This window comes from Lissotriton helveticus, chromosome 6, assembly GCF_964261635.1.
Source record: "Lissotriton helveticus chromosome 6, aLisHel1.1, whole genome shotgun sequence".
Taxonomy (NCBI): Eukaryota; Metazoa; Chordata; class Amphibia; order Caudata; family Salamandridae; genus Lissotriton; species Lissotriton helveticus.
In genome coordinates, this window is record NC_136067.1 from 1,735,668,793 (window position 1) to 1,735,740,881 (window position 72,089).

Genomic DNA, 72,089 nt, shown 5'->3' on the forward strand with positions numbered 1-72,089 from the left:
TTCACCAAATTCCCCTGCAGTCAGCCGTGCATAGATGCCACTGTTCTGAAATATATATGAATCATGGGTACTTCCCGGGAATTTTGCAACTAGGTCTGTGATGTAGTACTTTGCATTGCAAATCACCTGCACGTTGATGGTGTGGCTTGACTTCCTATTGCGGTAAATATATTCTGTGGCAGCAGGGGGACAAATGGGGATGTGCGTGCCATCAATGCATCCGATGATATGGGGAAATCTTGCCATCTGGTAGAAGTCCGATTTGGTTTGAACCAGTTCAGCATGTGGATGGAAAAGAAATGTAATGGTCCATCCTATGTAACATGGCGTCAAGGAAATTGTGAAAAAACCTTGAGAGGCTGCTCTGGCTCACCCCTCCCACCGCAGCAACCACACTCTGGTAGCTCCCTGACGCCAGCAGGTGAATGCTGCACAGCACCTGTACATGTGTTGGAATTGCATGTGCCCTTGGGGTGGGGTGCTCCAACAGTGGTTTTAGGTCCCTGATGAGCTCCATGATGGTGTCTGGAGCCAACCTGTACCTTTGCAGTATCTCTTCCTCTGTGAGCATGAACAGGGTCACCCTCTGCCTGTAAACCTGCTCCTGTCTCAGCCATTCCCTCTCTCCTTCCTCCTGTAGCCGTAGCCGTCTTGCAATGACATAAAATGCCGCCATTTTGCAAACAGAAGTGCATTTTGGGTCCATTTTTATAGGCTGCACCTGGTTACCACCTGATTTGAATCCATGGTAAATACCGACTCTTAAATACCGATTTTGGGGCAAAATCGGTATTTCAGAGCCTCCCTACATCTCAAACTTCAATTTTAACTATTCTTAATTACCGAATCGGTATTTTACCGATCGGTAAGTTTACCGATCGGTAACTTTACCGATCGGTAAGTTTACCGATCGGTAACTTTACCGATCGGTAATTTCTCCAATTCGGTATTTTACCGATCGGTAATTTTACCGAATCGGTAAATTTACCGATTCGGCCTATTTTCAATCACCTACATACCGATCGCTCAATACCGGTCGGTAACGGCCGAAATTCGGTATTTTCGGCCGTTACCGACCGGTAAAAGCCTACCTACATCTGGCCCCTAGTGTCTATTTTACCCCTACACTGTGTGACACCACACTAATAACACTCAGGGATCTTAAATTATCTCTTACCCCTGACACAACGCTTATGTGGGGGACTTTAACAATATTCAGAGCCCTCTTTAATCTTTGCATAACCCAGAACTAAGACCAGAGATGGAAGGGTTTGACCAACTGGGAGATTAGCCGTGGGTTATGCAAGGTATGGAACCCCAGTGTAAGGGAGCCCACATGCATGCCTCAGCAGCACATGGCTCTTTATCCCTTATTGACCTCTTCTTGCTACCATCTCTAGAATTCTTCACACACACAAGACTCATATCCTTGCATAAGACATCTTGGATCATGCACCGGTTATGCTCCACATGGAGAATCAGAGAGGGGAAGGGAAGAAACACATATGGCGCCTTAGGCCTGGTATTCTCCAAGATAGATCATTCCCCCTGACTTGACAGGCCAATTGAAGGCTTTCTTGTATGTCAATCAGGGAATGGTGGACTTGCTGGGGATAGTCTGGGGGGCATGCAAGGCAACTATGCATGGTAACGTGTGCTCCTATACCAGGGGCAAGTCCTGCGAGGCACGAGTCTAGGTGTCACAGATGGAAAGGTCTATTTTATGCCTAGACAGTAGACACCGGGACGACTTGACTGAACTGCATAGGGGGCAACTGGATGTAGAGAGTGCAACCCTGCAACAAGTATGTTATGATGAAGTCCGTTGAAACTGAGAGGCTTCAACTAGACACAAATATGAATGAAGAGATAAATCTGGTAAGCTCCTCCACCAACTCACAACATTAAGAGCTGGAATCCCGGGCTAGCCAACCACGAAGGCGGTCGGCTACTGCTAGAGCTCCGGCACCTACCCGGGGAATTCTGCTGTCATTGGGTGTCTGCGATGGCCCAGCCTTGACCAGAGGAGCGGGGACTGCCGCTGGAATTATGATCTGAGCTCGGACTCTCTCGTCGGACTCGAGATGGTGGCGGCGAGGCGGAGACCGGAGCGGGGCCTGCTACGGCGTCCCGCATGTTGAAGCCAGGCGCTGGAGTGCAGGCGAAAGCTGGCGAGACTGGGCCTGGCCTTGCCAGAGGTTGCTGAATGGAGTCCCTGGCGTGCGCGGCTGCTCCGATGATTATGCTGCTCGGGGAGATGACAGGGCTGCGTCTACTCCTGTAAGCCTGCAGGATCGGGACGTGGACCGGCCTGCAGCGGAGGAAGTTCGCCGGGTCGCCCGACTCGGTTGTGTGGCCGGACCTCTATCGAGGGATTGCTTTCTGCCCAGAGGCGGCTGGAGGCTGGAGGCCGTCCGAGGCCTGGACGAGAATCTTCAAGACCGAGGGGGACAGCGGAGCACCCTGTGTGCGGTGAGCATGGGGGGTGCCCTCCGGGCCCCCCCTCCTTTCCCTCCCCCCTCTCCTGATGTGGAGACAGTGCTGCAGCGTGCAACGAGGACAAGGGGTACATCAAGTGAACAGTGGCAATTGATTTCCTGGCCTGATTGACTCTTAAGACCCAGGGGCTGTTGGGGAGAAGCCTGAGGCTGTCAGGGAGCCTACCTGCAGTGGAAGAGCCGACAAGATAGATGGTAGTGAATAAAGGTGCCGCTGCGAGGCCCCCCTCATGGTTCTAACCTGCAGCTGGTGAATGATGTTGGTGCTGTGGCTTGCTGCAATGCTTTGAGGTGGATGTGGCACAAGTGGGACTGCCTGATCTTTACGTCAACCCACTGAGGAGTAGTGGGAAGTGAACAGCTCAAGATGGCATGTGGCTCTATAGAGTGACCTTCCCCCCAGTCCCATTGCTGATTCTAGGGAACGCACGTATCTCGTTTTCTGTGCAGTGCGGACTGGCACTGAGAGAGAGGCTGATACTACAAAAAGGAGTGAGGTGCCATTGCCCTTGACGTTAGAGCGGGTAGACCCCCCCTGTGCACTTTACCCGTTCATCCTGTAACTTCCTTTTCCTGCTGGGGTTGTTTTGCGGCCGTCCCCCTCTCTTTGGCGTGGTGCTGTTGGAGATACCAGAGGGCGGCTGTCCTGACTGGGGGCTCCTTCAGGGGCAGTTGCTTGACTACCCACGTGCCCGCTCTCTGGTGATGGACCGGGCCTATCCTCCTGGCGACATGGTTCAGAAGGGAGCAAAGGGGACGGAATGTCAGTGGGACCCTGAGGCGACACGTGCTGCGATGGGCGCTGGGGACGGACGGACCCTGCCTGGGACTGTAGAGACTGTTATGGTCGGGGACCAACCGACCGACAAATTGGACTTGATCCTGACGGAGATCAGAGAGTCCAGATCTGCGATGGAACAACAGCTGGAGGCTCTCACTACCAACTTGTCTCTCCTGAAGGTGGATAACGGAAAGCTTGCAGACATGGTAAAGGATCAGGGCCTTGTTCTTGCTGATCTTACACTAACGGTGGCAGAACACTCTTCCTCCATACAACAACTTCAACAACAGGTTACTTCATTGCTGGATCGGGTGGAGGATGTGGAGGGAAGAAACTGACGCAATAACGTACGCTTCATAGGTCTGCCGGAACGCAGCGAGGGGCCACGCGCAGCGGACTTTATGGAGCAACGATTCCGGGACCTTTTAGCCACGGAGGGATTGGCATTGTACTTCTGTGTGGAGAGGGCGCACAGGCTCCCGACCGGAAGGCCTAGGCCGGCCGGCCGACATGTCCGATGATAGTCAAGATCCGCAATTATCGGGATAGAGATGTCTTGTTGCAGAAAGCCCGTGAGAAGTCCCTCATTCAATATGATAATCACCGAGTTTCCTTGTACCCGGACTATACAATGATGGTCCAGAAGCAACGCTCAGCATACCAGGAGGTGAAGGGGAAGCTCCAGAAGGCTCAGCTTAAGTACGCACTCCTCTTCCCTGCCCGACTGAAGGTCATTCATGATATGAAAATGCACTTTTTTGAAAGTCCCTCGGATGTTGAAGAATGGCAGGAGGTGATGGGTATTGGTGAGAGCCAGGGCTCCACACAGGAGCGATCAGGCCAGGGTTCAAGTGCTGATTTAGGACAGAAGGAAGGAGGATCTCCTAGGTCCAGTAGAAGGGAGGACCGGTCTGGTCCATCGCGGGAACAACAGAAAAGAGACAAGCTGGGAGCAGTGGCGATGGTTGGTGCTTTCCGTGAGGACACGGGGAAAATTGTGACAGACTCAGAAGACAGCACAGTCCATTCTGACTCCGACCACAGTGCGATCCTGTTTCCCACTATTACTCCTCGAGCTGCTGATGATCTACTAGGCAACTGATGACACTGACTGACCTAAATGATGTACACATGCAGAGTTGGGGCTTCTAATATCCTTTATGAAGTATAGGCTGGCTTTTGTTGTTACTGCTCTTTCTGGTTCCTCGAGGCCTGTGGTGCTGGAGAAATGGTTTGTCGGGTTGGGGTGGGGAGGGGAACAGGTCTGAGGTCTGTCCTTTAGCCCTGGACGTGGACTGCGAACCGGGATGTGCCCGGCCTTCACAGGACTGCTTATTCTCTCTGAGGCCATGTCCCCACTCTCCTGCTACCAGTTTATCCAACATCCTTAGCCCCGGGATGGTGTGCCGCCGAACCAGCGGTGCTAGATATAGACAGTACAATGACTTCCTCAGTGCTTGGCCACCCCCCGTTGGCGAATGCACCAAAATCTGGCTCTATGTGTTCGCAATTCTAATGTTGGGCCCAGCACTGTTCTCATGCTGTGCCAAGTTTGTTTTATGTTCAGATTTGATTTTAGGGTATGGGGTCTCCTGGTCGCTTCAGTGAAAGATAGGGCGGGGAAACTACAGCACCCCCTTCACCCGTTAGATGATGACCATGGCTGACACTACAGGGTCATACAAATTTCTTACCTGGAATGTGCGAGGATTGGGAGCGACTCAGAAACGACATCGTATCCATGCATTCCTCCTGAGACACCATACACAGATAGCATTTCTTCAGGAATCCCACCTTACGACAGCAGAATCGCAGAAATTGCAGAAAAATTGGAGGGGCACTATTCATTCTACGACTTACTCTGCATTTTCCAGGGGAGCGACTACATGGGTCCGTCATGGGACACCATTTGTGGAGATTGAGAGGAGGGTGGACGATCAGGGCGATATGTCTTGGTGAAAGGCACATTAGATGGGGCATTGATAATATTAGGAAGCATATATTCCCCAAACTGTGATCAGGACAGGTTCTTACACAAAGTGGGTTTGGCACTGTCTGACTGGGTCAGGATCCCCTGGATTCTCGGTGGAGACTGGAATGCGGTATTGGATTTGGGTCTGGACAGGTCGCACCCCCCCCTTCAAGCTGCTGGGTTGACCAAGTTGGCTGATCATTTTATTTCTTAGGTGGAGGGCTGGATGTTGTCTGATGCATGTTGTGGATTATACCCCACACATAAGGAATATTCCTTCAATTCCCCGTTACACAATTTACACACCAGAATTGACCGGTTCCTTTGTTCATGATCAATAGTCACCAAGGTAGAGACCTCAGAGTATTTGGCCAAAACGCTCTCCGATCACAGGCCATTTTCTCTCACACTCTTCTGGGGTAAGGTACCGACCCCGGTGCCTACCTGGAGACTTAATCCATTGCTCCTAGAGGACTCCCCTTTTCGAGCTTCGTTGTCTGATGCAATTACTGATTATTTTGTAGAAAATTGAGGCTCTGCCTCCTCGAACCTGGTGGTCTGGGACGCCATGAAAGTCGTGATCAGAGGGGCAGCAATAGGGCAGCTGGTGTGGGCCAGACAGGAGGTGCATAAGAACCTATGTGAGGTAGAGGCCCGTTTGAAGGTATTAGAACGGGAGGCGAGCCTAGATCCTGGGAGGAAGGGAGATCTACAGACAGGATATATTGAACATGCTGAGCTGTTGGAAACATTACGACTGATAGATTATAAAGAATATTTACAGTGACAACACAATGAGGCTGACAAGGTCGGTACTTTACTAGCCCGGTTGATACGTGATCAACCAGATCCACCGATCATAACTCACATTTGTAACCCAGCAGGTACCCTAGTGTGTACGCAAGCGGAGGTCAATCTGGCCTTCCATGACCATTTATGAGCTCTCTATGTGCCCAATGGTTTGAGGGTCCGGTTACACAGCACGATATAAGGGCAGCGATCAAGAGTCTGATTCGTAATAAAACACCCGACATGGACGGGCTCCCAGTAGAGTTTTATTCCACCTACTCGGACATCCTCGTGCCGGTACTTGAGATGGTGTACAGGGAGGCGTATGAGGTGGGCTATTTGCCGGAATTGACTATGCAGTCGCTGGTGACCTCTGTACCTAAGCCCGGCAGGGATATGTTAGAATTGGATAATTATAGTCCTCTCTCCTTGCTATCTACGGAATATAAGATCCTTAGTAAGGCTCTGGCCATGCGTCTGCAGCCTCATCTTGCTACCCTTATACAACAAGACCAATGCGGTTCCTTCCAGAGTGCAGCACGTCCCTGAACACGCGCAGACTGCATGCATTAATGACGGCTGCGCCTCCGGACTTCCCACGGGCAGGTTTCATAGCATTGGATTTAAAACAAGCGTTTGTTTCTCTATCGTGGCCTTTCATGTTCGAATCATTGAAACGCTTCGGCTTACCTGATGCCCTCCTGCGTTGGATACGATTGCTATATACTAACCCCACGGCTAGGGCACGTACAGGCCGGCATATATCTGAACACTACCAGGTGTAAAGGGTCACTCATCAGGGGTGTCCCCTGTCCCCGATGTTATTTGTTCTGGCTTTGGAGCCGCTCGTCTTGGCACTTAGAAACACCATGAGCCACAGGGGCATCCCTGTAGGTGGCACATGCCACCTGATATCCATCTACGCGGACGATATCCTATTGTATCTGCGGGATTTGGAGGCAGGTCACACTGTGATTTTTGACATCTTTCAGCGATTCGAAATGGTGTCGGGTCTAGCGATTAACCCAGGTAAAACCATTGGTTACTTCTTTCAGGAGGAACTGCAGTCTACCCACATAGAATTTGGCCGGCATCCGATCCCGGTGGCCCAGGCTTCCTTTAGATACTTAGGCATACAGGTATATAGATCACCGGAGGACCAAATAGACTGCAACATCAAACGGGCCATTACACGGTCCTGAGGAAATGTGGGATTTTGGACCTCGTTGCTCTTGTCAGTCATGGGTAGAATTGCTATTTCAAAAATGATTATGCTTTCCCGCCTATTGTATCATTTTGTGAATATCCCACTGCTCCTCCCCCAATCTATTTTTGATGCAATAAATACTCTCTTGATCAGCCTTATATGGGGTACTGGTCGGAGGCGAATGAGTCTGCGTAAACTCCAGTTGGGTACTAAGGCGGGAGTACTTGGTGTTCCATATTTTAGAGGCGTTTTTTATGCCAGCCAACTTCAATGGCTCTCCTATTGGACGGCAGACAGGAACCTACACGAGATAGATTTCACAAGAAATCGTATCGACCGGGGGGAACTCCATTCCTTATTATTACCGAGAGCCCGGATTCCTCTGGACTGCTCCTCTCGCCTGCACACGGCCTTGATATGCTGGAAAAAAGCCTTATCGTACACTTCCATAGTTCCGCCATACGCGCCGAACATTCCCTTGCTGGGTGCTCCGACACCGCAGGGTAGACTTACACGACAGGCGTTACGTCTCTGGACGGACACCGGGATAGAGGACGTAGGTGCTTTCTTTGGCGATGAGTCACTGATAGATCATGAAACCTTTATGCGGATTACCGGGGCACCTCCGGGATTGTACTCGTTGCACGCCACAGTCACTCGCTACATACGACACACATGGGCACCATTACGACTCAAACCCGCTCAACACGAACTGGTTTATTCATTGTACTACATGGGAGCAGGAGGACACCTTGTACGCTGGCTATATACTGGGATTAGGGAGCTTGCAGCTACTTTACTTATGACCCTTAGGAGGACCTGGGCTCAAGATTCTGACACGGAATTAACTGATAAGGCATGGCAGCTGATATTGGAGCACTAAAAAAGAGTATCACGTAACGCTAAATTTAAGTTTATACAAGCGATGGTGCTTCATAGGGCATACTTCACTCCCTAGCGGCTTCATCGGATGTTTCGGGACTCCCCACATTGCTGCCCCCGTTGTCAACGGGATGAGGCCAACTTTATCCCCATGATATGGTCCTGTCCCCGTATACGGAGCTATTGGATCGACCTTTGTTGGATGCTCCATGAAGTGATGCAATTACCGGTTCCGGTTGAAGCCCTCTACTGCCTAATAGGATTACGCAAATGATCTAAGACACTAAAAGTTAAGTTAAAATTTCTAGACTTGGCTTTCATTCTGGCGATCAGGAATATACCAATGAGATGGAAGTCCCCCAGGCCCCCTAGGTAAACCGCATGGCAGAGAGACCTAGTGCTATAGAGCCGAGCGGAGGGTGCGGCCCTACGGAGGGAGGAGGAGAAAGGTCATAGGAAGCAACCCATAGCGATGGACTGGGAAGTGATGATGCTAGAGGTGGAGGGATTTGATTATTTGATCCCCTCTCAGGTGGCTGGATCCCTATAGATGGTCTGAGGTGGAAAGATTAAGCTGGGTGGGAACCCCGTCCTCATGACAGAGCACGTGATGGTGGCACCCTGACATGGCGGATCGACGGTCTCCGTCGATCGCCTCGATGGAGCTGCCCGAACGACTGGGAAGCGACCAGGAAAGGGTGGGACTGGGAAGGGGGGATTGTTGGGGTGGGATGTTCTTATATTTTGAGAAAATAATGATGTACCTATGGAAGACCTATACCGAATTGGTTGTGTATGAAACAGACCTCTTATGATGGGGATGATTAATCTGTTCTTCTTGGATTTATGAAGCGTGGTGGGAGATTCCGAACATAGATATCTCCCATATGTGTTGTAAGGGAGTAAATCGAAGAATTGACTGAGATGTGTACATTTCATTGTGTGAGAAAACACAAGTGTTGAAAGAAAGAAAAAAGATCTGGAATCCCGAGTTGTGCCCAGTGTCCTGCATGAGGATGGGACGTGAGTTTTTTCCTGGACCTGAAATAGCCTCCACATTTCCAGATTGCTACGGCCTCCTATATGCTGAACTGAAACATCCTGCATGGCAGATGCAAGCTCTGGTTATTGCAGATATTCCCTTACCAAGACCCACCCTGAGGAGCAGGAGATGCTGGTACCTCGAGACCCTCTGGAAATAGCCAGGGTGGTGCCCCTAGCCTGGAGGGCACCATTGCGATGGACAGGTTGGGACCACAGGGTGATGATGGAAAGTCCCCTTTGGACAAGTAGATGGCTGAACTAGGTGTCAGAGCTGAAGGGTTCAAGAGCTAGGAAAGAATGGGGGTGTCAAAACTGGGCGATTTGTGGGAGGCAACTACATGAAATCCTTTATCACCATTCAAAGTGAATTCTCTGTCCACATATCCCAATTTTACCATTAACTGCAACTCAGACACTCCCTAGTGGACCACTGGGAGGCCATTGATGCACCACCAGGAATATAACCCCCTGGAAGCACGGATACTACTGAGCCCACTGGATAGGGGGGCATCTCACAGATATACGGAGCCCTTGTTAATCACTCACCTTGTAGCCTAACAGGGCTGACTACGTTCTGAGAGGGCTGGTTGGGTCCTCTCGAGAGGATGGAATGGGGAGAAGGATGTATGGCACCATGCACCCTGACAATATCAGCTAGATTATGTCTCATCCAACTGAATTACTTGCACTGTACAAACTTTACACCTAGATGGCTGTGGAAGGCAAAGAGACTCTTGGAACCCACCTGCACTAAGTGTCTGGAAGGTTTGGTAGATTACTTTCACACAGTGTGGGGATGCCCTCCTATTCAGTGATACTTGCTTGTCATCATCCAAACACATACTGAGGTATTCGATTAGCAGATTGAGGCCTCTCGTAAAGGTGTTTTACTAGGGATACTCAATGAGATGGGAGGCCCCAGACGCAAACAAATCCTGGTGGGACTGGGAATGCTATTAGCAACAAGAGACATAGCAAAATACTGGAAGAAGCACCCCCACTGAGAGAATGGTGTTTGGGCATGAATCACTGTGCAAAACTGGAGGAACCTATTTACATAGCACAATGTTGCCCAGAAACAGGCTAAGGTAGGGGGAAAATGATAGTCATATTATGGACTGGGAGGAAATTGTGATTTAGGGGGATGGTGACGAATAGCTGTGCATAGGGATTTATGTGGTTATGTGATGAGGATTCCTGTGAGGACCTGCAATGGGTGTGTATTATTTATATGTTTGAAAAAAAATAACATTTTATTATTAAACAAAACATATGTCAGGTCTGCCAATGCATACTGTCTGTGCAATTTTAAACTGCCATTTTGACCTCCCCATAAAAACCTTTGTCCAGACCTAAACCTTTGATTTTAATAAATATCAGTAGGATACGCCATAAACAGCCCTTTGGACAGGTGCAGTGTATTTAAAAGTTATGACATGTATTTTTTACTTTTACATGTCCTGATAGTGAATAACTCAACTCCATTTTTCAGTACTGCGAGGCCTACCTCTCCTATAGTATAACATTGTGTTACTTTATTACATTTAATAAGTGAGAACATTCAATTGGGAGGAGGTAGGAGAGTTGCTTTTGGCCTCAAGAGAATTGTAATTTGAATCCCTATTTAATGGTAAAGTTGGATTTTAGGTCACAGTTCTTTAAATGCCCCTTTTAGAATGTTGGCATTTTGGTCCTAACTATTTGGAGCTTGCAACTTGTATTCTGTGCCAAATGACTAGGTGAAGCTGGCAGTTGGCTTGGTATTGTTCCTAGACAGTTAGACAAAGGGAGAGTAGGTGATGGCCAGTGGCCTTGCTGTTTTGCCCTTGCCTGTGCAGCTTCTCATGGAAACACTCTGCACTTCGTTTTGGCCACTGGCTTTGTTGCTCTTTGCTGTGTTCAACTATTCCCTGTTGTTAGACCTGGCATCTTGGCGTGGTTTCCCCCTATCTTTTAACCTCTATCTCCTGTATCTTTGATGCTGTGCTGGATTTCGTTTTTGCTGGTTTAGATGCTTTGGACACTCTGCCACTGCTGATCAGTGCCAGAGTGTAAGTGCTCCCTAGGTAAATTGATATTGTGATTGAATGTACCTGATTGGCATATTTGTACCATCATGAAGTCCCTAGTAAAGTGCACTGAGTGTGCCACCCACATGAGTAGCCCTAAAATGGTGTCTCAGGCCTGCCACTGCAGTGCCTGTGTGCAGTCTAGGAACTGCCATGTCCTCCTGGTCAGTGTCCCCACTGACCAGGCCTAACCCTTCCCTTTTTGTGCACATTAGTCACCCCTATGGAATGCACAAGGTACCCCCCTGAGCAGGGTGCAGTGTATGTGAAAGGTAGAGCATGTACTGGTGCAGGTGACATGCTCTGGTAGTGAATGGCAGCCATTTTCGTTTTTCACTATTGTAAGGCTATCTTGCTCCATAGATTAACATGGGGGATGCTGGCTACAGTGGCTACCAGCATTTCTTCTCATAGGAACAAGATAGGACATAAGAGTCTAGTATCCCTGAACTCAGAATTTAATAACACATCTTTTAGGAAAGTTTCTTTCTAAATCCTGTGTTTGAGAACAGGACTTTTAGAAAGTTGCTGTTCTCTTGTCTGACCCTTCTGTGTGCCTTGGCTTGTTTGTGTATTGACTGTCTGGTTTGACAGTGACAGGGGCTGGGCATTCCCCAGGAGGCTGGCTGAGTCAGCCCTAGGCTGAATGACTGCATTTGCAACTTGAGTGGTGGGAGGAGATAGCACCTAGGCCTGAATAGTGCTGTGCCTGCCTTCCACAATGCTGGCTCCACCTCCTGCTGGGTGGCTGACGACCCTGCCCCTCACTCTGAAAGGAAAGGAGAAGCCAGGTAAACAAAGTGCTCAAGCAACACCCAGAACTGGTTCAGACCGGGCTCAGGGCCCACTTGCACAAAGAGAACAAAGACTTTTAGGGGTATAAGTAAAGGACCCCTGACAACAGAAAATTAGATCATCCTGGAATCAAGAAGGAACCTCTGCCAAGGAGAAAGCTGAAACTGAAGAAGGAAGACTGTCCTGCTGTTACTCTGCTGGACTGACCTGTTGCCTTGCTGCCAAGGAAAGGGGAAGGACTTTGCTGTTGTGCTGTGTCCCCTGTCTTGAAGGAATCTCCAAGGGCCTGAGGAGAGCTGGCCCCCAGGAGCAAAAGGACTTCCCCCCCCAACTTCCCTGAACTCTGCTGAGAGAGTTCTGTCCTTCCTAGAGTGCTTGATCCAGTTTTGGGGCCTCTGGAAGTTGTACCTGTGTTGGGAAGCTTGAAACTAAGCTTGAGAGACTTTTGCAATTGAAAAGTTATCGCATCACTCGCTGCGGAGCGCATCCCCGACAGTGCGAGGAAATTCCCGCCGCTACGAAGACCAAGATCGTCTCCGCGCCTGTTGCCGCTGCCAGAGCAGTCGCATCTTTCGTTTGCGGGACGCACCAGACCGGTGCGGGAAATTCTAACATCACTGAGAGTGTCGTCGCAGAGCCTGTCGTCACTGGGTGAGATCGCCGATTCGCTTGCTTGCGGATCGCATCAAGTTGCTGCGAGTGTCGTCGCAGAAACCATCGCGTCGAGGAGCTGCGAGAGAGAAGATCACCGTTGGGCCGCGCATCGTCGCCCCCGGAGATCGTCGCAACTCCACAGATCGTCGCATCGTGCCTTTTGCGAGAACAAACTTCCTACGGAACCTCCGCACCGGAATCCACACAAATGGCCTTCCTCCCCATACAGACCGGATTCGTCGCAACACGCCCGCTGCTGCAGGGGGGCTGTCGCAAATGCCTCCCCAGGGTCTCAGGAGCAACGCATTGCTTGTTTTCCACCGCACCAGCTTCTGCTTTTGGAACTTTGTTGCAACTAAAAGGTACTGTGAGTAAACGTGACGCAACTGTAAGCTATTCACGCATCTGTGGATTATTTTATCGCAAACCTTAAGAAGTCTTTTGAAACCATATTCTTGAACAGTGTATGTTGGATTTTTGTCGGTTTGGTCTTGTTTAGTTTAGATTAAATACCTTTATTTTTCTAAACTGTTGTGGAGTCAGTTTGTGGTATTTTCACTGTGTTACTGTGAGTGTTGGTACAAATACTTTACACATTGCCTCTGGTTAGCCTAGACTGCTCGTGCCAAGCTACCTAGAGGGTGAGCAGGGGTTATCTAAGAGGGTTTCCTCCTTACCCTGACTAGAAGCAAGGGTCCCTATTTGGACAGTGGTACCTACCCCTGCCAACTAGAGACCCCCAGTTCTAACACCTGTGTAGCTTCTCATGGACATACTCTGCATGTTGTGCCTTGCTCTTCTGTACTCTTGGTGCCTATCTGTGCAATATGTTAATAAAGACAGTTGATCCTTACTGAATAAAGTTATTTTGTGGTGTGTACTGTGCCACATGCTCTGTGTGCCACTTCAACATTGCCAATGTCTTGGCTCACTTACTCTATTTTGTACAGGGGTGACAGGGACTTCAGTTCTTCCTGACCCTGATTCTTGTTGGGGCAATGATGTAAATTTTACATGGAATGCAGTTGTCATTTTCATAATTTGTTCATGTTGGCTATATTGTACACATGTCAGGTTGGGAGGCACTGCCAGCACAGAGTGGGATTCTATCCACAGGATTGCAGGCCGGCTGGGCAGGGTCATCATGTATGTGTGTTCTTCCTTTATGTGTGTCCAGTAGTGTATGTGTGTGGTCATCTTGTGATGGACATTTATCCTAGCCCCATGGCTTACTTTCAATGTGTGCTTGGGTGGTCAGGAAATGTGCAGTGTGAAGGGGGTGATTTGTCAGGAGTGCTGATGTGTGTGTGCCCCACATGCTTCACCCAGGAGTCGAGTGCCTATTGTTAGAATTGTTCAGCCCTGTGGATGTGGTTGTTTGCACATGTGTGGGTTGTATGTTGTGCACTGTGCAGTGTGTTGGTGTGTCCATGCATTTCTGGCTGACTCCTATTTGCTATTTTTGTCACTTGTGAGTATGCAGAGTATGTGACTGGCATGTCAGTGTTGCGTTTTGTTCATCATCCATGCGTCTTGATACTGTTTGTGGAGACTGTTCAGACCTGCTGCTCCACACTGCCATTGTGGTTGTGTTTTCTCATGCATTGCTGTCACATGGTGCCTTTTTGCCTCCAGTATGGCATGTTGTGTGTGGTGTGATACCATCCCCTATCTGTGCTTCAGATGCCTAACCATTGTGAGTCTGCATTCCCTCTATTTGTGTATGGCACACTCCTGCCATGTCCACTACCAACGTGCAAAATACTTCACTTTGATGTCAGCTGTCCCCTTGGTTTACATGTGTGTGTGCCTCCCCATCACTTCATTTATGACACTGTGCTTTGTGATGCAGTTCTTTGGCCAGGAGCAATGTGTCACTCTGGACATTTCCCCAATTGGTTATATGTGATGTTATTGTGGTGTTTGGCAGTCATAGTTGCTCATGTGCACTTCAACTGTGTGTGCTGCCCAGTCCTCTGGTCAAGTTGTTTCCACCTTTCTGTCCCAGACCTGTGCATCTGTTGGTGTTGTGTTGGCTGTATGTGTGTTTGCTGTGGTAGTGCTTCACTTCCTGGGTGTGATGTTGTCTTTGTGCTGTGCTGATTAGTGTTGTGTGGGTTCATGTTGTGTCACTCATTTCTGTGTGGGGCTGGTATGCTTGGTGTGCACACACTGCTTGTTGTGCATGCAGTGCTGTGGGTGTATATTGCCATGTCACTGCCTGATGTGCATCCACTGATGTCCTGCTGTGTTTAGTATGTGATTTTTTGCCTGTGCATCAGTTGTTTGTTTGATGTGGCTGTGTTTTTCTGTGATGGTGCACTTCTGGTCTGTGTTGAGGTATGTTGTCTGTGCATTGTTCCTGACTGATGAGGTTCTGCACTCCAGTTGTGTCAGTGCTCACATTGCCTTTTCACATTTTTGCTACACAGGGCATGTCTGTTCTTGTTGTGGTTCTGTGTGTGTTTCTGTTGGGTTATGTGTTTGTCTTTTGTTTGTGTGATGTTTGTGGCTACTCCCAGGGCATGTGATTGTCCGTGAATTGACGGGAAAATGTTGCCACTCTTCAGTGTGTTTGGCACTGGTGTTGTGTGCAGCTAGTGTAAGGGGGTATGTATGTAGATTCCTACTAGTGTTTGACAGTCATGGAATGTGTCAATGGGCTATCTGTGTTGTGCTGCTGGCATACTTCTGTGAAGTAGTTGTGTCTATATGTCTGGCTATTCACAGGTTGACTTCAGGGCCTTCATTTCATCCTTGTGCTTATACATGGGTTGCCTTGCTGTCTCCCTGGGTTGTTGCACTGAGCTGCCTGTGGTTTGACTTCACTCATTGTGCCATCCATGTGTGCTTTGAAGGGCTGAGTGTGTTGTTCTATGTTCCTTGTCTTGCATGTGATGTACACATGTTTGGTGGTTGTCTCCATGGCCTTCCATTTGTGTGCACCTCACTTTGTCTTACCTATATGTTGTGCTCCATTGCTGGTGGCATGTGGTCTGCATATGTGTCTGTGTGTCAGTGTGGGGTATGTCTGTGTGACTTGGCAGGCTGCGTGTCCAGTAGGATGTTTTTTCCTTTTATGAGTGTGTGTTCATTTAGTGCTTGTACTCAGTTTTCTTGCCATGAGTGTGGTGTTGTTGTGCTGTGTGTGTTGCCCCGGCCCTGTGCTTCTGTGCTGTGTGTTCCTCTGCACCCACTCCTGCTGGGGCTGTCTCCCTAGTTGTTTGGTGTGTGGTGCAGGGTGTGGATTCGCCTGGCTTGTTTTTGTGCATGGGGTGCACAGGAGGGACACATAGCATGTCCCTTCTGGGGGGTAGTGTGTGGAAGGTGGCGATGTTGCCCTGTGGTCTTTGTGCCCTGCCCATGCCTGGCCCTGCCTTCTGTGTTGTGCGCATGTGTTCCCTTGTCTTCACCGCTGTGGTGATGTGACTGGGACATTGCTGCATGATCGCTGAAAATGTGTATCCTGGATGCAGAGGGGTGACTTGGTGGCAGGTGGGTCATGTGTGGGTACACTTGTAGATCTGTTCCTGTCCCCAGCAGGGTGTCTGATGTGGATATGGACCCTGTATCAGCCCATGAGCTGTGTGTTGTGGTTGTGTTATTGCGTACCTGCGGAGGCGTCTGCGGCGGTCCATGAGTTGCTGGTGATGTATCAGGTACGCACCGGAAAAACATGTAGGGCTGGGTCCATTGCAGTCGTGTCCAGGTGGTGTGGGCCGGGACTCTGGTTTCGTGCTCTGCTGTTGACCTTCCGCCGTCTCTGATTGGGCGGTTTCTCCGCTGCGGTACAACTAGTTGTTTGGGGCATCCTAATTTCTGGAGCAGTGTGGACGTCATTCCGCATGCTGGAGACTTTCCATTGGCTCACACCGCCGCGGTAGAGGGCGCTCTTTGAAGGCGGTGCGTGTCACACCGTGGCAGATGGGAAATGGGCAATGTTTGGCCTTTCTAATATGGCGGGCGTGAGGTCCGCTGCTCGTGGGTGGAAAAATGCACTCTTCCGCACTGCCAGCGCCGCTAGGCGTCACCGCCTGCCATCCTAATATACCCCTTGGTCTTCTCCATAAAACTTTCCCAGCTGAGTTGAAGTCAGACAGAAAAGGCCATTAGTTACTCAACTACTCCTGCCGCCAATGCTATTACTCTAATACTAAGTAAAGGGTGTCTTCTTCTTCAACCGTTGTTCACAACAACTTAGTCTCTCTCATTAGTACAGTGTACACTCTTGCAACGATTGTAATGTCAATAAGTAAGGAATATAACTTGCCACTACTGCTGGCTCACCCTCTGCAGCTGCTGCATCTTTTGCTCTCTCCTTACTGGCATCCCCTTTGCCGCTGGCCCCAGCACTGGTGGTTGGTACGCCTAGAAAAAACATTACACATGTTTTTGCCATATACACCGCCCCCTATTTATTCTTTTTCACTAGCAAGATTGAAAAAAAGTTAAAATACATACATATCATATTTCACATACATCACTAGTACAAATCGGGTACTAGAGACAAGCAGAGTAGACACTAGTAGTAGTATGTCCCATCCTATCAATAATAGCAAAATATCTGGTTGGGCATTTTGTTGGTGGGAATTGTCGAAAGGCCTCTCAAGATTAAGAAGACTAGAAGAGGACAACCCAAAGGACTGGACTCAGTGGCTAGAGCTATTGGTGAATCTGAGTTTTAAAACCTTTTCAATAAAGAGTGGCCAACTGGGCAAGCTTAGCTACAGACAGACTAATAGTAGTAGTACTAGTACAGAGAGTCAGAGTAGAGGCAGTTAGAGGCAGGGATAACAAGAATTTATAAACAGATATTCGAGATCAAAGAAGATTTTGTAAAAAATAGAATTAGGAAATGAAAATAATAGTTCAGAAAAAATAAGGTGCAGTAAAAGTTAGGGAAATATAATTATTGATATAAACAACAGGTGGACTTACTTGGGCCAGCAGCAGAGCCCTCGGTAGAAGAGCGGTCCTGGCCCTGGGAGGCATCTTGTCCAGCTCCCGCCGAATCCTACTCCATCTTCTTGCCCCTGGGTGCTGATCATGTAAGATATAATAAAGAAAGAGACTAACATTGATGATTGGTGTCAAACAAATATAAAATTTAAAAAAACCGCTCAAAAAACATTTTTGGAAACAACAATTGCAATAAAATTGACATATCTAATCTGATTGACTGGTAGTATTGCAGGATTCCCGGACCGTCTAGTTATTGTTTATGAACACTAATCCAGTGTTCCATTCTGATTCCAGAATCCTACCTACCACCTGGCCCAGCCCACCTATTCCAGACGGGCCAATTGTTCACTAAGTCTGCATTTCCATTTATTTTAGTCCTTGAGTCCAAATGCATAGATGGAGGACGCATGCAACATTTTTGCATACACCAAATTGTTGGTTGGTTGCTGCTGATGTTCTGCTAAGTCTATTACTCACTCTCTAACAAACTACAAAAGTTTCTACTAAGGACTGGAGTAAGCAGCACTCAGCAGCACTTGATGTGACAGAGGATGCGTCACGCAGACTGCAAAAAAATTACCAACTAAATAATAATACTAAGTAACTAAACTACCTATTAATCCACCACTATCTTAGTGACAGGAGGACACAGGAAGGACTAGAGTCTCTCTAGCATTACCTGTGTCTAGAAGGATAACAATCATAGAAGATTTCTAAACATAATTTACCTGCAGTGTAAGCGCCGCATTCTTGCTATTCGGAAAGCAATTATATTCGCAATAACAGTAACACAAAGTCTACAGAATACACAATACTACTAGTATTATCTACTCACCAAGCCCCACGACCTCAACACATTGCAGGTCCAGCAGGTCCTGCTCCCGGTCTAAGATGTGTGACCACCGGTGGGTCAAGCTGGTTATGGGTGCGCCGGACCCCAGAGCAGGAAAATCACTGCCCGGCGCCTACTTGCCCACCGGCAGTGACGCTCCTGGGTAGCGTACCCATAGTCAGGCCTGCTGCCAAGGTCAAGGGGAGGTGATGTTGAACAAACAAAAACAAGTGTGGCTACCTCCACCTCAGTAAAAAGTAACCAGGCCTGCACACCTTCTGGGTGCACTCTGCCGCAAGGAAGGAGGCTCTTGGGTGCAGGTGCCTTTTCCTTCCCCTTAGACTTAGAGGAGCTGGAGGTAGCCTTAGTTCATGTGATATTTCCCCACAAACACTCAATCTGCGTTGCCGAGCATCAACAACATTTCGCGAGCACACGCAAACAAGCAACTCTGCATGCTCACTTAACTCCGCGTAGCGTTACAGAGTTTTTGTGCTACTATGCGTAGCCTTGCATAACGCGGCTACGCAAAGGCTTGGGACTGACTAACGGAGCAGAGGCACTTGCCAGAGCCCCAGCCACCACCATGACTGGACCACATGGGTCCGGGCAGCTGAGCGGCAATGGGAGCCGGCCAATAACCACTTCCACCCAGGACGTTGGGGCCACCTGGAAACACCAGTCACTTTTGAGATGGAGGAAAACGTCATAAAAACCCCATCAGAGACATGTGTCAATGGGGAGGCTATTCAACTACCAGCTATGGAGCATGAACTCTCCTGTAAAAAGCAGCTAAACTAGCCATACTAAAAATGTCCACACCAGCACCATTGTATCCTTATCATAGACCTCGACAATAAGAAGGTTAGGCTGCCACATAATTACGATTGGAGATACAAGTTTGGATGACAGATGCTACTACATGAGAGAAGTATGTATTGGGGGTTTTGGTGGACAGGGAATTGGTTGAACTGTTATGGAATTTGATTTGATTTCAGTTTTCAGGACACCCATTGTTACACACACATTTCGCACTTCCCTACACACTTTAAATGCATACTGCTGAGACCCAAAGCGAACTGAGCCTCCTGAAGCTTGTCGAGGCACCAAACTGCCTATCCTACTCCCACAAATTCACAGCATCCTTTTGCATAGGCCACCATGAATAGCATTACAGTACTGACATGGAACATGAACAGCCTCTTTGACAGTATTAAGAGAGGAGCTGGTCTGCATTTTCTTCATCGTCACTTTCACCAAGTTGTAATGCTACAAGAGACCCACCTGCTGGGCACTAATTGCATTTTCCTAATATAATATGTCTACAACAAGGTATATCATGATGGATTTGATCACAAATCCAGGGTAGTGGCAATCATGCTTCATAAATCACTGCCAACGTAATCTCTCGAGTCACCTGTGATGTCATGCGGAGATATGTGTTACTGGAAAGCTCACTAAATGGAACCCACTATAACTTGCTAAGGGCCAGATGTAGATAATCAGATTTTACCGATTCTTAAATACCGAATTTTACCGATTCGGTATTTAAAAATCGGTAATTGAGATGTAGATAAAAAATCGTAATTTTTTACCGAATCGGTAAAAATCGGTATTTGAATTTCGGAAAATACCGAATCGGTATTTACCGATCGGTATTTACTGATCGGTATGTCCAATGCATTCCTATGGGCCAAAATTCCCATAGGAATGCATTGGAAATACCGATCGGTAAATACCGATCGGTAAATACCGATCTGTAAATACCGATCGGTAATTTCCAATTCGGCCAGCAAACAAAAGTGAAACTTAACACAACAGCCAATCAGGTGCAACCACCCTTCCCCTTCCTGCCAGGAAGTGTGTACACAGGCAGCTGCAACTAATTAGAAGGTTCTGGAAAGGCAGTTGGAGCAGAGAGACTGGGAGCAGCAGCAGCAGCAGACAGAGCTTGTGAATTTAGAAAACTTTAAAATGGAAAGCAGCAGGGAAACTGAGCAGGCAGAAAGGAAAAGAAAGCTAAAATTCAGTAGTACTGAGCTACAGGTCCTTGTTGAGGAGGTGGTTAAGGTACACCACAGACTTTTTGGAAAACAGTCCCTCACTGTACCAGAATCAACAAAAAGGGATATATGGCTGGACATCTTAGATAAAGTCAATGCAGTGGGAGTGACCACCAGAGTCACTGAAGATTTAAAGAAGAGGTTCTATGACCTAAGGAGCCTCACAAAGAAAAAATTGGCTGATCGCCACAAACAGTCACAGAAAACAGGTGGAGGAAAAAACACTGCACCCCCCCTCACCGACCTGGAGGAGCTGGTAGCCACAACCCTGGAGGCTGAAAGTGTCCATGGACTGGGAGAAGTGGACAGCTCGGCAAAATCTGCAAAACAAAAAGGTAAGATGCATGCACAGCAATCCCCCTCCCACCCCCATCCATCCCTCACCCCTTGCAGCTAAGTTACCCCAGTCCCATGGTGTCTGTGCAAAACTGTAGCAATGCATCATGGTACACGTAGTCAGTGAGTGAAAGACCATGTCACACAGCACTGTAACCAACAAGTAATTTAAATGATTGCAGACAAAATGAAGGGCAGGCAGCATGTACAAAGTGCAATGTTACATGTTTAATTGTAGTGGCTGTGACACATTTGCACCTAGCTGATATGTGCTCATATGTCCACAGGTCACACATCCAGAAGGCAGTCCGAGGAGGCAGAAGGCACGGCACCCCAGAGGGATGACAGTCGGGATCCAGGGCCCAGTGCATCCCAGGACACAGGTGTTCCGAGTGGGCAGCCACCCTCCCAAGAAACAGACATCATTGAGGAAATGCAGGGCTCCCCAATTCCTTCACAGTCACCACTATTGGTCTCATCACCAGAAATGCCTGCATCCCTTGAAGTAGTAACACCTGTTGCACACCCTAGCAGGAGGCATGCCGTTTCCCCACTGCTGGAAATGGAGATAGGTGCTGAGGAAATGGTGGGTGAAGACTCACAGAACTTGTCTCAAGCTGACATCACTGCCACACTGCAGCCCAGCACAGAGCCTGTAGCACCTACCACCAGAAGGCGCACAGTACAAGGAAGGGGTCTAGGTGCACGTGGGGAGGGGACCAGTGTCTTCCAAGGCCTGGAGGGGTCCATGGTCAGGATTCAGAGGATGCAGGGCAAGGGCATCATGGCCTGTCAAAGACAAATGAGAAACCTGAACATTAACATGCAGGAAATTGGCAAGGGCATAAAAGAGCTGGTGGAAGTCAACAAGTGCATGGCAACAGGCATACAGCAACTGTGCACTAAACTTGACTCTGAAATTGCTGCAAGGTGCAGGGACAAGCAGCGAGCAGAGAAATCCATACACCGCCTGGCAACAGCCACATCCCTGCTATGCAGGCGTAGCATCAATAGTCAGGAAGTCCTGACTAATAATAGCAACCAGTTGACAAGGGGCATAGCTGGAATGACTGGTGCGCTGGAGGCCCTACTCAATGCACAAAGTGCACAAAGTTCTGCTCTTGACGTGCCGGAGAGTGAAGCTAGCACCAGTAGGAGCAGCACAGCTAGCCCCCATGGCGTAGAGCCAAGGAGGAGCACCAGGCGACAGGGTGAGGCTACAGGCCAAACGCCCAGTGAACAGGCTGAGCAACAGACACCTGCCAGTGCAACGCGTGGCCGAAAATGAACAGTTGTAACTATGGCCTACTGCCATTGGACATTTGAATCATAGTTGATAAAGTTTTATTTGCACATTTGTGCCATTTAAACCTGCCTAGTGACAATGTACAACTACGGTGGGTGAATTCAAGGCCTGTCTGAGTGTGTTTGCTCACTGTGAGCATTGCTGTCAAATGCTTACTGTTGCACTTTTGTTCTTTAACATATCATAAAATATCTAATTAAACAGAAGCTTGTGCTTTCACTATTTCTCAGTGTCTTCACTTACTCAAATAGTTGCGTGTTATGTCATCACGTCTGTATCTGCCATCACTTGGTGTTGACACTCCAGCAGCTTCTCTTTCATGCACAGCATTGTCGTCGTCGTGATCCTCATAGTCAGTTAACTCCACCTCAGTCCCCTTCTTAACAGCCAGATTGTGCAACATAGCACAGGCAGCAATAATCGTACAGCAGGTGATGGGGGTATACTGCCTTGCACCTCCGCTCTTGTGCAAGCATCTAAACCTGCTTTTCCAGATACCAAATGTTCTCTCAACAACATTGCGTGTGCGCTTGTGTGCCCGGTTGTATCTCCTTTGGCTGGGTGTTGAGGGGTTGAGGTAGGGGGTGAGTATGAATGAGCGGAGGGCATATGCACTGTATCCTAAAATGAAAAGGAAATAATTTACTCACATGCATACATGTACTGCTTATTGCAATAGGTGTAATAGGTGTTGCACACCGTGTCTTACCTAGGAGGTAGCTTTCACCAAATTCCCCTGCAGTCAGCCGTGCATAGATGCCACTGTTCTGAAATATATATGAATCATGGGTACTTCCCGGGAATTTTGCAACTAGGTCTGTGATGTAGTGCTTTGCATTGCAAATCACCTGCACGTTGATGGTGTGGCTTGACTTCCTATTGCGGTAAATGTATTCTGTGGCAGCAGGGGGACAAATGGGGATGTGCGTGCCATCAATGCATCCGATGATATGGGAAAATCTTGCCATCTGGTAGAAGTCCGATTTGGTTTGAACCAGTTCAGCATGTGGATGGAAAAGAAATGTAATGGTCCATCCTATGTAACATGGCGTCAAGGAAATTGCGAAAAAACCTTGAGAGGCTGCTCTGGCTCACCCCTCCCACCGCAGCAACCACACTCTGGTAGCTCCCTGACGCCAGCAGGTGAATGCTGCACAGCACCTGTACATGTGTTGGAATTGCATGTGCCCTTGGGGTGGGGTGCTCCAGCAGTGGTTTTAGGTCCCTGATGAGCTCCATGATGGTGTCTGGAGCCAACCTGTACCTTTGCAGTATCTCTTCCTCTGTGAGCATGAACAGGGTCACCCTCTGCCTGTAAACCTGCTCCTGTCTCAGCCATTCCCTCTCTCCTTCCTCCTGTAGCCGTAGCCATCTTGCAATGACATAAAATGCCGCCATTTTGCAAACAGAATTGCATTTTGGGTCCATTTTTATAGGCTGCACCTGGTTACCACCTGATTTGAATCCATGGTAAATACCGACTCTTAAATACCGATTTTGGGGCAAAATCGGTATTTCAGAGCCTCCCTACATCTCAAACTTCAATTTTAACTATTCTTAATTACCGAATCGGTATTTTACCGATCGGTAAGTTTACCGATCGGTAACTTTACCGATCGGTAACTTTACCGATCGGTAATTTCTCCAATTCGGTATTTTACCGATCGGTAATTTTACCGAATCGGTAAATTTACCGATTCGGCCTATTTTCAATCACCTACATACCGATCGCTCAATACCGGACGGTAACGGCCGAAATTCAGTATTTTCGGGCGTTACCGACCGGTAAAAGCCTATCTACATCTGGCCCTAGTGTCTATTTTACCCCTACACTGTGTGACACCACACTAATAACACTCAGGGATCTTAAATTATCTCTTACCCCTGACACAACGCTTATGTGGGGGACTTTAACAATATTCAGAGCCCTCTTTAATCTTTGCATAACCCAGAACTAAGACCAGAGATGGAAGTGTTTGACCAACTGGGAGATTAGCCGTGGGTTATGCAAGGTATGGAACCCCAGTGTAGGGGAGCCCACATGCATGCCTCAGCAGCACATGGCTCTTTATCCCTTATTGACCTCTTCTTGCTACCATCTCTAGAATTCTTCACACACACAAGACTCATATCCTTGCATAAGACATCTTGGATCATGCACCGGTTATGCTCCACATGGAGAATCAGAGAGGGGAAGGGAAGAAACAGATATGGCGCCTTAGGCCTGGTATTCTCCAAGATAGATCATTCCCCCTGACTTGACAGGCCAATTGAAGGCTTTCTTGTATGTCAATCAGGGAATGGTGGACTTGCTGGGGATAGTCTGGGGGGCATGCAAGGCAACTATGCATGGTAACGTGTGCTCCTATACCAGGGGCAAGTCCTGCCAGGCACGAGTCTAGGTGTCACAGATGGAAAGGTCTATTTTATGCCTAGACAGTAGACACCGGGACGACTTGACTGAACTGCATAGGGGGCAACTGGATGTAGAGAGTGCAACCCTGCAACAAGTATGTTATGATGAAGTCCGTTGAAACTGAGAGGCTTCAACTAGACACAAATATGAATGAAGAGATAAATCTGGTAAGCTCCTCCACCAACTCACAACATTAAGAGCTGGAATCCCGGGCTAGCCAACCACGAAGGCGGTCGGCTACTGCTAGAGCTCCGGCACCTACCCGGGGAATTCTGCTGTCATTGGGTGTCTGCGATGGCCCAGCCTTGTCCAGAGGAGCGGGGACTGCCGCTGGAATTATGATCTGAGCTCGGGGCTCTCTCGTCGGACTCGAGATGGTGGCGGCGAGGCGGAGACCGGAGCGGGGCCTGCTACGGCGTCCCGCATGTTGAAGCCAGGCGTTGGAGTGCAGGCGAAAGCTGGCGAGACTGGGCCTGGCCTTGCCAGAGGTTGCTGAATGGAGTCCCTGGCGTGCGCGGCTGCTCCGATGATTATGCTGCTCGGGGAGATGACAGGGCTGCGTCTACTCCTGTAAGCCTGCAGGATCGGGACGTGGACCGGCCTGCAGCGGAGGGAGTTCACCGGGTTGCCCGACTCGGTTGTGAGGCCGGACCTCTATGGAGGGATTGCTTTCTGCCCAGAGGCGGCTGGAGGCTGGAGGCTGGAGGCCGTCCGAGGCCTGGACGAGGATCTTCAAGACCGAGGGGGACAGCGGAGCACCCTGTGTGTGGTGAGCATGGGGGGTGCCCTCCGGGCCCCCCCTCCTTTCCCTCCCCCCTCTCCTGATGTGGAGACAGTGCTGCAGCGTGCAACAAGGACAAGGGGTACATCAAGTGAACAGTGGCAATTGATTTCCTGGCCTGATTGACTCTTAAGACCCAGGGGCTGTTGGGGAGAAGCCTGAGGCTGTCAGGGAGCCTACCTGCAGTGGAAGAGCCGACAAGATAGATGGTAGTGAATAAAGGTGCAGCTGCGAGGCCCCCCTCATGGTTCTAACCTGCAGCTGGTGAATGATGTTGGTGCTGTGGCTTGCTGCAATGCTTTGAGGTGGATGTGGCACAAGTGGGACTGCCTGATCTTTACATCAACCCACTGAGGAGTAGTGGGAAGTGAGCAGCTCAAGATGGCATGTGGCTCTATAGAGTGACCTTCCCCCCAGTCCCATTGCTGATTCTAGGGAACGCACGTATCTCGTTTTCTGTGCAGTGCGGACTGGCACTGTGAGAGAGGCTGATACTACAAAAAGGAGTGAGGTGCCATTGCCCTTGACGTTAGAGCGGGTAGACCCCCCTGTGCACTTTACCCGTTCATCTTGTAACTTCCTTTTCCTGCTGGGGTTGTTTTGCGGCCCTCCCCCTCTCTTTGGCGTGGTGCTGTTGGAGATACCGGAGGGCGGCTGTCCTGACTGGGGGCTCCTTCAGGGGCAGTTGCTTGACTACCCACGTGCCCGCTCTCTGGTGATGGACCGGGCCTATCCTCCTGGCGACATGGTTCAGAAGGGAGCAAAGGGGACGGAATGTCAGTGGGACCCTGAGGCGACACGTGCTGCGATGGGCGCTGGGGACGGACGGACCCCGCCTGGGACTGTAGAGACTGTTATGGTCGGGGACCAACCGACCGACAAATTGGACTTGATCCTGACGTGGATCAGAGAGTCCAGATCTGCGATGGAACAACAGCTGGAGGCTCTCACTACCAACTTGTCTCTCCTGAAGGTGGATAACGGAAAGCTTGCAGACATGGTAAAGGATCAGGGCCTTGTTCTTGCTGATCTTACACTAACGGTGGCAGAACACTCTTCCTCCATACAACAACTTCAACAACAGGTTACTTCATTGCTGGATCGGGTGGAGGATGTGGAGGGAAGAAACTGACGCAATAACGTACGCTTCATAGGTCTGCCGGAACGCAGCGAGGGGCCACGTGCAGCGGACTTTATGGAGCAACGATTCCGGGACCTTGTAGCCACGGAGGGATTGGCATTGTACTTCTGTGTGGAGAGGGCGCACAGGCTCCCAACCGGAAGGCCTAGGCCGGCCGGCCGCCATGTCCGATGATAGTCAAGATCCGCAATTATCGGGATAGAGATGTCTTGTTGCAGAAAGCCCGTGAGAAGTCCCTCATTCAATATGATAATCATCGAGTTTCCTTGTACCCGGACTATACAATGATGGTCCAGAAGCAACGCTCAGCATACCAGGAGGTGAAGGGGAAGCTCCAGAAGGCTCAGCTTAAGTACGCACTCCTCTTCCCTGCCCGACTGAAGGTCATTCATGATAAGAAAATGCACTTTTTTGAAAGTCCCTCGGATGTTGAAGAATGGCAGGAGATGATGGGTATTGGTGAGAGCCAGGGCTCCACGCAGGAGCGATCCGGCCAGGGTTCAAGCGCTGATTTAGGACAGAAGGAAGGAGGATGTCCTAGGTCCAGTAGAAGGGAGGACCGGTCTGGTCCATCGCGGGAACAACAGAAAAGAGACAAGCTGGGAGCAGTGGCGATGGTTGGTGCTTTCCGTGAGGACATGGGGAAAATTGTGACAGACTCAGAAGACAGCACAGTCCATTCTGAATCCGACCACAGTGCGATCCTGTTTCCCACTATTACTCCTCGAGCTGCTGATGATCTACTAGGCAACTGATGACACTGACTGACCTAAATGATGTACAAATGCAGAGTTGGGGCTTCTAATATCCTTTATGAAGTATAGGCTGGCTATTGTTGTAACTGCTCTTTCTGGTTCCTCGAGGCCTGTGGTGCTGGAGAAATGGTTTGTCGGGTTGGGGTGGGGAGGGGAACAGGTCTGAGGTCTGTCCTTTAGCCCTAGACGTGGACTGCGAACCGGGATGTGCCCGGCCTTCACAGGACTGCTTATTCTCTCTGAGGCCATGTCTCGCTCTCCTGCTACCAGTTTATCCAACATCCTTAGCCCCGGGATGGTATGCTGCCGAACCAGCGGTGCTAGATATAGACAGTACAATGACTTCCTCAGTGCTTGGCCACCCCCCGTTGGCGAATGCACCAAAATCTGGCTCTATGTGTTTGCAATTCTAATGTTGGGCCCAGCACTGTTCTCATGCTGTGCCAAGTTTGTTTTATGTTCAGATTTGATTTTAGGGTATGGGGTCTCCTGGTCGCTTCAGTGAAAGATAGGGCGGGGAAACTACAGCACCCCCTTCACCCGTTAGATGATGACCATGGCTGACACTACAGGGTCATACAAATTTCTTACCTGGAATGTGCGAGGATTGGGAGCGACTCAGAAACGACATCGTATCCATGCATTCCTCCTGAGACACCATACACAGATAGCATTTCTTCAGGAATCCCACCTTACGACAGCAGAATCGCAGAAATTGCAGAAAAATTGGAGGGGCACTATTCATTCTACGACTTACTCTGCATTTTCCAGGGGAGCGACTACATGGGTCCGTCATGGGACACCATTTGTGGAGATTGAGAGGAGGGTGGACGATCAGGGCGATATGTCTTGGTGAAAGGCACATTAGATGGGGCATTGATAATATTAGGAAGCATATATGCCCCAAACTGTGATCAGGACAGGTTCTTACACAAAGTGGGTTTGGCACTGTCTGACTGGGTCAGGATCCCCTGGATTCTCGGTGGAGACTGGAATGCGGTATTGGATTTGGGTCTGGACAGGTCGCACCCCCCCCTTCAAGCTGCTGGGGTGACCAAGTTGGCTGATCATTTTGTTTCTTAGGTGGAGGGCTGAATGTTGTCTGATGCATGTCGTGGATTATACCCCACACATAAGGAATATTCCTTCAATTCCCCGTTACACAATTTACACACCAGAATTGACCGGTTCCTTTGTTCATGATCAATAGTCACCAAAGTAGAGACCTCAGAGTATCTGGCCAAAACGCTCTCCGATCACAGTCCATTTTCTCTCACACTCTTCTGGGGTAAGGTACCGACCCCGGTGCCTACCTGGAGACTTAATCCATTGCTCCTAGAGGACTCCCCTTTTCGAGCTTCGTTGTCTGATGCAATTACTGATTATTTTGTAGAAAATTGAGGCTCTGCCTCCTCGAACCTGGTGGTCTGGGACGCCATGGAAGTCGTGATCAGAGGGGCAGCAATAGGGCAGCTGGTGTGGGCCAGACAGGAGGTGCATAAGAAACTATGTGAGGTAGAGGCCCGTTTGAAGGTATTAGAACGGGAGGCGAGCCTAGATCCTGGGAGGAAGGGAGATCTACAGACAGGATATATTGAACATGCTGAGGTGTTAGAAACATTACGACTGATAGATTATAAAGAATATTTACAGTGACAACACAATGAGGCTGACAAGGTCGGTACTTTACTAGCCCGGTTGATACGTGATCAACCAGATCCACCGATCATAACTCACATTTATAACCCAGCAGGTACCCTAGTGTGTACGCAAGCGGAGGTCAATCTGGCCTTCCATGACCATTTATGAGCTCTCTATGTGCCCAATGGTTTGAGGGTCCGGTTACACAGCACGATATAAGGGCAGCGATCAAGAGTCTGATTCGTAATAAAGCACCCGACATGGACGGGCTCCAGTAGAGTTTTATTCCACCTACTCGGACATCCTCGTGCCGGTACTTGAGATGGTGTACAGGGAGGCGTATGAGGTGGGCTATTTGCCGGAATTGACTATGCAGGCGCTGGTGACCTCTGTACCTAAGCCCGGCAGGGATATGTTAGAATTGGATAATTATAGTCCTCTCTCCTTGCTATCTACGGAATATAAGATCCTTAGTAAGGCTCTGGCCATGCGTCTGCAGCCTCATCTTGCTACCCTTATACACCAAGACCAATGCGGTTCCTTCCAGAGTGCAGCACGTCCCTGAACACGCGCAGACTGCATGCATTAATGACGGCTGCGCCTCCGGACTTCCCACGGGCAGGTTGCATAGCATTGGATTTAAAACAAGCGTTTGTTTCTCTATCGTGGCCTTTCATGTTCGAATCATTGAAACGCTTCGGCTTACCTGATGCCCTCCTGCGTTGGATACGATTGCTATATACTAACCCCACGGCTAGGGCGCGTACAGGCCGGCATATATCTGAACACTACCAGGTGTAAAGGGTCACTCATCAGGGGTGTCCCCTGTCCCCGATGTTATTTGTTCTGGCTTTGGAGCCGCTCGTCTTGGCACTTAGAAACACCATGAGCCACAGGGGCATCCCTGTAGGTGGCACATGCCACCTGATATCCATCTACGCGGACGATATCCTATTGTATCTGCGGGATTTGGAGGCAGATCACACTGTGATTTTTGACATCTTTCAGCGATTCGAAATGGTGTCGGGTCTAGCGATTAACCCAGGTAAAACCATTGGTTACTTCTTTCAGGAGGGACTGCAGTCTACCCACATAGAATTTGGCCGGCATCCGATCCCGGTGGCCCAGGCTTTCTTTAGATACTTAGGCATACAGGTATATAGATCACCGGAGGACCAAATAGACTGCAACATCAAACGGGCCATTACACGGTCCTGAGGAAATGTGGGATTTTGGACCTCGTTGCTCTTGTCAGTCATGGGTAGAATTGCTATTTCAAAAATGATTATGCTTTCCCGCCTATTGTATCATTTTGTGAATATCCCACTGCTCCTCCCCCAATCTATTTTTGATGCAATAAATACTCTCTTGATCAGCCTTATATGGGGTACTGGTCGGAGGCGAATGAGTCTGCGTAAACTCCAGTTGGGTACTAAGGCGGGAGTACTTGGTGTTCCAGATTTTAGAGGAGTTTTTTATGCCAGCCAACTTCAATGGCTCTCCTATTGGACAGCAGACAGGAACCTACACGAGATAGATTTCACAAGAAATCGTATCGACCGGGGGGAACTCCATTCCTTATTATTACCGAGAGCCCGGATTCCTCTGGACTGCTCCTCTCGCCTGCACACGGCCTTGATATGCTGGAAAAAAGCCTTATCGTACACTTCCGTAGTTCCGCCATACGCGCCGAACATTCCCTTGCTGGGTGCTCCGACACCGCAGGGTAGACTTACACGACAGGCGTTACGTCTCTGTACGGACACCGGGATAGAGGACGTAGGTGCTTTCTTTGGCGATGAGTCACTGTTAGATCATGAAACCTTTATGCGGATTACCGGGGCACCTCCGGGATTGTACTTGTTGCACGCCACAGTCACTCGCTACATACGACACACATGGGCACCATTACGACTCAAACTCGCTCAACACGAACTGGTTTATTCATTGTACTACATGGGAGCAGGAGGACACCTTGTACGCTGGCTATATACAGGGATTAGGGAGCTTGCAGCTACTTTACTTATGACCCTTAGGAGGACCTGGGCTCAAGATTCTGACACGGAATTAACTGATAAGGCATGGCAGCTGATATTGGAGCACTAAAAAAGAGTATCACGTAACGCTAAATTTAAGTTTATACAAGCGATGGTGCTTCATAGGGCATACTTCACTCCCTAGCGGCTTCATCGGATGTTTCGGGACTCCCCACATTGCTGCCCCCGTTGTCAAGGGGATGAGGCCAACTTTATCCCCATGATATGGTCCTGTCCCCGTATACGGAGCTATGGGATCGACCTTTGTCAGATGCTCCATGAAGTGATGCAATTACCGGTTCCGGTTGAAGCCCTCTACTGCCTAATAGGATTACGCAAACGATCTAAGACACTAAAAGTTAAGTTAACATTTCTAGACTTGGCTTTCATTCTGGCGATCAGGAATATACCAATGAGATGGAAGTCCCCCAGGCCCCCTAGGTAAACCGCATGGCAGAGAGACCTAGTGCAATAGAGCCGAGCGGAGGGTGCGGCCCTACGGAGGGAGGAGGAGAAAGGTCATAGGAAGCAACCCATAGCGATGGACTGGGAAGTGATGATGCTAGAGGTAGAGGGATTTGATTTTTTGATCCCCTCTCAGGTGGCTGAATCCCTAAAGATGGTGTGAGGTGGAAAGATTAAGCTGGGTGTGAACCCCGTGCTCATGACAGAGCACGTGATGGTGGCACCCTGAAATGGCGGATCGACGGTCTCCGTCGATCGCCTCGATGGAGCTGCCCGAACAACTGGGAAGCGACCAGGAAAGGGTGGGACTGGGAAGGGGGGATTGTTGGGGTGGGATGTTCTTATATTTTGAGAAAATAATGATGTACCTATGGAAGACCTATACCGAATTGGTTGTGTATGAAACAGACCTCTTATGATGGGGATGATTATTCTGTTCTTCTTGGATTTATGAAGCGTGGTGGGAGATTCCGAACATAGATATCTCCCATATGTGTTGTAAGGGAGTAAATCGAAGAATTGACTGAGATGTGTACATTTCATTGTGTGAGAAAATTTTGCTCTGCAGTCACTAATAAAGTGTTGAAAGAAAGAAAAAAGATCTGGAATCCCGAGTTGTGCCCAGTGTCCTGCATGAGGATGGGACGTGAGTTTTTTCCTGGACCTGAAATAGCCTCCACATTTCCGATTGCTACGGCCTCCTATATGCTGAACTGAAACATCCTGCATGGCAGATGCAAGCTCTGGTTATTGCAGATATTCCCTTACCAAGACCCACCCTGAGGAGCAGGAGATGCTGGTACCTCGAGACCCTCTGGAAATAGCCAGGGTGGTGCCCCTAGCCTGGAGGGCACCATTGCGATGGACAGGTTGGGACCACAGGGTGATGATGGAAAGTCCCGTTTGGACAAGTAGATGGCTGAACCAGGTGTCAGAGCTGAAGGGTTCAAGAGCTAGGAAAGAATGGGGGTGTCAAAACTGGGCGATTTGTGGGAGGCAACTACATGAAATCCTTTCTCACCCTTCAAAGTGAATTCTCTGTCCACATATCCCAATTTTACCATTAACTGCAACTCAGACACTCCCTAGTGGACCACTAGGAGGCCATTGATGCACCACCAGGAATATAACCCCCTGGAAGCACGGATACTACTGAGCCCACTGGATAGGGGGGCATCTCACAGATATACGGAGCCCTTGTTAATCACTCACCTTGGAGCCTAACAGGGCTGACTACGTTCTGAGAGGGCTGGTTGGGTCCTCTCGAGAGGATGGAATGGGGAGAAGGATGTATGGCACCATGCACCCTGACAATATCAGCTAGATTATGTCTCATCCAACTGAATTACTTGCACTGTACAAACTTTACACCTAGATGGCTGTGGAAGGCAAAGAGACTCTTGGAACCCACCTGCACTAAGTGTCTGGAAGGTTTGGTAGATTACTTTCACACAGTGTGGGGATGCCCTCCTATTCAGTGATACTTGCTTGTCATCATCCAAACACATACTGAGGTATTCGATCAGCAGATTGAGGCCTCTCGTAAAGGTGTTTTACTAGGGATACTCAATGAGATGGGAGGCCCCAGACGCAAACAAATCCTGGTGGGACTGGGAATGCTATTAGCAACAAGAGACATAGCAAAATACTGGAAGAAGCACCCCCACTGAGAGAATGGTGTTTGGGCATGAATCACTGTGCAAAACTGGAGGAACCTATTTACATAGCACAATGTTGCCCAGAAACAGGCTAAGGTAGGGGGAAAATGATAGTCATATTATGGACTGGGAGGAAATTGTGATTTAGGGGGATGGTGACGAATAGCTGTGCATAGGGATTTATGTGGTTATGTGATGAGGATTCCCTGTGAGGACCTGCAATGGGTGTGTATTATTTATATGTTTGAAAAAAAATAACATTTTATTATTAAACAACACATATGTCAGGTCTGCCAATGCATACTGTCTGTGCAATTTTAAACTGCCATTTTGACCTCCCCATAAAAACCTTTGTCCAGACCTAAACCTTTGATTTTAATAAATATCAGTAGGATACGCCATAAACAGCCCATTGGACAGGTGCAGTGTATTTAAAAGTTATGACATGTATTTTTTACTTTTACATGTCCTGATAGTGAATAACTCAACTCCATTTTTCAGTACTGCGAGGCCTACCTCTCCTATAGTATAACATTGTGTTACTTTATTAAATGTAATAAGTGAGAAGGTTCAATTGGGAGGAGGTAGGAGAGTTGCTTTTGGCCTCAAGAGAATTGTAATTTGAATCCCTATTTAATGGTAAAGTTGGATTTTAGGTCACAGTTCTTTAAATGCCCCTTTTAGAATGTTGGCATTTTGGTCCTAACTATTTGGAGCTTGCAGCTTGTATTCTGTGCTCAATGACTAGGTGAAGCTGGCAGTTGGCTTGGTATTGTTCCTAGACAGTTAGACAAAGGGAGAGTAGGTGATGGCAAGATGGGCCATTTCTGACTTAATATGGGGGCAGAGTTGTCCCGTACCATACGTCATTGCATATGTTATGTTATGTTACGTTATGTTATGTTATTTTGATTTGTATAGCGTGCTACTCACCCCAGAGTGTATCCAGGCACTTCTACAGGTGTGTAGGTTTGTAATCCCAAAGGTGCTTATACGGAGAGCCAGGTCTTCAGGTTCTTGCAGAAGTCAAGAAGTGAGGCGGAGGCTCTGATGACTTTTCACTTCAGACAAAATGGGGTCAGGGCAGGGAGGCAGGAAATTCCAGACATCTCTGTAGGGGGAGGACTCTAAGAATGCCTCATACTTCAAAGCAGGCACCAGGTATAAATAGTAGTCCCTCTGACCCTACTCTTCAGTAAACATCTGCACCTATGTAAGACTCCGATAGACTGCAACTCTGCTGTCCTGCTGCCTGAGATAGAAGAACTGGACCTGCATTTTGAACCCAGGACCACCAGCATCACTTTAAGGGATAGTTGTCTTGCCTAATCAGAGCCTCAGGGACAGAAAACGCTCCAACCACCTTGGACCCTACACCTGGACTCAGCCTGCTGTGAGTCCTGCACCACAAATGGTGCAACCCCAGTCCTAGACCCTTAGAAGGGGCCCTGAAGGTACCTGGCCAGTTCAGCTGTAATCTTTGAGCAAAACATATACAGAGCAATGTTTTTCTGTGCAGCTCCATATGGGAACTGCCACGGTGTGACACATCCCCGAAGCAGGACCCCATAGCTCTTCAGAACCGCCACTGAGTGATGCCACCTTGATGCAGGACCTTGCATCCCAGCCTCGCAGATCCTCAAAACACTCCTGCATGCTGCTTCCTTGATGAAGGAACTTGCATCTCAATCTGCACCTCATCGGAACCACCGCTGCCAAACGCACCCTCAAAGCGAGATATCGCAATGCTCTGCAACCAGGATTTAAGGTACTGTGCTTAACTTGGTCCTTGTATCTGGCCTGAACTTCATCGTTGTTAACCAACGTTTGTGGCTTTGTCCTGGTCCGGAGCGACCAGATAAACACTTTTGAACACTCCTTTTACCTGAACCTTTAAAATTGCATATCTCCTATTCAACTAATTGGACTTCTTTTCTTTAGTCTCAAATAATGTATGACATTTTCCTCTATTTTTCAAAATTTGTGTGGGATTTTTCTTGTGTTGAGGGGGTTGGACCCCTCCTCAAGCAGCAACCACAATTCTTCTCAGGGAGATGATGCAAGCAAACCCTAAATTAACTTGTGATCAGCCCTCGGATAGCCTGGCACAGAACAACCAGGCTTAACTCAGAGGCAATGTGTAAAATATTTCAAACATTAACAGAGTGAAAACACACCATAAAAGGGTCCCAGACCTGTTTAGGAAAGTAAAATCATTTTAATATTTAAACAAGACCAAAATAACAAAAATCTAATCAGTAGAACTGGAGGTATTCAATTAGAACGATTTAGTAAAAATAGCGTAAAAAAGAACAAAGCGCCATCTGTGGATATCTGGTTGTGCCGAACCAGGAGAAGGTCACAAGTTCAGGGCATATGTGAAGGAGCGCAGGCCGGCTACAGGGACCCAGTTAGTTCCACTAAAGAAATTACCTGAAATCCTGGTTTGTAGAGTGTGGTGCAGGTCCACATCAAAGATGAATCATGCAGCTGAAGAGATGCTTTGGCTCCGAGATGCGGCATGGCTGCACTGCAAGGTTCTGCATTGTCATCAAGGATCTCATCAATTAGGGCTTGCGATGTAAAGTCCAGCATCGGGGATGTGTTGGGCAGTTGGGGCGATGCATACATTCTGAGGAGCTGTGAGGTTGTAATCCAGAGTCTGGACTGTGATGCAGAGTCTTGCGTTGTCGTTGAGGCTACTGTTGATGATGGATGCAAGGGCCTGCATCATGAATGTGTCACTCACCGGCGGTTCCGAAGAGTCTGAGTGCTGCAAAGGCAATGCAGGTCTTTGTGATGGGTCCAATCTACACAGCAGCGACAATGAACCAGTTATGCTGTGGGTTATGCTGGCAGCAGAGGAAATGCGTCAGTTTTGCTGGATCCACATAGGCTGGTAGAGCACTTAAAGCCCACTCCCATGGGTCCAGGACTGGGATGGCACCACTTGGCAGGGTAGACTCACAGATGGCAGTGTTCAGGTGCAGGGTCAAGATTCTTGTAGCCTTCTGTCCCAGAGGCCCTGGTAAGGAGGCCAACCAACTACCCCTTGGAGTCACTATTGGGTCCTGGGTTCAACAGATGCACGTCCAGTCCTTCTGAACCAGGCAAGAAAGCAGGAGGCAGCAGGTCTTAACAGCAGCTCAGCAAGGTAATAGTCCAGCAGGGCAATAGTCCAGCAAAGTGGCAGTCCTTCAGTAGCACAGCAATCATTCTTCCTGGTAGAGATTCTAAAGGTAAAGAATTGTACTGAAGAGGTGGTGTCTGAGGCCCAATATTTATACTCAGTTGTGTCTTTGGAGTAGGAAGAAGCTTCCAGAGGTTTCCCTATGACGTTTCTAGGCATCCTACCTTCTCTGTCCTGGCTCCAGACTAACTACAGGGGTTATGCAGCCTTTTGTGTGGGGGTAGGACAGAGTTTATTCAAGTGTAAGTAGTGCTGTGCTTCGCTTTACCCTCCTATCCTTCATTACGATTCCAAAAACACCAAACATGAACTGGTTACCTGCTCCCATTTGGAAATTATAGCTTTTTAAATGGAATAAGGTAACTCTAATGCTATCCCATGCTTGAGGTAGGCCTTGCAGTAGTGAAAAACTCATTTAAGAGGTTTTCACTACCAGGACATGTAAAACCTAAAGGTACATATTCTACTTTCTAAGAATATTGCACCTTGCCCACTGGTATGTCTTGGGCCTAAGTTAGGGATGCCAGATGTGTAATAAAAAGAAACGTTTTGGCCTGGCAAAAGGATTACTTTGTCAGATCGAATAGACAGTTTAAAAACTGCACATACAGGCTATAAAGGGAGACATGTTTAAAGGGCTACTTAAGTGGGTGATACAATAAGTGTAGCATTTCATTTACCAGCCCTGGATACATGTAGTACCACTTTACTGGGGACTTATACGTCAGCCAATGGTTTCAGAAGTGTGCCTATACACGTTAGCACTGGTCTGGATTGAAAACATGTGCCAAGCCCCAAAGGCAGCAAAAAAAGAGATCTACAAAAATAGAACGGAAGCCTAACAATTTGGGGGAAGACCACCCTATGGCTGAAAGATCTAACACGTGCCCCCCCAGCTCTAAGGTGGGAGAACTACCCAACTTCCTGGGAGTTCTCATCATTAAGGCAGAAGAACCTGAAAAAAAACATCAGCGTTGGCATGGTCTGGCTCAGTTCAGTTTCCACTGTAAAGTCCACTCCCTATAGGGAGATGGACCACCTCAGCTGTTTCAGATTTTCACTCCTCATTGGCATTAGCCATCTAAAGGGCCTGTGGTCTGTCTGAGCCCTGAAGTAAGTCCCAAATGTGTATGGTCTAAGCTTCTTCAGTGCCAATACCACAGCAAAGGCCTTTGTTTCAACCCACTCCACCTCTGTTCCCATTGAAGTAACCTGTTGCTAATGAAGACTACCGGTGAGTGTAGACCCCCCTCATTTAACTGTGCTAAGACAGCACCTACACCATGCTCTGAAGATTTTTTGGCACTATAAATTCATTTGAGAGGTCAGGAGCCTTGAGTACAGGTGCTGTACACATTGCCTCCATGAGAGTGTCAAAGGCTTTCTGGCAGACCTCTGTCCAGATCACCTTTTTGGGCTGCTTTTTAGAAGTCCACTCTGTTAAGGGGGCAACAATGGTGCTTATCAAACCTCCTATAGTATCATGTGAGGCCCAGGAAGGCCCTCACCTCAGTCTGTGTTTTAGGGGGTTGCCACAATCATTTCAATCTTAGCCTGGAGGGGCTGGCCCTTGCCTCACCCACTATGTGGCCCAGATATACCACAGACCCCTACCCTTTCTGGCACTTACTGGCTTTGGTTGTCAGGCCTGCCTGCTGCAGGACTTGAAATACCTCCTGGAGGTGGTATAGGTGTACCTCTCAGCTGGAACTGAAGTTATATATGGCTTCGGTGTGATTTTCATCCATTCTTTGCTCTATCTATTTTGCTGACAATAAATCTGTCTACTTTACACCTGCTAAACAGGACTAAAGTGCCTTCACTCCCACTTTAAACATGTTTAAATGGGATTACCCCTGATTGACCTGTGGCCTGTTGCATATATTGTTCATTCCACATAGTTGGCATTTAAAATATGGTTCAGACCTATCATTTGTAACCTGACAGCAGCTGCCTAAACACCTGCCATCAAATTTGTCAACATAGATTTTTTGACAGAAATAGGCCTAGGCGTAAAATTTTGCTCTGTCCGCGGAGTTTTTCCCACTCTACTCCACATTCTGTATAGCGTGCTGACTTCTGAAAACCTCTGCTCCAACTCGATTGATCTCGCCAACATAAGTTTGTTGAGCTCAAGCAAGGAAAATCTTACTCCAGACAACCTCCGGGTGAGATTTCTCAACGCAGGTGGTCACAGATGGCCGCTACCACTCGCATTGAGAAACTTTTAGTTTGCGTTGAGGAAGCTGCTGCTCGAGTCGAACATCTAGTCGAGCAGCAGAAAGAAGCAGCATCCTCTCGCACTGCACATGGTGCTGTTTGTACTGATACAACCTGGGGATAAACACCCGATGCTAAAAATAAGCACAACCTAACGCACTTCCTTGCTTGCGGAAATCCGCATAGCATGGCTGAGCTTTTGGGCCACTTCACTTCTGAGCCTAAAAAATGTCATAGCACAAACTATAACCTTTAACCTGCAACTTTTGACAGAAAACTACAAGAACAGTGTTGTATCCTGACTCTAATGTTATTCTTGCCCTGCCAGTCATTCAACGTATATTTTTTCATAGTTATTACAAATCAGATTCATGGATGAAGACAGATTTAAATCAAATTTAGCAAAAGTAACTTTTAAAAAGATATTTTTTTACCAGTCTATAGCTGCAGAGGTCTAATTTGCATTAGCCTGCCAGTACCTTCCCAACCTGTGCTTGCACTGATTGAAGAATTTAAACTGCTACAGCTAATTCCTGTCAGCTTAGCAAGAACAGTTGGAGTGGACTGTGGAGCTTCATTAACTTGAAAGGGACAGAAGTGAAGCTTGCTCATTCATAGTTTAGTTTAATGGGAAACCTATGGAAGGGAAGATGTGTTTTCCACAGGCCGACTTAGACAAGGCTGTCTCTGAGTCTAGTTGGAGGGAAACTACTCCTAGAACCAATTTCAAGTACATACAGGTGAGGAAGATTTTAATCTCCCTTGCCATACTTATGGGTGGGCACAAGGGCACTGCACAGAGGAGGAACGGTTTCCACATCTTGGATTTTATTAAAGAAGTGCACTTTATGCAGCAGGACAAAGAGGAACTGCTGAAAAAGTGGGTATGGTTGCCCTAGAAAACGTTTACCCCATTGGTTAGTGAGAGAACAGAAGTCACTCAGAACCACTGGCTAGTGCAAATCATAAACGTGGCACCCTTAGGAAACCTCCTCAAATTTGATTCTGGACCTGCAGAAGAGCAGAAGAGCAGAAGTGGACTGGACTCTGCTTGCTATAAACTAAGAGGAGCCCTAAAGGTCTGGTTCTTCTTTCTCTTGTACCCAGAACAAAGAAGTTAGCTCCAGTGGTCAGTTGGCAAACCTCATGTGTGGCCAACTCAAGAAGCTAGAAGAGGCCCTTAAATGGCCAGCTGATCAGTGCCAGCTGGATCTAAAATAGACCCTGCTGGTGGCCTCCGCTGGAGTGAGTCCTGGTCCCTAACTGTTGTTCCTGAGGTCTTTGAGCCTGATAAGAGACTCAGTGATGCTGCTCCAGAAGCCCTTAAATGAATTCATGGACTCGATTTCAATGCAATGTTTTCAGATACAGCTACAGGTGTGCCCCACTCAATTATTTTGAGTTCCATAAAAAATACAAAGTCAGAAGGTAAAATCTTTGACCGAAATGAACACACTCTATGTATCCAACCAGTGCTCCTTCAAAGTTAGCTGGAAATTGTGCCTATGTCTGATTTTAGTGCATCGATAGACTATAATTGCCTGAAATTAAAAACCTTTATGCCTGATTTATATCTTTACAACAAAATAGAAATGCCAATACTGATATTTTAGTTAGTATATTTTTTCAACCATAAAAAGTCACTTGATCAAAAAATGGGAAATGCTATTTAATAGCTGTTTTATTATACAAACATAGAATTTAAAGAGTACATTAATTTTGACATTCAATCTGTACTGTCAGAGAACAGAAACTTTTTCTATACAGAATGAAAAGGAGAAAGTAGTTGGACACAAACCAGGGCAATAAAATCAACCATACAATCATCAGTCAATCATATCACAGTCATACCACAAACATGCATACATTCAAAATAACAATACTAAACCTAGATGGGATAAAGAATAAACCAATAGGTTAAGTATTCGGTCTGCTGGCTGAATGGAAATGTAAGTATTTACAATTATTTACACCATACATTAATTTGTATTAGAATCCATTGAGTTATAGTAACTAAACATTGATCAGTGTGTAAATCACAAAACCAAGTGTAGCCACAAATCAACACTAAGGCAATGGACAGATGGAAGCAGACGCTCGAGAAGAGGGGAGCCTACGCGTTTCAAATCCCTATGGTTCTGAAGGGATTCTCATCAGGGCCAGATTACTCTGCAAGGAAAAGAAAGAAAAGAACCTATGTACACAGTTTTTTTCAAAAAAAAATTCTTTGAAAACAGAACCAAAACGAGCACTACAACGCCCAAGAAGACCTCTGCTTACCAACAAGGAGCATATATCCAAAGGGAGCAGATCGAAAAGTGGAAGATAGTGAATCACCTATAGACATCAATCCAAAGACACAAACAGATAAACAGGAAAGAATATATCAGCTCTTGTTTTGTATTCTAGGATGCCATATGCACAAACATTATGAGCAACTGTTTATTTGCAAATGCTCGTAAGGCGGGTACCTGTGGGATGATTGATCTTGTGTCCTTGCTTGTAAATGGTGAGGGGGGGTGGCTGTCCTGTAAGTGGAAACACTTAATTAAAACGGGACCGCATAGGGGGCGAGCATTTGTTCAAGGGCAAACACAAAAAGCCTCTTACCCGATTAGAGATGGAGCACTCTTGAAGAGGGTTCGTTTCGTTTGCACCGTCAGCGCTGAGGGAATTTGCTGGAATCAGGCTGAAGCGAAAATAAGGGGTAAGTAATAGGCAAAAGATTCAAGACGGTTTTTTTTTAAGGGGAGATGAGCAGAAAACATGTGTTTGCTTACCGGAGTCGGCAGTCCGTTACTGCTTGACACAATCCGACGGCGTTTCAGAAGGCGCTGCTTACTCGCGCATGCGCTGAGCCTGTGATTAGGGAATGCAGTGTCTTCTTTTACAATTGAGACGCTGGTTGCATGGGCATGCGCAAAGGTGAAATGCGCTCTCAGTTACCATGCGGTAGGAGGACAGGGGTGGTACTACAGGTGAAATCAATAGATAGTGTCGATTCTGATGGAAGTCCATTTATTGGCTGAGGAAACTCGTAGTTTGAGAAATAACTTACAAGGACAATGAAGCTTAACCAGGCATATGTGGGGGGGGAACAGATAAAAGAAATGGTGGCATTTTCGTTTGTTGGTTTGGAGCCATTGGGTAAAATAGATAGTATGCCGGCGTGAGTGAACTTACAGTGTGGAAACTGAAGGTTTCTTAAAGTTTGTAAATTTCCGATAATTCATTCAGTCCCCTTACGGCTGTATCAAACTTCACAATAAGATAGGCTTCGCGTTTAGAGAGTTTCTGATCCAAGTCACCGCCACGTGGATATTTTTCTACGCGGGAAATGACAGTCCACTTAAGGTCATTCATGTGGTGTTTACTCCGAATCCAATGGTTGACCAAGGGTGCATTGTCCACTTGGTTTTTTATTCTCGATTTGTGTTGGGCAATTCGCTGGCGGATTTCTTGATTCGTCTTGCCGATGTATAATAGTCCACAAGGGCAAAGCACTCCATACACTACGAACTTTGACTTACAGTTACTGAAAGTCTCATGTTTCCAGGAGACCCCGTTGTGTTGAAATAACGATCCCTCTATGGTCAATTCACAACACACGCATGTACCACATTTGTGGTGGCCTACGATGGGAGCCAGTCCCATCATTCGTCTTAAGGATGGTTGTTCTTCTTTTTTCATGGCTGCTCTTACCACATAATTTGCAATACTGCTGTCTTTTTTTAACGCAAACAGCGGTGGAGCATTTAGACTTTCATCCAGGTTTTTTACTAAATGCCAGTTTTGACCGATGATTTTTTTGAGGTTGTTGGCATTTGGGCAGTATGTAGTTACACAGACCTGTCGTTTCAGCTTTGGTTTTGTTTTTTGTTCAAGAAGACTTTCTCTGGGTATCCATCTAACCCTTTTCATTGATTTGCGGACCAGCTTTTTCGGGTAACCGCGGTCACACAATTTTGACACCAGATTTTCAGAGTGAAATTTGTAATCTTCAATGGAGGAGCAATTTCTACGAATACGCAGAAATTGGCCAAATGGCAAATTTTCTTTCAGGCTCCTCGGGTGATTGCTAGAGAACAGTAATGCTTTATTGCGATCGGTGGGCTTGGTGAATAGTGATGTTGCCAATTTGCCATTACTTGGGAAGACTTCCAGATCTAGGAACGAAATTTTAGTCGCTGAGTGTGTTATGCTGAATTGTATGTCCATCGTTCTAGTATTGAGCCAATTGAAGAATGATGTTAAGTTCTCTTCACCGCCAGTCCAAATCATAAAGACATCATCTATGAAGCGCCACCATGTCGCTATGTATTCACTGAAAGGATTATTATTATGGACATAGGTGTCTTCGTAGAGTGACATAAAGAGAACCGCCAGCTCTGGGGCGAAAGGACACCCCATAGCGACTCCTTTGACTTGGAGATAGAATTCATTTCCAAAACAGAAATAATTTTTCTTTAAAGCAAAAGTCGCCAAGTCAACTAAAAATTTAGTGGCCACCTGGACTGGTCTTGGTCTTGAATCCAGAAAATATGTCAAAACGGCTACAGCTTCATCTTGAGGTATTTGTGTGTAAAATTGTGTCACATCAAGGGTGACTGGCAGATCTTTGTCCTTTGTGAATTTAGACATCTCCAATTTATTAATAAAATCAGTCGTATCTTGTAGATATGAAGAAACACGGTCCATAAATTGTTTTAAGAAGCAATCCACGTATTTTGCTATTGGCTCAAGGAGTGAGTCGCATCCTGCCACAATCGGCCTACCTGGAGGCTTGGTCGGATCTTTATGGACCTTTGGAAGGACATAGAACATGGGTACCTTAGGATGTTTGTTTTGTAGATATTCCAGTTCTTTTGGGCCTAAAAACCTTCCTCGAATCCTTCCTTTAGTATTGGAAATAAGAGATTTTGGAATTCTATTGTGGGATCCTTTCCAATTTTGCGATAGCAAGTTTTATCATCTAACTGCCTCTTAACTTCAGCTATATAGTCGTGGGTATCCCAAATGACAATTGAGCCGCCCTTGTCGGCTTGTTTGATTGTTACTGTATTGTCATTGCGTAAAGTTGTTAAAGCATTAGTTTCTTCTTTCGAAGTGTTGAATTTTATGAACTTTTTTTGTTTCTCCATCTCAGAGATGGCTGAAAGGACAGTCCTTTCAAAAGTTATGATTTCCTTGGGTACTTTGTTACCCGGAGGACAAAAGGTAGATTTTTTACGAAGACCTGTTAATTCCGATGGCATTGGGGTTGGATTATTTGAAAAAAACATAGTGAGGCGTAGTTTCCTGCAGAACTCTATGAATTCAGTCTTCATTTTCAGATCCCGCAATAAGTTCATTACATTTTCGGACACATCGTCCTCTGGTGAGGACAGTGATAACAGTAGCAACAGACCCAATAGGAACCGAAAATGGAACCAGACACAGCAGCCTCAGACACAGGCATCGAACTCTTTTTTAGGGAGAGGCCAAGCGAGCTCAAGAGGAAAACAAAGATACAATCAACCATGGGAGATGACCACCCGCCGCCAACATTACAAAAATTAGCGGTATCCCCAATCTTTAACCTCTCAAACAGAATCCTAACTGCGGCAGAAGAAAGTATTTTATCTAAAGGACTATCTTTTGTTCCATCTAAACGAACCGATTTCGTAAAAATGAAGACTGAATTCATAGAGTTCTGCAGGAAACTACGCCTCACTATGTTTTTTTCAAATAATCCAACCCCAATGCCATCGGAATTAACGGGTCTTCGTAAAAAATCTACCTTTTGTCCTCCGGGTAACAAAGTACCCAAGGAAATCATAACTTTTGAAAGGACTGTCCTTTCAGCCATCTCTGAGATGGAGAAACAAAAAAAGTTCATAAAATTCAACACTTCGAAAGAAGAAACTAATGCTTTAACAACTTTACGCAATGACAATACAGTAACAATCAAACAAGCCGACGAGGGCGGCTCAATTGTCATTTGGGATACCCACGACTATATAGCTGAAGTTAAGAGGCAGTTAGATGATCAAACTTGCTATCGCAAAATTGGAAAGGATCCCACAATAGAATTCCAAAATCTCTTATTTCCAATACTAAAGGAAGGATTCGAGGAAGGTTTTTTAGGCCCAAAAGAACTGGAATATCTACAAAACAAACATCCTAAGGTACCCATGTTCTATGTCCTTCCAAAGGTCCATAAAGATCCGACCAAGCCTCCAGGTAGGCAGATTGTGGCAGGATGCGACTCACTCCTTGAGCCAATAGCAAAATACGTGGATTGCTTCTTAAAACAATTTATGGACCGTGTTTCTTCATATCTACAAGATACGACTGATTTTATTAATAAATTGGAGATGTCTAAATTCACAAAGGACAAAGATCTGCTAGTCACCCTTGATGTGACACAATTATACACACAAATACCTCAAGATGAAGCTGTAGCCGTTTTGACATATTTTCTGGATTCAAGACCAAGACCAGTCCAGGTGGCCACTAAATTTTTAGTTGACTTGGCGACTTTTGCTTTAAAGAAAAATTATTTCTGTTTTGGAAATGAATTCTATCTCCAAGTCAAAGGAGTCGCTATGGGGTGTCCTTTCGCCCCAGAGCTGGCGGTTCTCTTTATGTCACTCTACGAAGACACCTATGTCCATAATAATAATCCTTTCAGTGAATACATAGCGACATGGTGGCGCTTCATAGATGATGTCTTTATGATTTGGACTGGCGGTGAAGAGAACTTAACATCATTCTTCAATTGGCTCAATACTAGAACGATGGACATACAATTCAGCATAACACACTCAGCGACTAAAATTTCGTTCCTAGATCTGGAAGTCTTCCCAAGTAATGGCAAATTGGCAACATCACTATTCACCAAGCCCACCGATCGCAATAAAGCATTACTGTTCTCTAGCAATCACCCGAGGAGCCTGAAAGAAAATTTGCCATTTGGCCAATTTCTGCGTATTCGTAGAAATTGCTCCTCCATTGAAGATTACAAATTTCACTCTGAAAATCTGGTGTCAAAATTGTGTGACCGCGGTTACCCGAAAAAGCTGGTCCGCAAATCAATGAAAAGGGTTAGATGGATACCCAGAGAAAGTCTTCTTGAACAAAAAACAAAACCAAAGCTGAAACGACAGGTCTGTGTAACTACATACTGCCCAAATGCCAACAACCTCAAAAAAATCATCGGTCAAAACTGGCATTTAGTAAAAAACCTGGATGAAAGTCTAAATGCTCCACCGCTGTTTGCGTTCAAAAAAGACAGCAGTATTGCAAATTATGTGGTAAGAGCAGCCATGAAAAAAGAAGAACAACCATCCTTAAGACGAATGATGGGACTGGCTCCCATCGTAGGCCACCACAAATGTGGTACATGCGTGTGTTGTGAATTGACCATAGAGGGATCGTTATTTCAACACAACGGGGTCTCGTGGAAACATGAGACTTTCAGTAACTGTAAGTCAAAGTTCGTAGTGTATGGAGTGCTTTGCCCTTGTGGACTATTGTACATCGGCAAGACGAATCAAGAAATCCGCCAGCGAATTGCCCAACACAAATCGAGAATAAAAAACCAAGTGGACAATGCACCCTTGGTCAACCATTGGATTCGGAGTAAACACCACATGAATGACCTTAAGTGGACTGTCATTTCCCGCGAAAAAGATCCACGTGGCGGTGACTTGGATCAGAAACTCTCTAAACGCGAAGCCTATCTTATTGTGAAGTTTAATACAGCCGTAAGGGGACTGAATGAATTATCGGAAATTTACAAACTTTAAGAAACCTTCAGTTTCCCACACTGTAAGTTCACTCACGCCGGCATACTATCTATTTTACCCAATGGCTCCAAACCAACAAACGAAAATGCCACCATTTCTTTTATCTGTTCCCCCCCCACATATGCCTGGTTAAGCTTCATTGTCCTTGTAAGTTATTTCTCAAACTACGAGTTTCCTCAGCCAATAAATGGACTTCCATCAGAATCGACACTATCTATTGATTTCACCTGTAGTACCACCCCTGTCCTCCTACCGCATGGTAACTGAGAGCGCATTTCACCTTTGCGCATGCCCATGCAACCAGCGTCTCAATTGTAAAAGAAGACACTGCATTCCCTAATCACAGGCTCAGCGCATGCGCGAGTAAGCAGCGCCTTCTGAAACGCCGTCGGATTGTGTCAAGCAGTAACGGACTGCCGACTCCGGTAAGCAGACACATGTTTTCTGCTCATCTCCCCTTAAAAAAAACCCGTCTTGAATCTTTTGCCTATTACTTACCCCTTATTTTCGCTTCAGCCTGATTCCAGCAAATTCCCTCAGCGCTGACGGTGCAAACAAAACGAACCCTCTTCAAGAGTGCTCCATCTCTAATCGGGTAAGAGGCTTTTCGTGTTTGCCCTTGAACAAATGCTCGCCCCCTATGCGGTCCAGTTTTAATTAAGTGTTTCCACTTACAGGACAGCCACCCCCCCTCACCATTTACAAGCAAGGACACAAGATCAATCATCCCACAGGTACCCGCCTTACGAGCATTTGCAAATAAACAGTTGCTCATAATGTTTGTGCATATGGCATCTTAGAATACAAAACAAGAGCTGATATATTCTTTCCTGTTTATCTGTTTGTGTCTTTGGATTGATGTCTATAGGTGATTCACTATCTTCCACTTTTCGATCTGCTCCCTTTGGATATATGCTCCTTGTTGGTAAGCGGAGGTCTTCTTGGGCGTTGTAGTGCTCGTTTTGGTTCTGTTTTCAAAGATTTTTTTTTTGAAAAAAACTGTGTACATAGGTTCTTTTCTTTCTTTTCCTTGCAGAGTAATCTGGCCCTGATGAGAATCCCTTCAGAACCATAGGGATTTGAAACGCGTAGGCTCCCCTCTTCTCCAGCATCTGCTTCCATCTGTCCATTGCCTTAGTGTTGATTTGTGGCTACACTTGGTTTTGTGATTTACACACTGATCAATGTTTAGTTACTATAACTCAATGGATTCTAATACAAATTAATGTATGGTGTAAATAATTGTAAATACTTACATTTCCATTCAGCCAGCAGACCGAATACTTAACCTATTGGTTTATTCTTTATCCCATCTAGGTTTAGTATTGTTATTTTGAATGTATGCATGTTTGTGGTATGACTGTGATATGATTGACTGATGATTGTATGGTTGATTTTATTGCCCTGGTTTGTGTCCAACTACTTTCTCCTTTTCATTCTGTATAGAAAAAGTTTCTGTTCTCTGACAGTACAGATTGAAAGTCAAAATTAATGTACTCTTTAAATTCTATGTTTGTATAATAAAACAGCTATTAAATAGCATTTCCCATTTTTTGATCAAGTGACTTTTTATGGTTGAAAAAATATACTAACTAAAATATCAGTATTGGCATTTCTATTTTGTTGTATAGTTTGCAGGCTCAGCCTTACTGATTAGAGCTTACCCCAGTTGTTCTGCGTTGATTTATATCTTGGCGGGACAACCGGTGTCCTGCTACACCAGGAGTTCCAAGTACTCTGTGATGCTGATGGCAGTCCTCCCGCCGTATTTTGATGTTGCGGCTATAGAGAGTCGGCCGCCGCTGCGGCAGTCTTCTCTGCTGGCTAACAGTACTTTGTCGCCGTCAGGTTGGTGAGTTTGCTCTGAGACGATTTAGATGTTCCCGATGTGCTGGCACTGTGTTGGCAGTGGTTTGCTGACAGAGTGAGTTCCTGGTGGAGACCAGTAAGTATAACTTATTTTTGTGCAATTATTTTTGTGACAATGTTTGCATTGTGCAGCATTCCATCCATAATTTTTGACTTTTGCTTTTGCCACCCTAAGTGGGAAGGGTATGCCCAGACTTGGGTCCCGTGCTCACTGCACCACTGGATTCAAGCTAGCCTAGCTGATATGGGGTGATGCCCCAAAATCTGTTCCAGGATGCTTGTTTCTGAGCGAGGGAGGATCTGGCTTGGCAATTTGGGCTGGACTGTTCCCATGAGCAAGAGGGCCAAGACTGATTTGCATATAGCTGGGTCCAAACTAGGGTGGCGGGGTGAGCAAAAAAAATGATGGCTTAAACCCAGATCTTTGTGACTGGGGGTGAATGTTTGCATTGTTCAACATTCTATCCATCATTTGTTCCTTTTGCTTTCATACTGCAGAATAGCACCATACCCCAGCTGATGTCACAACTACTACCGGAGAGGGCTGTCTTGTAGGTAAGTGTAATTATCCTACCTTTGTGTGGGTGATGTCAGGTTGCATGATCTGAAAGTGTGTAACTCATTGTTGCACTTCTGTCTATCTTCTTTCTAGGAGACTCAGCATATCCCAATCGACCATGGTTGTTGGCACTGCTGGGGAATTCTATTACTCCCGGGGAAGTCCACTTCAATGAGGTATATGGATTAACATGGTGACCAGTTGAGTGGGCTTTTGGGCTTCTGATATCCAGGTGCATATGTCTGGATAAGACTGTGGGAGCCCTCCTCTACTCACCTGGGAAGGTGTGTAAGATCACTGCCGTCTTGCTGCATATTCCACAAAATTGACCTGCAATATAACATCCCTTACGTCATAGAGGATGCAGGCCAAGAAGACCCACCGGGTGATGGGCTTGAAAAGCCAAATGGTGATGATTACGGTGGTAAAGAGGAAGGCGCTGCCTTGTATCAAGATCACATTCAAAACTACTTTTCCAGAGTGTAAGTATGCTGTGAGATGTGATGTCTTTGACTATTGCAACTCATGTAGTGATGTTGTGAGAAGGATGTTAATGCTACATACTATAAATATATGGGTCTTGAAATTTCAGGGGAAAGGAATTTGTATTTTAAGTGTAGCTTTGTTGAGTAGTAAATGTTGTCTTGGACTGTGTTCTCTAGGAGTTGACAAAGTGGTGTGTGCCTTGTGTATGGTTTCTTAGCTAATCTCACTGTGTTTGTCTGTTTAAGGTACCTTCACCGTAACATCTTCTTTTGAACATTATAGAGTTGTGACATGAGCAGGTATATGATGCTGGTCAGATGTACAAAGTGGACATGGATTAATCCTGGGAATGTCTGTCACAGAGTTTGGGTGTACAAAACCGGTACCAAAAAGCTTGCACAATGAATGGATAGAAGTTACCTGGCTTCCATTCGACTTGTTCCTTGTGGTGTTTTGGTACTAATGTAATATGTGTGCCATAATGTGATCCAACACAATGTTGTGTTGTATCCAGTTCATGATAGTCTCCCTTCACATTTGCTAAATCCTCATTGTGTATGAACTGTATGTTTCTATTGATGTGTCTCATCATTGTAGGCCAAAGTGCTTGTAGCACATCAGTGACATTTGTTTATGATATTCCACCAGATACAAGCAACACTGGATTGAAATGACCCTGTGGTCAGAAACTGTTCTACTGACATGTGTCTGTTTATTTATTTATTTGATGAAGGATTGTTTTTGTGAGGTAGGCAATATGGCTGTAGATGGTGATCTAGCCATTATTTATTATTGTCTATTGTGGAGGATATTGTTAGATGTATGCCCTCCAATGTTTTGAAAGTCTGCAACTGATTATGTGTTCACTGACACAGGATACCTGAATCATGTCCTTTGCTATATTTCTGACATGTCAGCCTATGATTTGGAGGATGGAATAAAGATGTTAACAGACCAGAAACTTGTATGTATGTGTTGCTGTGACATGGGTCTTGAGTTGGAGATTATTTATATACAACATATCCATGCTTCCAAAAGTCCCTACTTTTAACCGTGCAAAGATCGCATGGTAGTGCATTCACATTGTTATATGTGAGAATTACAACAGGAGGCAATGATTTGGTGACGTGTTTTTAATGAAGTGAACATGGATAAGATCAAGTAATTAACTAACAATTACATAGGGTACTGGTTCCTCTGTGACTGGGGTGGGGATAGCCAGCGCAGAAAAACGGGACTGGGGGGTACAGGATGGAACTGACTGTGCTAGATGAACAGCTGTGGTGGGAGCTGTGGTTGTGGGTACAGTGAGCCCCACTGTTGACGTCTGTCCAGGCTGACCCGAGGGGCCAAAAACGTCATCTACATCCACCTCTGCAGGAGCATTGTCATCACAGAGGGCTTTGTCCTGGGGTGGATAGACCTGTTGAGAAATAGAAATAGACAACATTGTTAATTGTAGAAGTGAAATATCTACACCCATGTTGTTTGTGCCAAAGTAAATATCGACCAAGCATGCAACAAAAAGATAGAAATTAGTAGTGGCATCTATGTTAGTGGAGCTGAAGTTAGTTACTAAACATTTGTAGACATTCAATAGATGTAATAGATTTCATCAGCTCATTAGATGTGCAGATATGTGGCATCTCGGATTCAGGGATAGACATGACATCTCCTAAATTCTGCTACAAACACATGTGTATTTGTACATTTCAAGACCCAGTTGTGTCTAATGCAGGCAAACACCAATCATTTTTGTATATTCAGCATTATTCATCCTATGAGAAGTGCCATGTCAAGAGTCACCTGCTACTGCTAAAGAGCTGAGTTTCCTTCATGGCTCACATACATTAGGGATACACCATTATTATGGTGTCACTCATGCCATCAATAGTTTCAATTGATGTGACCAGGACACATCAAGCAAAGTATTCAGATGAATATCTGAGTTGAGCACTGTCTATACAATGCACAGTCCATGATGAGTGAAGATCTGTAGTAACATGTCAGACAAGTGAGAAGGGGCAAAAGCAGTCTAGCATCTTGGTTTGAGTTGCAGTAACAGGTCCTCATGGTAGTTGTAATCACTTCAATCTCACTTTACCAACACTTGAGAAAGGGTGACCTACTAGATGAGTGAACGTCAATTGTAACATGGCAGACAAGTGAGAAGGGGCAAAATCAGTCCAAAATCTTGGTTAGAGTTGCAGGGACAGGGCCTCATGGTAGTTTTAGTCACTTCAATCCTACTTTACCAACACTTGACAAATGGTTATTGTACCATACCTGTTGGCAACATGAATTTTTGGATGGACCATATGTTTAAATATTCACACATATCATTGGTCCTTGTTAGAACTGGGAGTCTCTAATTGGCAATGGTTTGCACCTTTATCCAAATAGGGACGCTTGCTTCTAGTCAGGGTAAGGGGACTACACTCCTAAAATAACCTCTGCTCAACCCTGTGGCAGCTTGGCACGAGCAGGTAGGCTTATCTCAGAGGCAGTGTGTAAAGAATTTGTGAACACATACAGTAGTAATACAGTGAAAACACTACAGATGGGCACCACATCGGTTTTATAAAAATAAGAATTCTTTATATAGACTTAACACAAGACCCAAACGGCAAAAATCCACAATACAGTTTTAGGAAAATTACTTTTAAATGATAAAAATAGCTTAGTTCAAAGGTGATGGTAAATGCAACACGTTTCTCACAAAGTACCTTTGGATGCATAACACAAGATAAACAAAAGGTTTGCAGGGAGGACGATGCGCTGGTTCCTTGCTTCGGGGGAGGCGATGCATCTGTTCCTCAATGCTTGTGCAAAGTAGGTGATGCGTCAGTTCCTTACCGGAGAGGGGGTGATGCGTTGATCTTGCATTGCGTTCCGTTACGATTTGACAAGATGGTCCTCGATCTGATGCGATGATACAGTGCGATGTGATAAGATGGCGTCTTTGATGCAATGCAACGACGTGAAGATGATGCATGCACGCCCGACGGCGACTCAGGAACTTCTGAACTGTGACAGGCCCTGCCACATGCTTCTCCGGTGATGCAACAGCGACCCTTGTGGTGGCGATACGCTTCTCTGGTGATGCGACGAAAAACAGCTGTGACGGAGACACACTTCTCCGACGATGCGACAGCGACCTCTGCGGCAGCGACACACTTCTCCAGAGATGGGATGTCAACAGATGCGGTGGCGACACGCTTCTTCTCGTTGCGTCGCGCTTCCAGCTCCCAACAATACGCAGACGTCTGCAGACAGAATTCGTAGCAAGGAAATTCAGGGGGGAGCTGGTGGTCAAGTCTTGTATCCTTGAGACTTCAGCAGGAGGCAAGCACAATTCAGGCCCTTTAAAGATTCTTCTTCAAGATGATGAAAGTTCAATAAAAGTTCCTTCTCCTTTATTTGGAAAATAAGTAACCACTGCAGGCCAACCCCAGAACATAGCACAATGGCACAGGGGCAGTCAAATCCTTCAGCTTCCTTGGTTCCTCTCCTTGGCAAAGGTTTGTCTTGATTCCCAGAAGTGATCTAAAGTCTTGGGGTCTGGGCCCCAATATATTTTCTACTAATTGTTTAGTTCTCTGAAGGCAGAGAGTGTCTGTACCTGGCCAAAACCAGTTCTGTCCTCACTGGAGCAGCTTCCTGGCAGGAGGTGGAGACAGCATTCTTGAAAGCAGACCTGGTCTAGGTAGCTGAAAGGAAACTTCCTCCCCTACTCTCTATTCACCCAAGGTCCTATTCAGCCCAGCCCTGACTCATCCGACTGCTGGAGCCCAAGCCCTCTTGTCACTCACAAACTAGACATGCAATAAGCAACCTTGCAGAGGCAGGCTGGATGGTTAGGTAAGAAAATACCTACATTCTGAAAGTGGTATTTTCAAACACAGAATGTAAAAATCACCTTCACTAAAATATGTATTTTAACATTCTGAGATCAGGCATACTAAATTCGTTTTTCTACTATGTTCCCTGAGTCAGTTAGGATTATAAGATGTTAAAATCAAACTGCCTATTCTGGCCAATGGGGACAGGTAGCCTTGCAATAGTGAAAAACAAACTTGACTGTAATTCACTATCAGGACATGCCACACACACCAGGGCATGTCCTACCTGAGGTGCCGCTCATAACTCGGACCTTGCCATACCTGTGGAATAGCTCCTGAACTTTTGTTTGCAGCGCACTCCCTGAGGCAGAGTCGGCTGGTGGGAGCGCTACCGCATTCGGCGGGTAGATCATCTGCTCCCAGCGCGACCGCGCCCAGGTAGCAGTGCTTGGAAAGGGCGTCTTCCTGAACAGCCTAGCGGGGGACTGCGAGGCCCAGAAACCACCTTGCAGCTGGCGCCTCTTCCCCCGGAGGCCACGCCCACCTAATTGGCCTCTCCTTATTACCTTTCGCGACACCCGCTACGCGGGTGGCGCTCATAACTCGGACCTTGCCATACCTGTGGAATAGCTCCTGAACTTTTGTTTGCAGCGCACTCCCTGAGGCAGAGTCGGCTGGTGGGAGCGCTACCGCATTCGGCGGGTAGATCATCTGCTCCCAGCGCGACCGCGCCCAGGTAGCAGTGCTTGGAAAGGGCGTCTTCCTGAACAGCCTAGCGGGGGACTGCGAGGCCCAGAAACCACCTTGCAGCTGGCGCCTCTTCCCCCGGAGGCCACGCCCACCTAATTGGCCTCTCCTTATTACCTTTCGCGACACCCGCTACGCGGGTGCCGCTCATAACTCGGACCTTGCCATACCTGTGGAATAGCTCCTGAACTTTTGTTTGCAGCGCACTCCCTGAGGCAGAGTCGGCTGGTGGGAGCGCTACCGCATTCGGCGGGTAGATCATCTGCTCCCAGCGCGACCGCGCCCAGGTAGCAGTGCTTGGAAAGGGCGTCTTCCTGAACAGCCTAGCGGGGGACTGCGAGGCCCAGAAACCACCTTGCAGCTGGCGCCTCTTCCCCCGGAGGCCACGCCCACCTAATTGGCCTCTCCTTATTACCTTTCGCGACACCCGCTACGCGGGTGCCGCTCATAACTCGGACCTTGCCATACCTGTGGAATAGCTTCTGAACTTTTGTTTGCAGCGCACTCCCTGAGGCAGAGTCGGCTGGTGGGAGCGCTACCGCATTCGGCGGGTAGATCATCTGCTCCCAGCGCGACCGCGCCCAGGTAGCAGTGCTTGGAAAGGGCGTCTTCCTGAACAGCCTAGCGGGGGACTGCGAGGCCCAGAAACCACCTTGCAGCTGGCGCCTCTTCCCCCGGAGGCCACGCCTCACGTCCCTAGAACTATCCCATATAAACAATACATACTCCTCCGCGACTCGGGACGCGCGCGGGTCGGAGCCCGGGGCGAAGACCGGGCAAAGAGCGGGCCGTTTGAGGCCGTTCGAGAACGGGAGAGTCCGGTCCGGCCCACCCCCCTAAGAAATACACTTTGGTCAACCCAACACAGGTATCCATTATCTTCTTGATCTTTTTCCACAACCGGTCAGGCAATATAGTAACCTTCCAAGGTGAACATTCATTGCAAAATGAACACGAGAGCCTCCAAGCAGAAAAAATCTAAGAAAAACGGAATAGGAGAAACTTTACTAGGACCAATGGATGACTTCTTGGCCAAAGCAAATACATTTATTGACCAGAGTATAAGTTTAATCGAGGGTAGAGTTTCTACTGACCTTGCAATTGCACGCCGATCCTCAATGGGACTACTTGCAACTGCAAAAACTCCTGAAGCACAGCCAGCCCCAATCCAAACGGGGGTGACTACAAATAGACTTAGCCTCCCAAATAATGTCGACCTTTCAGCATCCCAATTATCTGTAACCTTCACAGAAAGTGACCTTGAAAAAACCCCTGATATCTTTCCTGATCCTACACCCGAAGAAACAAGGCAAATGAGAGGGAGACGGGAGGGAGCCATAAAGAAACGGAATTCAAAGAAAAACCCAGTTCACATTGCAAATTCCATAGTAATCGAGCACCCAATTTTGGTAAGCGACACAAATCCTTCAGTGCTACCCAATCATACTACTCCCTCAACTAATAACGTGGTAACAATACATCACTTACCACATGACCTTCGAGAATCTTTAATCCCAGACCCTTCAAGTCCACAACACACAGGAAGACAAAGAGAATCAGCAAGACTAATTAAAGAGATAGCCTCCCTCTTAAATTCATACATTCGTCCGTTAGAATCCAGACTCAGTAACATAGAGAGTCAGCTAACAAAAATTACTGGCTCTCTCAAATCTATATCCCCACAACCCTATACTAAACCACCTTCAAACCCATCAACTACTTCCCCTGTACCTAAGAAATCTGCAACTCTACCTCCCCCGCAGTCTAAAAGACAAACCACAATAACCCTCCCAACAAACCCTCCCATTGCACAAAAGTCAACTCCCACGTCCCAAGTCATTCCCCCACAAGCCAGTTCCCAACCAACACCAACAGTAAATACCCCAACTGTAAAAACACCTGCCTCTAAAACTCCTCTTATAACAAACACAAAGCCACCACAAACAAAAGGTGCCCCGAGAGGGACAATCGAACAAACACCTACCTTACATTTGCCACCTGAGGCTTCTCCTTATGTGGTAGTTATGACGGGGGTCCCCGAACTTACAGGCGAGGGGTCGGAACCCAACTGGTCATTAAAGAACAAAGTCCAGTATTGGCTGAATACAAATCGCCCCGTCCCGCCACACTGGAAAAGCAAAATAGCATCAGTTTCCCGGACCCCGTGGGTAGGTTATAAGAAAAAATCCATCCGGGGAGACTGCATAGTAATTACCTTTGAGGACCCCAGTATAGCTGAATATATCTGCTCCGGGGAATATAACAACTCCTTAGGGGGGATTGTAACAAGACCCTTGTCCTATTTCTACCCAAAGAGGTATAATAATAACAACTTTACACGTAACACCAACAACATCTGGAGGAATCCAATCCCGCAGCCATGGGAGTTAGATATTGCCGGCCCAAACTTATCAATGCGATTTAGTGACTCTACCAATCCCTGGTGCCCATCCTATCAGAATTATCATCAGAGAGAAGCACCATGGCAGGTCGTGGGCCCACAAAATAGATCCAGAAACTGGGAGCAGTGGGAGAGACCATCCCACCAATCTTACGGACCCAACTATGGAGATACCAATAATGGGCAACATTGGCTAGGCATCCCGACCATGAACAGGTTCAGCGGCCTGGAAATGGTCGATTGACCAATAATTTCCCCGGAGCCCTCATTAATAACCCTGGCACCTTCCTCTTCTATTCCACCTCCATCACAAATAACCAATGATGTAATAGAATATGCACCCACCCAGCTCTCCGTGATCTTCTGGAACGTGGCCGGTCTCCGAAACAAGATTGAGGACGGCTCGGCAGCCGCATTCTTGAAGGACAATCAAATCATTTGCCTACAAGAGACCTGGGCCACGTCACCCCTTCATCTCGTGGGGTACAGGACATTCATATCTCCCGCCCTCCCCAGTACCTCAGGAAGACCTAAAGGGGGTTTAGTAATTTACATGGCCAACACAATTGCCGACACAAAGATTTTCAAGGTAGATCTCTTTTTGAACTTTCAGATCTCACTCTCACTATAGGAAAAAAACTTCTTATTACAATAATAAATATATACAATAATATGGATGCTAATAACTTTGTGAGTGTCCTTTCTTTAATTCAAGACAAAATAACTGAACACTCTCATACCAAACAGAAAACGGCTAATGCCTACGTAATATGGGGTGGTGATTTCAACCTACATCCTTGCCCCAGTATCGATACCTGTGGAATGATGGACGAGCATGACAATCCTCTAACCCACTTTATCCACTCAGGAGTGGGGCCAGTGATGAATAAAATACTTTCTGATCTGGACTTGCAAATAATAAATCCCGTCCAACAGTCAACCAATAAATTAGAACCAACGTACAGAGGAAGGGGCCATGAGACTACTGTAGACTACGTAATAGCTACAGAAGGCTTGAAAGCTCAAATCAGTACTATCAAAATCCTGGAAAATCATCTCAGCGATCACTCTGCGTTAAGTCTACTTCTCCAAATACATCAACCAAAATCTTTGATGGCAAACATAGCTAACACGCTAACACAGAACAGGATTGAACTGGGTAAAAGTAACGGTTTTACAATTAGATGGGAAAAAGTAGATCCCAATACTCTTACAAAAAGGCTAGTTACTTCTGCATACAAAAACATATTGATCTGCCTTGACCCTCATGCGGAACCGAACCAAATCCTGGAAAACTTTAATGTTATAATAGACCAGGTCAAAAACCTATTAACCAGAACTTCTAACCAAAATAAGAAAAACCACACGGGTTGGTTTAACCGAGACTGCACTAAAGCTCAGACCAACTTGAGGAAGGCTCTTGGTGAATCTAACAGAGACAAAACAAAGATCCAAGATCTTCGACGGGAATACAACACTGCTAGGAAAACAAGGAAAAAAGAACTAAAAATATCCCTGTGGAAGGCCTTGCACGAGAGTGCTCTCTTGAAAGACAGCCAGGCTTTCTGGAAAATAGTTAAATCTCCTTTGTTAACAGATTCCAGCGGTCCAAAACTAGATGTGGCTATTGATGAGTCAACATGGGTGAACCATTTTTCGAAAATTTTCCAACACACACCCAATAGCGAATCACATCACTCTAATAACAATCCAGTCGCCTTTCCTATTTCTCTGGAATTCGATCTACAGGACTTTGAAATGGCACTATCCTCAAGTAAGTCTGGGAAAGCCCCCGGTCCTGATGGGGTCCCAGTTGACCTTTTTAAATTTCTCCCCGACCTTTGGGCTCCAATAATCACGAGAGTTTGTACAGCAACAATGAAACTCGGGCTGTTAGATTCATGGTCATCATCTATAATGGTCCCAATTTTCAAGAAGGGGGATCGACAAGATGTCAAGTGCTACCGTCCAATCTCGCTTCTTGACTCCCTGGGCAAAGTGGTTGGCATAGTCCTCCTTGGAAAGCTGCAACAGTGGGCATGAGACAAAAACATCCTATCGGACCTACAGTTCGGCTTCAGGGAGGGCTTTGGTACCATCGAACAAGCACTAAACCTTAGTTTATTGACATCTAAATACATCCACGCCAAAACAGGTACCATTTTCATGACATATGTGGATTTGTCCTCCGCATTTGACTGTGTCTCACATTCCAAGCTCTGGTCGCTACTGAGTGAAATGGGGGTAGATCCTCCCCTTTTGGACTTCCTAAGGGAGCTTTACAGTGAAGCCACGGCGAGAGTGAGGTATGGGACAAGAGGAGAACTAACAGCACCATTCAGGGTAGAGCGGGGAGTGAGGCAAGGCTGCGTCTTGGCCCCCTTTCTCTTCTCACTCTATACTAACGGCCTTGAAGAGTCTATGTTGAGAGGGGGGAGAGACCTCCCAAGAGTAAAAGCACGCCTGATCCCCGCACTGCTCTACGCGGACGACGCAGTCATTTTAGCTCGAACCCCGAATGAACTGCAGAAATCACTATCTAAATATGCAGATTTTATGGCCGCTCTGGACTTGCATATAAATGTTAAAAAAACTTTTGTGATGGTAGTCGGTGGAACAAGAAAACCTGTTAAGTCCATCTTTCTGAAAGATCAAAAAATCAAAAAAACCTCACAATACCCCTACTTAGGCATCATGATAGATGATGCCCTAAACTGGAAAGCGGCGGTAGAGGCAAGGAGACATCTTTTTAAACGAGCGATATTGGCACTGATGAAATTTTCAAATAAACTCGGAAAAAGATCTCCAGTGGAACTGCTACAGATTTATGCCGCAAAGTGCCAATCCATCGCATTATATGGCGCAGGGATCTGGGGGCATACAAATATTGGCTCCATACAAAAAGAGGAAAATATCTTCATGAGATTCCTTCTATCAACCCCACGAGGTACTTCCACCTTTGCCTCACATGTAGAACTGGGAATCTCATATATTGAGGATCTCATTAAAATCCAACCTCTTATGCTTTGGAGGAGAGTCTGGCTGTCCGAAGAAAACACCCTGACAAAAAGTATCCTACAGGACACCATGGAGTTGGACCATGCCAATAAAATAGCTTGGCTCTCCTATATAAGACATTTCTTTTGTGATCTGGGTCTTGAACAATATTATCACAATCCAGAAAAACTAAAGGAAATATCCAAAAAAGAACTAAAGCAAATTGCATTGAACCACTTGGATTCCCTGAGACTATCTTCGCTGATTACAAAAAAATCTGTTATACACGCAATCATCCTACAGCAATTTCCGAAAATTCAGCCTTATCTGACTCTAGAAATTACCACGTACGAAAAGATGCTCTTAACAAGGTTCAGAATGAACCTATTTTTCAGATTAGTGACATTTCCGGATAAAAATAATTGGAGAACTCAGATGGACCTGTGCCCCTGTGATGATCACTCACAACAGTCCACCATCCATACAATACTTTTTTGCAAGTTTTATTATACTCACCGAAAGACATGGCTTCTTCCTTTATTAAAAAAAATGGGGTTATAGACAATGTCGTCCAGCCCTGCTGGCACTCCAATCGTTGGACTCTGAATGCACTGTGTACCATGTACTAAATTTTTTAAAGTGTATTATGAGACACAGAAACAATTTGTAAAAGCAAAGTACTAACTCATACCTTATGTAAATTGCTGGCAATTTGACCTTTTTACAGTATACTTAATCGTAATTTTTTAACTGAAAGTTTGTACAACTATGTCATCTTTTATGGTTTTGCAACTGCTAAAAAAACCGAATAAAGATTATTATTATTATTATTATGTCCTACCTTTTCCTTTCATTTCACCCTGCATTTGGGCCTACCTTAGGGGTGGCTAGAATGTAGAAAAGGAAACTTGTAGGGATTGGTAAGTGGGTGCACTTACCAAGTCGACATGGCAGTACTAGACTGCACACAGGCTCTGCAATGGCAGGCCTGAGATACAAGCTGCTTCTGTGAGTGGCACAATCAGTGCTGCAAGCCCACTAGGTTCCTTATACATTCACTGGGACATGATTCACTATTGTGTTTGATTTCATGTTAACTGTATTTGTTATTCTTATTGATTATAGAAACAAGAATTGTTTACCACAAACCAATTCCTATGTGTGTTTGGCTGCTCTCTCTCAGATATCATCTGATAACTCGTATCATTTCTATTGTGCATTTTTTCTTATTACTATCAAGTAGTCACTTGTCCGCAGGAGCCGCTGTTTCTTAGTTTATTGCAAGCCCACTAGCAGCATTTGCTATGCAAGCCCTGGGCACACATAGTAGTGTTTTGCTTGACTGGGGATACTGCGATCATAATACGGCACGCTGCCCTGAAAATAGGGGGCATATCAGAGCTCTCTACGCCGTACTAGAATTACAACATCTACATCTGAACCTTTTTATCTTGCAAGCCTATGCCAAATACATGGAGTAGTATTTCAATATATTAGCAAAGACTGATCATAGAATTATTGGAAGGATAAATACGGGTAGAGACCTTCTGCAAGTTACTCCTTTCTAACGACTATCCGATTCATTGGAGTTTGAAATTAAACGCATGTCCCCTAATATCGCTACGCAAATTACGGGTGCTTCTCTTACTAATGGAAGCATTCTCAACTATTTGGACGGACGTTTTTGGATACCTAAGCCTTGAAGAAGTTACCAACGTAACGAAACACGTGTTGGCTATTTCCATCAGTGACAACATAGAGGCTATATGAATAGGACCTCCGTGAAATCATTAACGAAAACAACACTAGTAGCATCTTATTCTATATATTTGGATTGTATTTTTTATTATGAGGGCACCACAAATGGAAATTGAATAATGTCATTAAATTAATTTGTTTTGCATAAATGGACTTGTTAGACTACTTACCTGTGAGCTGTCACATTGTTATTTTCACAATCTAGCTACACTATTCAATGACAGTGACATAAAAACTTGTAGAGTGCCGAGGTAAATCTGTGTTGTTTACACCTGGTGCACTGTACTAGGGTCTGACAAGTAAATCAAATAAGCCAATCATGGAGTCACTAATCCATTACAACAGTTTACAATAGGGAGCCCTTGCACTGTGGCACTGAATAGCTGTGGGACAGTGCCAAAGCATGTAAACCAGCAAAAACATATCAAAAACAGAGGAGACAACAGCGAAAAATGGAAGGGAGACTCACGCCAATGATCAAACACATGTCCCCTCCAGTTGAAATGTGGGATGAACTACCCACCCACTTGGGAGTTCTCTTCGCTATCACGGAAAAATCTGGGCGGACCATCAGCACTGGCGTGTTCTGCACCAGGGCGGTGTTTCACAGTGAAGTCCATCCCCTGTAGGGAAATGGACCACCTCAACAACTTTGGATTCTGACCCCTCATCTGCATCAACCATCTGAGGGTCTTGTGTTCGGTCTGAACTAGGAAGTGAGTCCCAAACAAGTATGGTCTCAACTTCTTCAGTGCCCAGACCACAGCAAATGCCTTAAGCTCTATTGCATTCCACTTCTGTTCCAGTGGAAGTAACATCCTACTGATGAAGGCGACGGGTTGGTCTAGGCCCTCCTCATTCATCTGTGAAAGAACAGACCCCACACCTTGCTCTGAAGCGTCTGTCTGAACAATGAATGGTTTTGAGAAGTTGGGTGCCTGAAGCACGGGTGCTGTGCACATGGCAGTCTTCAGGGCGTCAAAAGCGTTCTGACAGGTGTCAGTCCAGTTCACTTTCTTGGCTGCTTCCTGGAAGTCAGCTCAGTCAATGGTGCAACAATGTTGCCAGACCCCTTGTCAAACCTCCTATAGTACCCTGTGAGTCCTAAAAAGGCTCTCACCTGTGTCAGGGTTTTGGGGGGGTTCCCATGCCAGGATGGTATCAATCTAGGGTTATAGGGGTGCCACCTGGCCGCTTCCTAGCTGATGCCCGAAGTACACCACGGAACCCTGCCCAAACTGGCACTTTCTCTCCTTGATTGTGAGGCCTGCTCTTTGCAGTGCCATCAACACTTCCCAGAGGGGGGGGACATGTTCATCCCAACTGGCACTGAACACTGTAATGTCATCCAGGTAGGTGGCACTGAAATCTTCCAGTCAAGCCAACACCTGGTTAACCAACCTCTGAAATGTGGCAGGGGCATTCTTCTTCCCAAAGAGCATAACCCGGAATTGGTAGTGCCCATCTGGGATGGAGAATGCTGACGTCTCTTTGGCCCCATCAGTTAGGGCAAGCTGCCAGTACCCAGACGTCAAATCAAACATACTGAGGTGCCGTGCAGCCCTTAGCCGATCAATGAGCTCATCAGCTCTGGGGATGGGGTGCGCGTCAGTCTTGGTGACTGAATTGAGTCCTCAGTAGACCACACAGTACCGTAGTTCGGGTCTGGCACCAGGCGAGGCAGCCTTTGGAACCAAGTCCACTGGGCTGGCCCAAGGGCTGTTAGAAGACTCAATCACCCCTAAGGCAAACATCTTGGAGACCTCCTCCTTGATGTAAGCTTTGTGCTTAACAGGAGGACTGTCCCCGGTGTACACATCATGGATGCACCACTAAGTGACACCAGCAACCAGGGAGAACAGATCAGAGAACTGTCCCAAAAGTTGGCGACAGACATTATGCTGCTCAGGGGTCAGGGTGGTAGAGAGGCTTACACCATTCACTCACCCATCTTGCTCTGTTGCAGACAGGAAGTCAGGAAGAGGCTCAGGGGTATATTCACAAGAACGTGTGCTAAACATCACCAAAAAATGCTAATACACCTTTATACATCGCAGCCGACCACAGGAAATTAGCCTTGTGTTAACGTGGAATTCACAACAAGGCAGTACCATGCGATAGTCTGCCTAAACCGCTGCCAATGTCCGCGATATAACCACCTCGACGGAGATAAAAACACAAACCACAACTCAATAAAACGTGCAAAGATCCCATTCGCGATGAGGAAAGCAAGGATAGGCACCGCCAGGCCCGCGTCAAACACGGCAGGAGGGAATAAGCACAACAGAAGCCTGAAAAAAAAAGACAATCCAAACAGAAAATAACAGCCAAGCACAATGAAGAAAACCCAAGCCAGCATACTACCCCACAAGCCCCATTGGCAACAAAACATTATATATGGCAGGCCATCCTGAATAAGGTGAATGCAGCCTGAGAGCGGAGGTGGACAATGGAAGAAAACCAGAACATCCGGAATGATGCGAAACGCACAAAGAATCAGAAACACGCCAACAACAAGAAGGCAGCAATGCACACTGGAGGTTGGAGGCCAGCGCCACACCAGGAGCTGGATGACATGATGAAAATGGTGTCCACCACATCAGTCTGGAGACGGTGGCAGGACTCGGGGACCGGAAACTGCCAAAAACAGACACAACAGCAACAAGGAGAGGAACCAGCAGGGACCAGGGGGACGGGGAGAGATGGGCACAATGGCACATATGTACAATTAGGCAGAGTACAACTGCAGACAAACCATGCCCAAGTAACAACACCAACCAAGAGCACAAGTCACACAACCCGGCAACATCACACCACTGAACAAGCACAGAAGTGAAAACCACACTGCCTTTAAGGGAGAAGGGTGAGCCAAATCAGAGCTGAAGGGACATCTCACACATAATGCAGCACACACCCATAGGAAGCAGAGCCCCCCAACCTCAAACACAAAAGCCTCTAACTACCTTGCGCAAAAACTAGTACTATCCGGAGGGGGTAGATCGTCTAGGAATGCTAACTCCCTCCTCTTGAAACCTCAGATCTTCCGCAAAAAGAGAACATGCCAACGACCCTTCTCTGGCGCTGCACCAAAAATTTGGAACTCGCTTCCATCGGAAATTCGTAGAATCTCTTCCAAGGTTGCTTTCAAATTGGAAGCCAAATGATTCCTCTTGAAAAAATGCTTACCTTAACACGATGGACCCTAATCGCTCTGTAAATACTACAGCATTGGCTACTAATTCTGTTTGTTACAATTCTATTCGCCCCACTTACATCATTATATATCATCACTCCCTTGATGTCATTTTGTCATTAACTAGCCAACTCTACGTCAACCCTGAATTAGATAGGATCTGTTATGTTTGCACTATATGATTTTATGCATATTAGTTTCACCATTTTAGTTTTGTTGTGATCTTTTTCCTTCCTCTCCATCTAACTGTAAAGCACTCTATATAAAAATGTATAAATAAAATAAAATAAACTGAACACAGGACACAAGGGCACCCGCCTGGTGCCGGTAAACGGCCATACGCAACTGGCTAAGCACAAAACAGGGACATGACAATGTACACGTACAAACCCACAGTCCTGATGGGGTAGCAATGCACGTATGGCAGTGACCTGGAGAGTCCGTGACACATACATTGGCAAACAAATTAAGACACAACACAGTCGGAGACAAGTGAAAGAGCAGAAACTTTATCATCAAGTGCGTATCAGTAAGGCCAAGAGAAGTGCCACGATATGCAGACCAATGCAGCAGCATGTCTGAATGAGTAACATAGGAAAGCACCCATTGCCACCTCGGGGGAGTCCATCACCAACACAAGTCAGTGCCAACCTGCGTCGGTTGTCCGTGCATGGATCATGAGCCCAGGCCAATGCAGCCATGTCCACCGTCGTCTTGGGACATGTGACCAGAATCACAACATGCAACCAGGCGTCCGAACACGTGCAATGGGTCACATCCAGTTGTGGATCCAGTTGTGGATGCAGGTACCTTGTCACTCGTCCATGAACACGATTGGAGCTGCGTGGGCCAACATCTCCAATGAGCGATCATCGTCCACCACATCTGACATGTCCTCGACGTAATTCATCAGCTGACCTGGACAGATGTGCTGACTCCAACCACTGGCCCCAATGTGCAACAAAGCCCAATCGGGAAGTGGGTCAATGTTTTCACTGCACAAAAGAACTCATGCAGTCTCCCAGGTTCAGTGTCCAGCCTGCATGCCAAACATCGATGCATGCCATCAACGGGCATCACGATGACACTCCTGGTTGTGGGCCAACAGGGGGTGCACATACACGTTGTAATCCAGGTCAGCTACCATTACATTGGAGAGGCAGACATCCATAGCCATCCCTCGAGGCAATCCAATGTATGTAGAAACCATACATTTTTTTTTTTTTTTTAATGTTCCAGGAAATCCAAAAAAGGAAATCACAGTAAAAAACATTGGTTTATAATAAACTTCAAATGCCTTCCTTTAAAAAAAATGATAACTCCCAATGCCCATAGTACACGTTCATAGAAAAAAACGTAGAAATTAAAATAGAAAACCCATCTGAAAAACAAATTACATTCCCAAACAAACACATACATCACATGTAACTATCAAAATGAAAGTCAATTTAACATTACATAAAGATACTTTGCTAAAATAGTGTACCAAAACCCAAACTACAAACTAGTGAAAAACACTACTATTAATACATGTAAATATACCAAAAACCTCAAACAACACCATAACTAACTTGCAGACCTCCTTCCCTAAACGCCCCATCCTCAAAACCCTTAAAAAATCTGTAAGCAAGGACTTAAATTTTCTGACAATTGACAGCACCATCACCGCACCCTGGTTGCAGGAAAAAAGACTAAAATTTACACAAGTAGATTAAAAAATTGATGATAGCAGTAAGAAACAATGGCCTCTAAATTAAACTAAACAAAGGCTATTTCCCAGTAGATATATACAATTTTAAACGTTGATCTAAAAATAGGTACACAGACATAATATCGACTCCAAAATATCGTTTGGACATAATATCGACTCCAAAATATCGTTTGGAGAAAATATCGACAGGACAGAATATCGACAGCCAAAATATCGTTTTTAAGGTAAGTGAAGTAATATCGTTTTTAAGGTAAGTGAAGTAATATCGTTTTTATTTTTAGGGTTCAGGGTCAGTTTTGGATTTTTGGGTAAAGGAGTATTTTTAGGGTTCAGGGTCAGTTTTGGGTTTTTGGGTAAAGGGGTATTTTTAGGGTTCAGGGTCAGTTTTCAGTTTTTGGGTAAAGGGGTAGTTTTAGGGTTCAGGGTCAGTTTTCAGTTTTTGGGAAAAGGGGTATTTTTAGGGTTCAGGGTCAGTTTTCAGTTTTTGGGTAAAGGGGTATTTTTAGGGTTCAGGGTCAGTTTTCAGTTTTTGGGTAAAGGGGTATTTTTAGGGTTCAGGGTCAGTTTTCAGTTTTTGGGTATTATTTTATTATATTTTATTACTATATATATATGTTTAATAAATATGAAATAAAAAAATATTTATTTAACTTTCATTAATTATTTAATTATTATAAGTTAATTTAAGTAATTTTAAGTATATTTTAGTAATTAATTATTAATACTAATTTAATTTAACACTGTTTTTAGTAAATACGATATTTTTTACAACTATATTTTTGTAAACGATATTTTGCACTCAATATTTTTGTACTTACCTGTTTGTACATACAAACTCGATATTTTTGCTGTAGATAGTTTTTCCTCGATATTTTGGGTAGTCGATATTTTGGTAGTCGATATTCTTTCAGTGATCCCTAAAAATACTGTGTAATTATTTCACTTAGGTAAAATAAATGTTTAACTCTTTTCATGTTTAAAATGTCAGTAATTTCTTTTTATTTTTAAAAAAGTTTATATGTAATACCATTATTATGTTTAATTAAAATTAAATTAAAATGTATTAAAAACATTAATGTAACACAATTATTTAAAAGTTGTAAAATATTAATTTGCGTATCATTAAAACTATTATCATGAAATATACTTCATATTATACAGTTTTAAAACATCTCTCCACCCTCATTCCCTGAAAACCCAGTATCCCACTACTAAAATAAGTATAAAACCATTATTTATTTACATTATTACAACCAAAAATACAAACTTCAACAATTTCATAACTAATAAAGGATATTACTAAAAAGCCAAGCAGAAACATTAACAAACATATACAATCAAGAACACTACAATAAACTATATACTAATTAACACTTACAAATGATGGTACATTCAACAATATTTTCGACATGTATATTATTACGATGGCTGGCTGGTGGACTGACCTCCAAGCATTGTCCCAACTGCTGGATTACAATATATGCGGTTGGAGCGCAGAGGTTGGGGGGAGGACCTCCTCTTCTGACAAGATCCAAGTTGGCCTTCTGGGCCAAGGTCAGAATCCTATACCTACAATCGAGACAATGCCTGTGCAGGCACCATCGTACCGATTAGGATGTACCTTTCAGACTGCCTGGTGGGACTGCCATGAAAAAGCCGGACGGAAACAGACTTTGGGGGCCCCAAGCAGAGCCCCAGTCCCCTGTGGGCCACTGCTGAGTGGTCTGGTGGGCACCTGTAGTGCCCCAAACTCATCCATGCAGCGTGTGCCAGGCATAGAATGCACAGATGTGCACAAAATGCCTTTTTGTGGGCTGCAGCACAAGCCTCAGTGGAAAAAGGCACTTTCCACCGCCTGCACTGCGGACTGATCATAACAGGCTCGGTGGGACCGCCGACTCATTTTTCAGACGGCCCCCTGCCTGATGCGATGGCAGTCGGCAGTCTGATTGACAGCCATCATAATTAGGGCTTAAAAATGATATTTTTACCTTTGATATTAATGTCAACAAGACTTCTGACATCCAGATATTCTTGACATAATATTTTTATATCACAGTATTTTTGGGTGATATTTTATCCAAACACCGATGCTGATCTTAGGTTTTGAAAGAAAATGATTTAAAAATCTTTCCCTTTCTTTCTTCATTCCTGGTTTTCTTTAATACAGGGGTCCTAAACGAGTATCACACTTACTCAATATGGATGCACTGAAGCTGCTGGACCTTTGGAAAGAACCACCATAGGTGGTAAGGAGGTAAGCTGGATTTCAGCTGCTTTCATTTTCCAAGTGTATCTTGCACCTAGTTCCACATGGTTCATGTGTAGTTTCTTTGGGTTTTCTGGTTGTTGAAGCCCCAATCAATTTCTACTCTTTGGGCATCATTGTGATGTCAGACGATCGGATTGCCGTCTGACACCACAGTTGTCCAGGGCCCACCGGACAGGCAGGCAGAAGTCTGACTGCCAAAAACAATGCGCCCTCCAGGCTGGCAGATGGAACATTTCTCTATAGCACTGCAGCTTGTACTGCAGCCCTGGAAAAGGGCCTCAGCGCAATCTGCAGAGTTATAGAGCACTTTGTGCACATTCATGCACCGTTATAGTCAACAAGTGTGGACCTTATTGAAGCTTACTGGAATTTCAAGTCATTGTAGCAATCATAAAAGTCCCCTTTCCTTTGCTGATTGTTTGAGCTTCCTATATTGAATTGAGCAGAAGGAGGAGAATATGATTGATTTCTAATATAATGTAATAATTTTAATGATATGCATTCTAATGGTGTGGAAAAGGTTTTATAAAAAGTAGTACTGTGGATAAGATTTAACTCTCCAATAGCAGTAAATCTGTTAACAATAATTTTCTTCATTTTGAGTTCTGTTTGGGGGAGTGTGAGTGAAGTTATCAGATTTTCGCTAATAGGATAAGCAGGATTTACTCAGCAACAATTATGAGAAACGTTTCATTTATTTAGTTTTATACTTGCTGCTTCACGTGTAACACCAACATGGACTCATTTGGCTTTGTCAATCAATAGCGAGTGAACATTACATACATGTGTGGGAGTAGTCGAAGGCTGGATGCACTATTTATTTTAAAGCAGCTCTAAAGAATATGTTGTAAGCATCTTGTCGTATCTTGGTGCATCTCAAGCATCCCTTGGCAGTTCCACATGATTTGCTTCAGGAACATGAAACACCTTAAGGTTAATTTTGAGAGATCAATCTTGGAGTGATTAATTGGCATCCTATAATTGTTATTAATTTTATGTTAATTTTTAATTTTTAATGTTGGTCTAATGTGATGTTAATCATGTTATTTCATTATTATTGTTCATAGTAAACAGCATATTATGTATGACATGTTCTTATTATTTTTACATGTTTAATTACTCTTTTTTTATTTATTCATGGGCACGACCCTCTAAATCCTCACTCAATTACACTTTTGTTTTCTGATGTTTTTATTATTTGATAGTAACTCAGTTAAATGGAATGCTTCATAAATGTATTTTTTAATTAGTGGTTAAACCTACATCCACACATTCTCTTGGCTGCACTCTTTTACATTTATCTTACCCTTATGCTACATCTTATCCTCCTCTTAACCCTTACCTCCATACCTTGATATTTACCTGAAACATGTTTGCAACACTTAGATCTTAGGTCAGGTGATTAATTGTATTTCACCATATGACCCCCTTGTTTTTAGTGTTTTTAAACATGCCACAGGTACTCGCTTGATAAAGAATACTGTGAGTATACCGCTAGGTATCTTTTGTATTCATCGTTTGCCCCACAAAAAGCAGGACCTATTGTATTGTCCTGAGCACAGTTTTATAAGAACTCCCAGGTTTAGACTATCTTACGTAGGTTGAGTCCACCGGGGTGGCATTGTTCCTACCCCGGTGTGTGAGGTCATCAAATGAAGGTGCATGCCTCTATAGGATGAGGATGATAAGACCTCTAAAAAATCTTTTGATGACCCACAATGAGGAGAACTCAATAAAAACCTAATATGACATAGTTAACTCTTTAAAAAAACATTTCGAAAATGCCACTTTTAGAAAACTGTTATTTTTTTGCCCAAACCATCTATGTCTTTCTACCAGTGCCCTGGCTCACTTTAAACTGAATGGCTCTCCCATTGTGCAATGTGCACTGATTCTAAACATTGAGAGACAAAGGAGGTCACGGTGTGCAGGGCGAGGGTCTTCCTGACAGGATGGCCAGAGAGGAGTTGTGCCATGCCATGACTAAAGTTCAAGGAGCCCTGCCTGTAGCACATATAAATTGACCTGGCGCCAGGAGTGTCTTTGCCTTTGTCACTATGTTGTTTAGAGCCAGCACCAGGGAAAACAGAAGAGCTTACCAGAACTAATTTTGAGGGTAAGCCAGGGAATTCCTCCACACATAGCCAGGCATCCGTTATACACGTGGCACCTTCAGAACCTCTCCTCTTATTAGAACACTTCTGAACATTTGGAAGTTTAGGAGGACTGCCCTGCTGTCTGCAGTAGGAAGATTCAACCTGCTTTCCTTTCAACAAGGCTCCCCAGAAGTGACACCTGGGGTCAGTTGGTTGACCTCGTATTTGAGCTACAGGGACAAAACAAGCTTCTTTAAGCCTCTCTGCAACTGCCCAGCTGGCCATCCCCCAGTGAACCTGCCTAGATCTTCCTGAGACATGCTGATGACCTCTGCTGGAGGGGGACCTGATCCCCAAGGTATGGCCCTCAGGTCCCGGACCCTAGGATGGAATTAGAGTGTACTCCTCCGGAAGAAAAGGCAAAGATACTGTAGCTTTGTTCTCACGACCTAGTAGTGACCTCTTCACACCGAGAATTGACAACCGCCAACAAAAAACTCCACTGGGTATTCTTTTTGTGCAGACAATGATCACCCATGACAAATGCTCTTTATGCCAACACTGACAGTCAGTGTCAACTGCCAAGGCAAAGTTCTAGTGACTACTCGCTCTTCATGCTGTAGCAGTGGCTGCTCATGATACCTGACCTACTCCTCGCACTAACAACGACCTCCTACCGGCCCAGTGCTTACTTGAACAGCAGCTCCTGCATGGACTTGATAAGGTAACTTTTCAGCAGGTCAAACCTGGTCCCTGTATCCATCCCGCACTCCATCCGTGTTTGCATTCCTACATGTGATTATATTGGGTTTTAAAGCAGCATGAGTTCCTTAAAGGAAGCAGTGCTGCTTCAATAATGGGGAGGTGTCACTATTGGTTTGTGAATCAGTTTCTACCTCCATTGAGGTGTGGGTAACTGGTCAATCTTTTGTGACCGCATTTGTGGGCGCAAACCAAACCATTGAGACATACCATTGTGACTCATAAATAAGATGGGACACCTCTTTCCCGTTCCCTCCTAATTACTAAATGGAAACAATAACCATTTTTTTTTTAGCTGGAAAGGCTATTCTGGCTCACAAAATGGGTTTAGTGCATAGAAGCAAGCTGTGAGTGAATGTAAACCCTGTGATTTTGTGAATTGCAGGGTTTAAAATCATAAATGGCTTTGTACATCTAACCCTTAAATACCTATGTAAACACAATTAAGCACACAATCAAAGTACAATAACTGGGATGGTTCAATTAACTGCAACTATGAGTGTAGCCAGTATGTATTTTCCATAATTGGCTTTCCGCAATACTAAACGTTGGCAGCATTTTCTCAACAGGTCTCTTCCGGTTAATCTAGCTGTGATAAGAGTTAACGTAACTATTTCTTTTAACTGCAGCTCAGCTTTTAAAAGCTGTAAGGTGAATCAACCTACAGTTATATTTGAGCAACTTGGGACTTTTTTTTCAATATGACTGGGTTTGCAACAAGAAACTGCAAACATGAATACATAAATATTCCCTCAACATTTTGCTTAAAATGTATCTAAATTCATACATTAACTCTTGATTTAAAAATTACAAAACAGTGCTAAGAGTTTTAATGATGGTAGATACTAATTTCACAGTCAATATATCTGTTAAATAAGAATTTAGAGAAAAACAAAGGGCCTCGTTTATGAAAAGTGACGCATCGCTGCGTGAAAACAGCGATGCGTCACTTTTCACTGCGCTCTCCCTGCGACATGATTGTTGCGTCATATTTATAATATGACGCATCATGTCGCAAGGAGTTACAGATACGTCAGCATTTCTGACGTATCTGTAGGCGCAAAAGTGACGCATTGCTGGAGTGTGTCACAAAAGTGACGCAACTCCAGCAAT